The following is a 72,089-nucleotide window of genomic DNA, read 5'->3' as shown; positions in this document are numbered from 1 at the left end:
CGTAATCTGTGTTGGTATTGATTGTAAGATCCACTGAGGCAGGGACTGCTGTGAATGGTAAAATATTATTTGTAAAGTGCTGTGTAACATGTAAGCAGTATAAAATAAACTGGTAAAGTTTAAATAAATAAAGTCACCAAATAATGGAAGTACCATTACAGGTTTTTTTTTAAAGTAGCCTAGTTACAACTATATAAAATCCTGGTCAAAGATAAACAATCCTAAAACAGACAAACTGACACAGTTGTAGTTTTGCCACAGCGATAAAGTAATAAACCGAGTCAATACAGTCTAATAAAACCTTCAGGAAAACACTGGGCTCCTCCAAACACTGGACAGTTAGGAGTATGATCTATAATGGGTGCAAGTTGTGCAGTGCACACAGGCCCCTGGGTCCAGGGGGGCCCACAATGCACACCATACACCCATAAACTCTTTATACTTACCTGTCTGCTGTCTCTAGAAGTGCTCCTCTGCAGCGCTGTACCGGTGCTGCAAAGCAGCAAAAGTCAATGGGAAAATGGTGGCGCCCATTACCGCTGCCTTCACGAAAATGGAGCAACCGCCATTTTCAGAGACCTGCACGTGTGCAGTAGATTCTGACACTAAAAAAGAACCTGCTGCTGCACCCGCCGTAACACCCCTAGAGAGGAGGGGGCCCACACACGGGCCATTAACATAGCAACACTTAAAATAACACATAATTAGGCTTATCACACGATCCATTTAAAGTTTAAACTGAGAAACTCATGACTTACACCAGTTCTGAGGCTGGTTGATCTCAAGCCTGCATTTCAGCTGGTTTTAACCAGACATTGTATCGATTTAGAGCTGTATTCAAGTAATTTGGAGCGAAAAGTCCGAGGTCGGACTTTTCGCCATCATCGCTGGTTTCAGGTGCAAAAAAGTATCGCACGCGTCCCGGCGTATTCAATTTGAAATCGCTGAAAACGGGACCCGGCGAAACTGAAACCGGCGAAAAGTCCTGTCACTTTTGGGGAATTCAGCCTGACACCCCCCAAAAGATGCTCTGACATGGGGGATTACTATGGGTACCCACGAATAGCCCTGCTAAAGATAAGTGGGGTCTTTAACTGTCTCAATAGGTGTTTTTTTGCATTTTTTAGAAGGTGGTGAAGAATAGCATTTAGCACCTGTTTTTTGGAAAAATTAGTAGTTCCATCAAATTTAGGGTACATGAAAATGGGCAATAGCATATTTTAAAGTGTTTTAAAAATTGTCAAAAATCCACCTGCAATAAAAAAAACACCTGCCGCATACTTGGGGACCACCCCCCTGAGTCTATTTCGCTAGTTTGAAAGTTTGTCCCCCAACTTTTTTTTTTTGCACCCTAAATGAAAGTATATTTTTTGGGGTGTTCTTTGGTCGTTTTACATTTTTTTTCACACAGATTATATTTGGGGGGACTGTTCAAGGGGTGCAGGGTAGTTTTTGGAAGTCTGCGCCCCAAAACCACCATTCTGCACTTTTTCTCACCACCTATTCAATGGGGAATTTTTTTCGCTGGGCCTGATGCATTGACTTTTCGCACCGGCGAAAAGTCAGTTAAATGTAATACTGGGATAAATGGAATCGGCGAAAATGACGTCATCGGCGAAACTTTTCCGCCAAAACTGACTTTTCACTCCAAATTGAATACGGCCCTTAAACTAAAGGGATAGTATGGTAATCTTACACTGACAAATGCATTGTCTGCTGCATACAAATTCCATGGGTCATTAAAAAAGATTAAAAAAATTAACTAGCCAACAATTACATTTTACAAAACATAAGGACCCAGGCAGCCGGGATATCATATCGATTCCACTCAGGCACCTTAACAGGTCATGTTTTCCGTTTATCCAATAATGTTACACAAGTGTATTCGCCGTAAAATTGCCAAATTAATGTACAAGTGTGAATCCAGGTGAAGCAAAACTACTGTACATTATGATTTAATTAAGGACCTATCGGTTATTTGGAAAACATGGCCCATTTTGGATAGGATATTAGCTTGATCCTCAAATACACATGATCATTAGACATTATCAGTTAAGTGAGTGGTTGAAGAATACAGCATACTATAAAGCAATGGCATCGTTTATATAATAAATGAATGCATTAAACATTTAGGTGTTGTCTGCCTTGACAAAGTGTAAAACCATTATACATTAAACTGCACATTAAATTGAATGGAACTGGCTCGTACCACTGCACTGTGCTTAATAAGTACAGTGCAGTGGTAAGAGCCAGTTCCATTCAATTTAATATGCAGTTTAATGTATAATGGTTTTACAGGTCGTATTCAAAACAGTCTGTAGATCAGGGGTCTTCAACCTTGGCCCTCCAGCTGCTGTAGAACTACACATCCCAGCATGCACTGCCATAGTTTTAGCATGCTGTTATATCAAAAGGTGACAGTGCATGCTGGGATGTGTAGTTCCACAGCAGCTGGAGGGCCAAGGTTGAAGACCCCTGCTGTAGATGAATCATCAGGATAATTGGAAAACAAAACAAATTGCCTTGAGACAACTTTAACTTCAAACAAACAGCACTATTATATAAAAAAAAATTTTTTTAAAACCTTCCATCATAAATCTGGCAGCACATGTATACTGTATAAACACCTTAAGACACAGAGCATAAGGTGTTTATACAGTATACATGTGCTGCCAGATTTAAGATGGAAGGTTTTAAAAAAAAAAAAATGTATATAAACACCTTAAGACACAGAGCATAGGAAGGCTAAGATGGCGGACGCTTCTCCCTGAGCTCCGTTACAGCGCACAACTGATCACTCCCGGATCCCGCACTAACCCTCCCCCCGACTGCCGGAGTGCACTACAACCCTCCTTCTACCTTCTGCGCTACCTGGTGGAGCCGCCGGTCGGAGGTGGGGAGCCCCGGAGCGGACCTGGCACAGGCGCCCAGCATCCAACGCAGCACCCGCCGGCGCCATCTTGCTTCCTCCCCCTCCGCTCTCCGAGCTGCCTCCTGCTCCGTGCCGTGGCCTCCTCCACTTTGGCCGGCCGAGCGTTCGGGGGTTGGTGCCGCTGACAGCACCCTGGAGCTGCCTGTGGGGGGATCCTTGACGGGGCCTACACATCGCGGCCTAGCGGTGACCTGAATCCGGGGACTAGTGTACACAGTGTGCCCCACTGTGTATGTAGGTTCTCATACAAGGCACACTGCATTGTTAAAACCCAGGGTAAAAAGGCACCCAGCTATTTCTGAGCACAGTCTTGCCTGCCCTTACTCTGAGGGGAGAGCTTACACTATACCACAAGATCCTATACCATAAATCTACAGACAGACTTTGTGGGACCGGCTCCTGTCATTCTCCTGTGATTCTTCTGTGAAAGCCTTCAGGTTGGTGGATTTTCTACATTTGCTCTACGGTATCCTGAATATGTAATTCCACAAGATAACGCCCGATGAGCGGGTCCGGGACCTGATGTCTCTTATAATGGACTGATTATTAACTCACCCATACAGTAATGCTCTGACGACCGGATCTAACAATATCATCTCAGGTCCTCTATCTGCCTAAATCCACTCCTAGTGTCCTGATTTTGCACTCATCTAACACAATGCCGACGAAGAAAGGGGGGAAAACCCCCCGCCAGCCAGCCCCTATCCAATTCCCAAAGCCAACTGCCCCTAGAAAGGAATCATTAATAACAACGCCAGTGAAACCCTTAGGGTCTGCGATAATGTCCTCGACAATGGGATCCCCTTCACAGACAGGAGTGGGTCTGGATCTGGATCCTTCGGCTCCTCTCACTACCCAGACAATGTTACAGCTGTTTACCGCCTTTCGTACAGATATTCTCACAGGTTTGGAAACTTCGATCCAATCTCTCCGGGTGGATATTGTGGGAATAGCGGGACATACTGACCACCTAGAGTGCAAGATGCAGGAGCTGATGGAATCCCACAACGACCTTCTTACAGCCCACTCTGAGCTACAAACCGAGATGACTTCCACCAGAGATAAATTGGCAGACCTCGAGGACAGGTCAAGAAGAAACAATCTAAAAATTAGAGGTATCCAAGACTCTGTCACGCCTGGGGAGCTTCAGGAATATGTGATTAAGCTCTTCCAGAAACTACTCCCATCAGCATCTGACCATGACCTGCTTATCGATCGAGTACACCGCTTGTCGAGACCAAGGGGGGGATCTGCTAATTTCTCCAGAGACACCCTCATGAGGATTCATTTTTTCCACGTTAAGGAAAATATATTAAAGGCGGCAAGATTGGCGGAAGGCTCTGATGCTTTGGGTGGTTTGCAGATTTTTCCAGATTTATCCCTCTATACTCTAGCCAAAAGACGCTCATATCACGCTATAACTGCTGCTCTCCGAGAAAACAACATCTCTTATCGTTGGGGATTCCCTGTCAAGATTCTGATACAATACGAGTCCTCCACATACGTGGTTTCCTCTATTGAAGCTGGAGTCAAGCTTCTTGCAGACTGGGGCATTCCTATTTCAACTACTAAATCTACCTCTTCCGATTGATCCTTCGGGACTGTAACGTCATCTAAAAGCCACTGGTATGACGATTCCAACTCTTAGCTAAGTTACCTTTAGGTGCGAGTATATCATGTTGTTGGTTTGTTCCATTTCCAGAGACAAACGTGGATACTGTAAGTTGTTCATCTATCACTAGTTAGCTTAATGCCTCTCTTTCATTTACTAGCTGTACCTTTCTAGTGCTACTATGTATGTTGTATTTTTAAGCTACAGGACCCGATTGTAAAAATCGAAACTCTGTTGATCCTGGAAACTGCACACTATGTTACTGTGGTGACACATATTTACTCAATTTCGCTAGACATTTATTATGTTTATTGTTACTAGATTATTCTTCATTATTCAGCCAGTTTCCATTTATTATTAGCTAATATCAGTGGTGATGTTATTGCCATTTCTCAATGGCCCATATTCTATAGGATTGTTTTGTTAAACCATAGTAACGGTCAGATGTTTTTTTGTTTTTTTTTGATCCATATAATTTCCAATAATTACAGTTACTTATGTTGCATAGATTACTGTATGGGTGAGCCCTATGTCGGCCACCACCCCATTGTTCTTCCTTTTTCGGTTTTGTCTCCAAAGTTTCCCAGGTGACAAACACCATGACCCAAATTTTTTCTCTGGGTCATTTCAGTTTTTCTACTCCCCTTCCCCCCATACCTTGCATCCTGTGCTACCCGCATATCCCCCCCCCTCCCTCCAGTTGGGAATCAGGACTTCTACTATTTTTATGTTCATATCAGCTCCCTACCATACCATATGGTTAAGTTTTTCAGTCTAAACACACATGGCCTCAATTCCCCTAACAAACGACGTCTTGCTCTTGATACATTTCATAAAAGAAAAGCTAAAATAGTCGCCCTCCAGGAAACCCATTTCTCCTCTTTAGCCCCCCCAGTCATTGGTAATACCAGATATCCCACTGCCTACTATGCTAATGGCCCCTTTAAAAGAAATGGGGTGGCTATTTTGCTCAATCGTTCAGTGCAGTTTGAACTAATATCGAAGATAGCAGATGAAGATGGCCGATACCTCATTATAATTGGGAAATTAGAGGATAAACTGATCACACTAGTTCGATCTATGCCCCGAACTCACGGCAAGTGACCTTCTTACACAAATTTCTAGAAATACTTCAAAAGGTTAGACAGGATCATTTAGTACTAATGGGGGACCTTAATCAAGTGTTGGATGATAGGCTTGACAGAACACTAGCTCAGGGTCTAGTATGGGAGGGGAAGTCCTGCTGGAGCTTTGCGATGCCTACTAGCTGAGTTTGATCTATACGACGTATGGAGGACATATTCGCCTCAAGTTAAAGATTACACATATTTTTCTCATGTACACAATTCTTACTCTCGTATCGACTACATATTAATGGATAAGTGGACGCTGCAGCACACCCTTATATCTACCAATGTCCCAATAGTATGGTCAGATCATACCGCGGTGACATGGACGTGGAGTCTCTTCCAGTCTACTCTGCCCCCAAGACAATGGAGATTCCCTAGCTACTTATTGTCCTCCCCAGAGGCAGTTGCTGCACTATCTGAAGCCATATCAACTTACTTAAAGACTAACTCCCCTCTTGATACCTCATGCCCTACCTTTTGGTGTGCCTTGAAAGCTGTTTTAAGAGTGGTAGCCATTCAGTCGGAAGCTAGGCTTTGAAGGCAACATCTTCATAAACAGATGGCTCTAGAGGAAAGACTTCACCAGGTGGAGTCACTGAATAGGACCCCAGGGTATGCAACAAAGGTTCTATACCCTGGGGAACAGATTTTTGGCTAGCAAACTTCGAACTAGACACGCTAGAAACAGAATTAAATCTCTGCGATCCCCTGACGGACGAACCCTTCTAAATCCCTCTGATATAGCTAGAGAATTTTCTAGGTACTATGTGGAGTTGTATAACTTAAAAGATGACTCTTCAATTCCTCAACCTAGCGACACCCTTATTTCTTCTTTTCTGAAGGACTTGAAACTCCCTGTATTGAGCGAGGAGGATTTACAATCCCTTAACTCGGCATGGTCCACCGAGGAGATTTTGGGGGTGATTAGATCCTTGCCTTCAGAAAAGGCTCCTGATCCGGATGGATTCACAAACTCCTTTTACAAAAAATTTGTAACGGAGCTATCCCCTATACTTAGAGATCTTTTTCTGTACACTACTAAAATGGGCTCTCTCCCTAAGGAAATGCTCCAAGCCCAAATAATCACTATCCATAAGCAGGGGAAGGATCCCTCTCTCTGCCAGAGTTATAGACCCATTGCATTACTTAATACTGACGTGAAAATCTATTCTAAATTAATCGCTAATAGACTATCCCCCTATATTCCAAAATTAATCCATCCGGACCAGGCAGGATTCGTTCATGGTAGACAAACATCCGACAATACCCGTAGAGTATATGACCTTGCCGAAATCTTACTCAGGGAAAAACGCGAGGCTTTACTTCTTTCCCTCGACGCCGAAAAAGCGTTTGACCATTTAAACTGGGATTTTCTCAATGCCGTTTTAGCAAAATTTGGGTTCCAGGGGGAAATAGCGACTTCAATTTCGGCACTCTATAGTTGCCCTTCAGCGTCTGTCTTGAGCAATGGGTTTTCATCTCCAATCTTTGAGATAACAAATGGTACTCGTCAGGGCTGCCCCCTCTCCCCGTTTATGTACATCCTGGCCGTCGAGCCATTTGCTGCTACAATTCGAGACTCTAAAGCAGTGATTCCCAACCTCGGTCCTCAAGGCACACTAACAGTCCTGGTTTTGGTGATATCCAGGCACAGATGGTTAAATCAAAATAACTGAGGTACTAATTAAGTCACCTGTGCTCCAGTATAGATATCCTCAAAACCTGGACTGTTAGTGTGCCTTGAGGACCGCGGTTGGGAACCCCTGCTCTAAAGCATTCCTGGGTATCAAGGTGGGTTCTTCAATACATAAACTGAGCTTGTTTGTGGACAACGTAATCCTATTCGTTACAAACCCATGCTCTTCATTACCAATTTTACACAATATCATAGATCAATATAGCGCTTCGTCATTCTATAAACTTAATACCACTAAAACAGAGGCCTTGCCTTTCCATATCTCACCTGAAATATTGACAGGACTTAAAACTAATTTCAAATATATATGGAAGGAGAATGCCATATCCTATCTAGGGATACACATATCTAACACTATGTCTAACCTAGCAGAATTAAATTTTAAACCCCTTTTGATCCATATTGATGACCTACTGAAAAGTTAGGTAGGTTTTGAAATATCTTGGCTGGGTAGATTGGCAGCGTTCAAAATGTTGATTTTACCAAAGCTTATGTATCTGTTTCGGGCAATCCCATATCTGGTTCCAAAAAGCTATTTTCGACAGTTCCACTCTATTATTTTGAAATATATATGGAGAGGAAAGACCCCTAGGATCTCCTACTCTCGGTTGACTAGACACCGTAAGCTGGGTGGGCTCGAAGTTCCTGATCTGTTAACTTATCATTATGCTTGCCTAGTGGCTCAGTTAGGTGACTGGTCCCTTCCCCCTGGGACCAAACCTTGGGTGGATTTGGAGAGGGAACTATGCCCATACCCTCTTTGGGAGCTTCTGTGGACACCCAAACAACTACGCCCTGTGGCGAAGGACACTCCCCGAGCCGTGGTAGACTCATTAATAGCCTGGGATCTCACTGCGGTCTCTACTAGGGGTCTTTCTCTACCGACAGGAAACCTCTCCTTAGGAACCCTTTCACATTTAATTCCTAATTTAAACATCTCTCGGTGGCAAACCTGCAGCATCTCCTTTATCTCTGATTTGATCAATAATAGATCAATCAGAACTTTTCCCTCCCTTCAGCTACAATACAACCTACCACATAGGGAATTATTCACATATACCCGTATATACCACTGGTTATCAAGTATGTTCAAAATCCCAGGCTCCCTACACCTTCTGCCTTCCCACATCCTATCTAGATTGTCAGCGGGGAACTCTAGAGGTTCAATACGGTTCTGGTACTCCCAATACCAAGATAGAGAGGAAGTGTGTAAATCTCCTACGCAACTCCAGTGGGAAGATGACTTACAAACCACATTTACACCCCATCAGTGGGAATCTCAACTAATGCACGCCGCCTTTCATGCCAGCTGATTACTTCCTCCCACTCCCGCCTCCAAGATTTTGCCCGCACTGCTCCCCACCTCTGGAACTCTCTCCCACTCCGCATCAGACTCTCCACCTGTTTGCAATCCTTCAAACGGGCTCTCAAGACCCACTACTTCATCAAAGCCTTCCAGCTATCATTCTAACTCCTTGCTACATGCTCATTCGTCCCCATCTACCCCATCTGTGTCAACCCAGTTTGTCTTCCCCCACCTTTTTAGAATGTAAGCTCTCACGAGCAGGGCCATCTACCCTCTTGTGCTTCTCCTTACTATAGTGTCATTTACTTCTTACTCACCACTAGGGCACCTAACACTTGGTTGCTTATGCTCTGTTGCTTATCTGGGTGATATGGTCACTAATGTAGCAATATATATTATCCATGTCCTGTATTGTATTGTTCTGTAAGTCACTTGTATACAATTTGTTTTTGTACTTTGTAAGGCGCTGCGGAACACTTGTGGCGCCATATAAATAAATGCTAATAATAATAATAATAATCTATATACGTAACAGCCCACCACTTCTCCAGATGCCACAACCACCTTGAAATGCAATATAAATTGCTGCAGAGACTCTACTTCACACCAGCTTAACTACATAAAATTTGGCCTTCTCAATCGAAGTTTTGCTGGAGAAACTGTATGGAAATAGGCGATTTATTCCATATATTCTGAGCTGCTCCCGTATTCGTCACCTATGGAACGAGGTGTTCACATTAGCCTATAAAGTTCTACAAGTACGCCTCCAGGAGTCTCCTGCTTTGGCATTGCTACATATCTACCCCCCGGGGATATCTAAGGCAGACTGCTACGTTCTAGGACATATGTTCATTGCCACGAGAGCAGCTATTGCGCAACACTGGAAATGTTCATCCCCTCCCCCCTCTCTAAAATAATAAGTAAGATCCATTTTGCTTTTCTAATGGAAACAGTAGGGTTACCACACTCCTCTTCGATTTCTTCCCCTTTAGTGAAGTGGTCCAGTTGGTCTAAGTTTACTACAGCTGGGGAAGGTGCTTTACTTCTTCTGGAGACCCCCTAGTTCCCTATTTTGTTTAGAGGTTTAATAGTGGACTCATGTACTAATATTGGTTTATTATAAATTTGCAATCATCAGACTCGTGATTAGCTTGCCACTAATACCACTTGTCTATTTTACAGTGTATGTATGTTTGGAAATGTTGTAATTTTTCCTGATCTCCCCCCTCCCCCCCACCTCCTTTTCTCCTTTCTTTACCCTTCCCCCTCCGTGATTCACGGACAAACTTCTGATAAAAAACTATTGATGATAAAAAAAAAAAAAAAGACACAGAGCATAAATCTGGCAGCACATGTATACTGTATAAACACCTTAAGACACCGAGCATAAATCTGGCAGCACATGTATACTGTATAAACACCTTAAGACACCGAGCATAAATCTGGCAGCACTTGTATACTGTATAAACACTAGGGGTATGCACCGGCCACTTTTCGTGTTTTGTGTTTGGATCTGGATCTTTCTTCGTGTTTTGGATCTGGATTGGTTTTGCCAAAACCACCCTTCCGTGTTTTGGGTTCTGGGTTTTGTGTTTTGGATCTGTATTTTTTTGAAAAAAAGCATAAAAACAGCTAAAATCACAGAATTTATAGGTTTTTCTGCTCCTATGCTATTATTAACCTCAATAACCTTAATTTCCACTCATTTCCAGTCTATTCTGAACACCTCACACCTCACAATAGTGTTTTTATGTCCAAAAGGTTGCACCGAGGTAGCTGGATGACTATGCTAAGCGACACGAGTGGGCGGCACAAACACGTGACCCATCTAGGCGTGAAACTGCAGTGGCACAGGATGGCAGTTTGAAAAACTAGGCCCCAAACTGTACATAATGCAAAGAAAAAAAAGAGGTGCAAGATGGAATTGTCCTTGGGCCCTCCCACCCACCCTTATGTTGTATAAACAGGACATGCACACTTTAACAAACCAATCATTTCAGCGGCAGGGTCTGCCACACAACTGTGGCTGAAATGATTGGTTCATTTGGGCCCCCACAAAACAAGCTGGCAATTAATCTGTCCCTGCACAAACTGGCTCTGCGGAGGCAAGATGTCATCCTCATCCTCCTCATCCACCGATTCCTCACCCTCTTCAGTGTGTACATCCTCATCCTCACAGAGTATTAATTCGTCCCTGCTGGAACCACAGGTCCCTCTGTACGTTCTGGAGGCTGGTCTCCCTGGAAGAGTTGATAATTCATTTTATGAACATCATCTTCTCCACATTTTGTGGAAGCAACCTCCTAAGCCTTTCGCTGACAAGGTTCCCGGCTGCACTAAACACTCTTTCGGAGTACACACTGGAGGGGGGGCAACTCAGGTAAAATAGAGCCAGTTTGTACAGGGACCTCCAAATTGCTTCTTTTTGCTGCCAGTACAGGTACGGACTGTCTGACATGCCTACTTGGATGCTGTCACTGATGTAATCCTTTAACAGACAGACGCACGCTTGTCGCTGCTGCTTTGAGGATGCAAGTGCGGCTACAGCCCACACAATTCACAAAGACAGAAAAAAAAAAAGAATATTTTTATTGTTTGTGGAGCGCATTTTGAGGGTTACACCACCCTTTAACAGACAGACGCACGCTTGTCGCTGCTGCTTTGAGGATGCAAGTGCGGCTACAGCCCACACAATTCACAAAGACAGAAAAAAGAAGAAGAATATTTTTATTGTTTGTGTAGCACACTTTGAGGGTGTCACCACCCTTTAACAGACAGACGCACGCTTGTCGCTGCTGCTTTGAGGATGCAAGTGCGGCTACATCGCACACAAGTCACAAACACATTAAAAAAATAGTTTTTTATTTTTTGGAGCACTTTGAGAGTTACACCACCCTTTAACAGACAGACGCACGCTTGTCGCTGCTGCTTTAAGGATGCAGGTGCGGCTACAGCCCACACATTTCACAAAGACCGAAAAAAAAAGAACAATATTTTAATTGTTTGTGTACCACACTTTGAGGGTGTCACCACCCTTTAACAGACAGACGCACGCTTGTCGCTGCTGCTTTAAGGATGCAGGTGCGGCTACAGCCCACACAATTCACAAAGACAGAAAAAAGAAGAAGAATATTTTTATTGTTTGTGTAGCACACTTTGAGGGTGTCACCACCCTTTAACAGACAGACGCACGCTTGTCGCTGCTGCTTTGAGGATGCAAGTGCGGCTACATCGCACACAAGTAACAAACACATTAAAAAAAAAGTTTTTTATTTTTTGGAGCACTTTGAGAGTTACACCACCCTTTAACAGACAGACGCACGCTTGTCGCTGCTGCTTTAAGGATGCAGGTGCGGCTACAGCCCACACATTTCACAAAGACCAAAAAAAAAGAACAATATTTTAATTGTTTGTGTAGCACACTTTGAGGGTGTCACCACCCTTTAACAGACAGACGCACGCTTGTCGCTGCTGCTTTAAGGATGCAGGTGCGGCTACAGCCCACACAATTCACAAAGACAGGAAAAAGAAGAAGAATATTTTTATTGTTTGTGTAGCACAATTTGAGGGTGTCACCACCCTTTAACAGACAGACGCACGCTTGTCGCTGCTGCTTTGAGGATGCAAGTGCGGCTACATCGCACACAAGTCACAAACACATTAAAAAAATTTTTTTATTTTTTGGAGCACTTTGAGAGTTACAACACCCTTTAACAGACAGACGCACGCTTGTCGCTGCTGCTTTGAGGATGCAAGTGCGGCTACAGCCCACACAATTCACAAAGATAGAAAAAAAAAGAACAATATTTTAATTGTTTGTGTAGCACACTTTGAGGGTGTCACCACCCTTTAACAGACAGACGCACGCTTGTCGCTGCTGCTTTAAGGATGCAGGTGCGGCTACAGCCCACACATTTCACAAAGACAGAAAAAAAAAGAACAATATTTTAATTGTTTGTGTAGCACACTTTGAGGGTGTCACCACCCTTTAACAGACAGACGCACGCTTGTCGCTGCTGCTTTGAGGATGCAGGTGGAATCTAGACGGTATTTGGAACCGAGGACACACTACCTCCATCAATTGTCTAAATCCCACTGCACTAATGGCGGATACCGGACGCACGTCTAACACCAACATAGCAGTCAAGGCCTCAGTTATACGTTTTGCTTCAGGATGACTGCTGTCGTACTTCATCCTCATCGCTGTTGGAGGGTCAATTGTTTAGTAAAAGTAGTGATGTTCCTACTTCCTCTCTGGGATGATGAACAACTCCCAGCAGCAGCAACAGCACTAGGAGGAAGTGGTTCTTGATCTTTCCCTATTTTATTTTTATCGGAGAAAGTTTGGTCCTCCATTTATGTTATATTGATATATACGTGCGGCTAAAGCGCATACAAACACAGAAAATATTTTTTTATTTTTGCTGGAGAGCAGTGCTCTTTGTGGGTTACACCACCCTTTAAGAAATGATCCAGCCGGCTCTTTACTTATGGGACACAGGCGCACGCTTGGCGCTGCTCCTTTGTTGATGCACGTGCAGCCACAGTGCACACAAGTCACAAACACAGAAAATATATATTTTTTTGTTTTGGAGTGTACTTTGGGGGTTACAGAACCCTTTAATGGTCAAGCCAGCCGGCCCTTTACTTATGACACAGGCGCACGCTTGGCACTACTTTGTTGATGCACGTGCGGCTACTGCGCACACAATTCACAAACACAGAAAATAATTTTTTTTTTGGTTTGGACTGGAGTGTACTTTTGGGGGTTACAGCACCCTTAACGGTCAAGCCAGCCGGCCCTTTACTTATGACACAGGCGCACGCTTGGCACTACTTTGTTGATGCACGTGCGGCTACTGCGCACACAATTCACAAACACAGAAAATAATTTTTTTTTTGGTTTGGACTGGAGTGTACTTTCGGGGGTTACAGCACCCTTTAACGGTCAAGCCAGCCGGCCCTTTACTTATGACACAGGCGCACGCTTGGCACTACTTTGTTGATGCACGTGCGGCTACTGCGCACACAATTCACAAACACAGAAATATTTTATTTTTTTGGTTTGGACTGGAGTGTACTTTCGGGTGTTACAGCACCCTTTAATGGTCAAGCCAGCCGGCCCTTTACTTATGACACAGGCGCACGCTTGGCACTACTTTGTTGATGCACGTGCGGCTACTGCGCACACAATTCACAAACACAGAAAATATATTATTTTTTTAGCACTTGGGGGGAGCACCCCTGATGGACAGAGCACCCCCTTGACAACACTACAGCACCCCTTTAGGACTGGGACACTGCACAGGACTTTGGAGTGGACACAGCCCCTATGGAGAACTGACTGCACAACACAGTCCAGCCAGCCCCTATGGACTTTGAAGTAGTGGACAACAGCAGCACTACACTACACTACACAGCCCTAACTCCCACCCTCCCTCTTCACTGTCCACAGCCGAGTGAGAAAATGGCGCCGACGCGGGTACCTTATATAGGATCCAAAACCTGCGAGACTCGGAAGGCGGGATGATGACGTTTTGCCTCGATTTCAGATCCGAGTCAGGCGGGAAAAGTCGAGCCTGACTCGGATCGGACTCGGATCGGGGGGGTTCGGATTTCAGAAATCCGAACCCGCTCACCCCTAATAAACACCTTAAGACACCGAGCATAAATCTGGCAGCACATGTATACTGTATAAACACCTTAAGACACCGAGCATAAATCTGGCAGCACATGTATACTGTATAAACACCTTAAGACACCGAGCATAAATCTGGCAGCACATGTATACTGTATAAACATGTTATAACACCTGAGCTTCAATATGGCAGCATATGTATACTGTTTAAAAAGCTTTTGTGCACCTGAGCTTAAATCTAACATCATTTATTCCATAGAAAACATCTTGCGATCCCTTTTCTTTGAAGGAAAGGTGTCATAAGAAGCATGTGTATTGTAGATAGTGCAAGCAGATTAAAGCTAAGGGGACACAAGGCACATATTAAAAATAAGGAGGCACAGGTCACATATTAAAGCTAAGGAGGCACAAGGCACATATTAAAAATAAGGAGGCACAGGGCACATATTAAAAATAAGGGGGCACAAGGCACATATTAAAAATAAGGAGGCACAGGTCACATATTAAAAATAAGGAGGCACAGGACACATATTAAAAATAAGGGGGCACAAGGCACATATTAAAAATAAGGAGGCACAAGGCACATATTAAAAATAAGGGGGAACAAGGATCTTAAAAATAATTGGGGACAAGGAACATTAAAGATAAGGGGGGACAAGGTACATTAAAGATAAGGGGGGACAAGGCGCATACTAAAGATAAGGGGTACAAGGCACATATTAAAAATAAGGGGGGACAAGGCACATATTAAAAATAAGGGGGCACAAGGCACATATTAAAAATAAAGGTGGACAAGGCACATATTAAAAATAAGGGGGGACAAGGCACATTAAACATAAGGGGGCACAAGGCACATATTAAAGATAAGGGGGGACAAGGCACATTTTAAAAATAAGGGGGAACAAGGCACATTAACATAAGGGGGCACAAGGCACTTTATATAGTAGAAATAGTGCTCATTCTGGCAGCACTAAATATTATTGTAAACCTACATAAGTTATCATTTACCCCAGGAAAAATTAGGCTGGTCCGTTGAGTGAAGCAGCAGCAGCTTTAGCTAAACTGCTCATGCCGCTGCGGAGCTGTTCCTAAAATGGCCACCAAAAGGGTGAGGTCCTTGCTGGCGTCTCCTTTTATAATTTCAGTCAGACAGGTGGGCTGGGTTTGCTTCGGCGGTAGAGGCAAACCCAGCCCTCCTGTCTCTCACCAGACACTACAGCGTCCAATCGGCGATGCCCATACACGTGGAGGGGGAGCGAGCGGCAGCCGGAGACAGCTGACAGCTGTGTGAGCTGCGATAGCTCAGCAGCCTGTCAGCGCGGCAGGGTGCGGGAATACAGTAAGAGGTCACTGAGAGGACAGCAGGGCGCCGGGGTGCTAAAAAAAGGGGCAGGGCGCTTTTGGCTTTAAAAAAGGGGGCGGGGCGCGTTGACCCGTGATAGAAGCCTAGCATGAACGCTATAAAAGTGGTCTGATTTCCACTACACTACAGACGCCTGAGCACTACACTACAGATGCCTGAGTATGTCGTACAGTACTTCATCGTAGATGTCAAGATGGCTAATCTTGTATTATTAGTTGCAGTCAATATCAGCACGGTTGGCGCTGTGGTGGCTGTCAGCCAGCTCCTAGGGGTTACAAATGGGATCTCTGGAGCATGCCCAGTGGAAGGGTTGCAATGGGTTTTCTGGTGCATGCTCAGTGGAGCCAAGCCATACACCATGTACAGTAGTGCTATTCCATGGCGTATGGAAGATCACAGCATTGCACATGCCCAGTGGGTCGGGAGTCAAATGCAGCTAAAGTGGGATGTCTTGCTATGACAGACTTGTGGACAAGCGGTTAGGTGTTCCGTCAGTCTACCTGCCTGACAAGCCTGTTCTAGACCTTAATATTTTTTTTTTACATACAACACAACTATGGTACCACCCCACACACACATCAATTAGCAAGTTATACATCACCTTCACATAGGACACGGACATGCACATGATGATAACAAATGCATCATGAGACAATTCCCACATCAACCAATACAAGACATTTGTCAACACTCAGTTAGACGTTATGACACGTCCCTCACAACCACCGTCTCCACATCACCGACACTGGACATCAGTGTTGACACACCCAGATTATCAGACCAACAATGCATACCTGATCAGGTCACAGAATACACAACTCTTAAGATTTAGCGCCCCCATGCACCCACCACAGTATGATGGCACCAAGCCACCCATCCCACATTCACCAGAATACGTAACTAGATATCAACCCTCAATCAAACCCCCCCTTTCCTTACCCCTCCTTTTTCCAACCCCCCCCCCTCCGTAACCACCATGTCCCTACCGCTTGACTGTAACTCTGTCCATAACTCTGTCCATAACCATGTCCCTACCACTTAACTGTAACTCTGACGCACCCAGAATAACAGACTCCACGACACAAGCACCTGCCCATATTACACTAACATAAGGGGTAACCTGTACACAGGGGACATAACCAGAATCTCAACATGCACACACCGCAGTTTGGCAGCATCGGGCCACCCATCCAACGATTCCCATCACGCGCACCCATACACCTATATATGAAATTGCAGACACATAATACCACTTAAATATGTATTGTATACTTTATACTTTATTCAATCCCCTCTCCATACAATATAAACCCCCATCATAGGCGCTATACACAAGACGCCTGCCGCATACAGCACCTCTGTAGTCGGGTCCCGGCAAGCTAGCGTCACCATGGAGACCAGGACGCTGCCACCGCGAACCCCCTCCCTGATAGGCCCATGTACACCATGTGACGCTCGACGCAGGAGGATGCCTGCGTCTATGCGTCACATGACTTGCCACACCCCCGGCCAACACGGACCACATGTTAGCGACACGCATGTGGGAGGTGACGTCAGAGGGATACCCGACGCTCCCACGGCAACGCTCACCGCCGGGCAGCCCGGCCATTACCGCGTGGTGTATTACGCGCGCGCTGACACACACACCCCCCGCTTGCACAATATACCATTACCACCAATGATTAGTCTGTATCAATGTCAATCACTCATACTGCACCACCCCACCCAATACAGCCCACACCTGCTAACACTGCTGTCACGATAGGCTACACAACCCACAGGCCACGCCCACACACCCACCTTCCACCTATATAGCATGCTCACATTCATACTATCAGTAACTCCTTGAAGAAGGCTTATGGCCGAAACGCGTTGGAGGCAACACACCCCTGCACAGGACTACTGCACTACCCCACCTTGTACCCCATCATCAACTCCACGGCAAGGTGGCACAGAATTATGAACGCGGACCGCCGCATCATCCCCTATCACAAAGCAGTGACGAGCGCCCGTCCGGCACACCCTGTGGGCTCGCAGGGTGCCAGTGACCACCGGACCGATACCGGAGTACACGACATCTGTACAAGGACTAGAGACTGCAACCTACCGGTAGGTAACTACAACATCAGTGCGGGACGCCGCCACTGCCACTTCACGGGACTTTATCATAGACATCATCACTATCCTGGTCCTCTAAGACTGTGACCATAGGTCCAGCAGAGGGGACGTGCAGAAGTAAGGGCCGCACGGAAAGGAGCCCCCTAAAAGGGCTCACCAACTCCCTGACCAGGAAATCACTTAACCCGCCACTCAACCCCAATCTCATTCACGATACCGCCTGGGGAGCACTGTGACTCACCAATAAACAGGTTGGATTCGATCTCAAGTGTCTGGCTTTTCATTACACACTAACAACACCCACACAGTAGACAAACACCAATACACGCCATCTATTGTTACTACATAACCACCCATATTCCGCTTTCCCACCTACCCTCCCCTGTCACCTTCCACCCCCCCTTTTTTCCCCCCCAGCCCGTTCCTCTCACCCCTCACCCCACCATCATATATACATACATTTCTCCCACAAACCCCCCCCCCCTTTTTCCTCCCCTCGCAGCATGTATCCACATACAGGAGCGCACGTGTAAACCCCCCTCGTCCGATCTCTGGAGCATGCCCAGTGGAAGGGTTGCAATGGGTTTTCTGGTGCATGCTCAGTGGAGCCAAGCCATACACCATGTACAGTAGTGCTATTCCATGGCGTATGGAAGATCACAGCATTGCACATGCCCAGTGGGTCGGGAGTCAAATGCAGCTAAAGTGGGATGTCTTGCTATGACAGACTTGTGGACAAGCGGTTAGGTGTTCCGTCAGTCTACCTGCCTGACAAGCCTGTTCTAGACCTTAATATTTTTTTTTTAATTCTTCACTAGTTCAGTATTGTTATCCAACACTTACTAAACTCAGTACATTATATATACTAGATGTTTAACTTTGTCCCCCCAATTTTTTTTTTCCCGCCCCCAAATTGAAAGTGATTTTTTGGGGTGTTCTTAACTTCTTTAGTGTTTTTGTTAAAATGTATTGCCGCAGTTTACCTTTGGGGGACTGTTTGAAGGCTGCACTGGGATTCCCGCAACGTTGCACCCAAATTCAGCACATTTTTCCGCCTGCTATTCATAGAGTAGGCAAAACTTTTTTGCATATTACTGTACATTGCATTGACCTTCCGCCTAGGCGGAAAGTCTTTAAAATTGAATACGGCAATAATTTTCTGCCTGGCGAAATTACGTAATCGGCAAAACTTTTTTAGCCGATCTCGTCTTTTCCCTCCAAATTGAATACGGCCCTCAGTGTGTACAGTATGTGTACTGTATACTACTGTAAGTGCCGGCCAGCTGGGAAACCACTGGGACAGGCAACAGGGATACTGTATATGACTGCGGGCGGCAACCCCCATCGGTGAGGGCAATCCAGGCCAATAGGAAGATACGCTCCTGCATCTGTGTGTTATTGACTTTTTTTATCATACTGTAGCCGCTTGCAACACGTAACACACTGATCCGTGCATGCATCTGTAATCTGTTTTTTTCACCAATACAGTACTTGGAGCATGGATCTCCTTGATCCGTGCTGCAAGCATCTTCTGCTATTGCGTACAATCTAATATAACAATGTTAAACCGTGCACGATAGTTCTTACTGTACGTCACTTACTGATTTACAGTAAGATTAATACCTGTTTAGAACTGTTGGGGTACTGTGTCGAACTCACTTCATTATTCACAACAGCCCCAACTGTACTGTGCCTTGCAATGACAGATGCACGTGTTGGGTCTCAGACGCACTTAAAGACTGAATTACACACAAACACCAATTTTATAAATTAATGACAATTTTTACTTAACCTAACAAACTGCAATATACTGTACTGTATGTAGTTAATCACACCTTTTTAATACTGTACATGCTTTTAGATAAGATGATAACAAAATTGATTTGCCAATGGTTACTGCATGATGCCAACTAGAAAAAGTAAACAAAAATGATTGTACTGTACCTGTATGTACTGTACTGTATGGTCAAACAGTAGTGTAAAGTAAATTAAAAATATATTCTGTTACACAGTACTGTAGTTTAACAGTATACTGTACAGTATGAATCTACAGTTCTACAGTACTGCATTTTATATACATTACTGCAGTTTTCTTACAGTTACTGTATGCCAGGCTTGCCTACCCTCCCGATTTGGTCGGGAGCCTCCCGAATATCGGGTGCCGCTCCCGACCCCCCGGAAATGCAGTCAAGCCTCCCGGCTGCTGCCTACCCCCCCAGACTACTAGCAAAACCCCCACTGCCGGGGGGCCTGATGACGCGATTCGTGCTGAATCGCGTCATCGTGGCTCCGCCCCCTGCTTCACAATGCCTTTTTTCCGGCATTGTGAAGAGGGGGCGGGGCCACGATGACGCGATCGTGCCGTCACGCCCCCAAAACGGCATCATAGCCCGGCCAAGCCCCCCACACAATGCAGGCATTCAGCTCCCTCCCGGAATGAGGGAGCTGAATGTCGGCAAGTATGCTGTATGCTGCCCATCCACTAGACGTGCTGAAAAGTGCCCGATTACGACATTGCAATCATGCAGTCGTTTGTCAGTCTGTGCTGAGCCTGCACTGAACAAGCAGTCATTCAGTGCAGACTCATCAATCATCTGCAAACATTGCTCAACCTGACATTATCGTCAGGTTGACCAGCTTGTTTGCATGATGATACAGGTACAGTACTGTACCTGTAGATGTCTAAACGACCAGCGGCCACGTGCGTCGCTGGTTGTTTTAGACATTTTAGCAAACGATTTATGAACGATTGAATGATAGAAATTGTGCACTTTACCGGAAACTGCCAGCTATGCGCGCTCCCGCTGGTCATTTCCGACATCTACAGTATCACCGGGCAAACATGCTGAACAACCCGATGATATTGTCAGGTTCAGCATGTTGCCTAATAATTGATGAGCCTGCACTGAATGTCTTCTCATTCAGTGTAGGCTCATCACAGACGGAGAAACGACAGCACGATTACAATGTCGTAATCATGCTCTCTCTTATTTCTCCATCGGCTAGTGGATGTGTGCCTTATGTCTTTACTCAACAACTGTATTACACTATGACATTAGCATGCATTTCTAAGAGGGGTGCGGTGCGGTGCCTGCTGCCGTGCAGATGTACTTCCGTAGCTTGCATTGCACTGTCTCACCTTCAGCCCGTATGTTGCTTAGATGGTCCTGGAATTCCAAGCTGGACACGGACATGACTACTGTACAGTACCTAGGAGGAAGGAGATGACGTGAGAACAGTCCTTCCTCAATGCCGACCGATACGCCCTACCGGACCGAGGACTACACAAAAGATTAGGCTTTTAAGTTAAAATCATCACTGGCACTTTTGGCCTTAGATCCAGAGTTGCACCTATACCAGGTGCAGACTCTACCTAGCACCGGAGTGCAATGTCCACTGTACGCCCTGAAGAAAGGAGGATAGGCAGAGATGAACAGACAGTAAAAGACAGACACACAGGCAGAGCAGTTTCTAGGGACTGAGGCTCCCAGTGCGAGCAGTCAAAATGCGCCCCTCCCCCCCCAAGAAACAGTAGTATTGCGGAGTGGGCATGGCCTCATCGTGAGGGGATGTGGTATCACAGTAAGGGAGCGTGGTCTCGAAAGACCACAGAATGTCAGCCACTGTGACCACTGAGCCCAGGGGTGGCTAACCTGTAAGAGGCAAAGCGCTGAAAAATATATGTAGTTAAAATAAAGCCTGACAACATACGCGCGCCGTAGGCTCAAAAAATGGGGTGTGGCCTAGCTGTCACAAGCCCACGCCGCATTTGTGTGTGCATGCCTGTGGTGTGACATTTGCAGGAGTATGATCTTATATCAAACCCGTTTTAGTCATGTTGGGGCCGAGACCAGCACATTGAAAATACAAGCCATATCCATATAAAATACACTAAAATAAGCCAGGTCCACATAACCTTCAAGCCACTTCAGGATTACACTGCAACAAACCACTGCCACATAAAATACACTGCAACAAACCACTTCCACATAAAAAATAATGGAAAAGCCAGAGCCACATAAACTACGTTTTAAAAGCACATCCACCTCAAATACATTATTAAATCCAGAACCACATAAAACACATTGAAAAAACATGATTCACGTAATACACACTTCATTCCAGCCCGACAACTGACATTACACACTCATATACATTACTCATCATGCTGCACTCCCCCATTGATATTACACATGCTGCACCCCCCCAGCATATACATTACTCATCATGCTGCACCCCCCATTGATATTACACATGCTGCACCCCCCCAGCATATACATTACTCATCATGCTGCACCCCCCATTGATATTACACATGCTGCACCCCTGCCCCCCCATTGATATTACACATGCTGCACCCCCCGAGCATATACATTACTCATCATGCTGCACCCCCCCCATTGATATTACACATGCTGCACCCCCCCAGCATATACATTACTCATCATGCTGCACCCCCCATTGATATTACACATGCTGCTCCCCTGCCCCCCCAATTGATATTACACATGCTGCACTGAACCCCCCCAAATGACATAGCACATGCTGTGTACCCCCCCAGGCCCCAACATGCTGCAGGCAGCCTGCACAACTGACAGTGACACTTACACCACGCTGCACGCACTTCCCCTTCCCCCCGCAGAGGTGCAGTTTAGTTACCTGGAACTGGAAGAAGTAAATTGGAACCTGCTGCAGCTGCTGTGCGCTTGCGGCGCTTCCATCCCATGCCCAGTCAGTGCCGCCCAGTCCGGAGTGCAGGCGCCGCCGCCGCCGCCAACCGCCCAGTCAGTGAGACCACCAGAGAGAGAGTGAGTGAGGAGTCGAGCCGAGGGCAGCCAGTAGCAGGACGGAGCGGAGGTCACTCTCAGCCGGCGGGACCGGACAGACTCTTCAGTGCTGATGTGTGGTGTGCGCGCCGCCCCCTTCCTGTCATGTGACACCCAGGAGGAGAGGAGGGAAAGCGGCTATTGGGTGCGCGCCGTGTGCGCACGAAGTTACTGTAGGTAAGACAGGCTGATGCAGCCTGCAGGAGTCAGACCCGGCGTATTTTGCATTGAGGGCGGAGCGCCCCGTGCAATTGCACGGGTTGCCCGCCCCTAGAAACGGCCCTGCACACAGGTACTCACCGGAGATACTCTTGTTCTTCATCCTGCTCGATTCCACACACAGGTCCCTGTAGGAGTGAGAATATGCCATGCAAGGCCCTTTCATGCTCTAACAGTGTGTCACACTAATCTACATTAATATCAGCCCTACTGTAACTCACCAGCCTAACAAACTACAGTATTAATGTACAGTTGGCCTCACAGAGGGCCTACCTGTTATGGTGGAAGAGGCTTTGAGGGGGAACTTCTTTTGCTCTTTTGCTTTCCAACCCCGTAGTCCTCTCCTGTCCTCCGCTTCTTTCTTCTGCCGCTGGCATGTCCCGGGTCTTCCTCTCTTCAGACCTGTTGGTCTAGGTTGGGGTTAATGTTCAGTTGGCCTCACAGAGGGCCTATCTGTTATGGTGGAAGAGGCTTTGGGGAGGAACTTCTTTAGCTCTTTTGCTTCCCACCCCTGTAGTCCTCTCATGTCCTCTGCTTCTTTCTTCTGCCGCTGGCACGTCCTGGCCAGCGGCAGCACCGGATCCCTTCAAGTCGTGTTTGTTGATTGAAGATCTGTACTTGGTGGATGTGTGGCGGTCCTCCATGCTTGTTTTCTTGTCATGCGCAGCACCCCATTCAACGTGTTCTTTATCCAGTTCAGTTCTTCTTTTCCAATCCTGAATCTTCTATTAAATTGTTGGGTATTGGCACTTTCTTCCGACTGCCACCAAAGTTCACACGCTTGGTCCAATTGCAATAGAGGTCGTAGGGCACATGTTCTTGAAATATTGCTTGTGCATATCGATGCATCTCACAATTGGATATTTCATCCCAATGCGTTTCATCCCATGTGGGGACTTTTTCAAGGGTAGGGCCCAACGCGTTTCATCCCATGTGGGGACTTTTTTTTTAAAAAGTCCCCACATGGGATGAAACGCGTTGGGTACAGGTTTCCTTAGATATTTGACTTATACATTTTATCCACTGATTGCATGTCATTGATTTGCTTCTGTAGTTTATTGTATTCCGCTCTGAGACCCTTATGGCCATAACTAGGCATGGGCACAGAGTAATAAATGTATTTTAACCCATCAGAGACATAGTGTTCTCTCCAGGTACCATTGGGCCTTGTGTCCCCTGCCCTTTACACCCACATTTACACCCACCCACATTTAACAGCCATACAAGCAAGCACCGTTGGTGGACCTGCGATATCATGCCGAGAGCTGGGTAAGTTTCCTTTGCTACCTATCTTCCGCACCAAAGTACTTATCAGCACCTGATACTGCGGTTTGTCTGGTTTGTTTCATGAATCCTTGAGGTGGAGTGGCAGTTTCCTGTTACAGAGACTATTGGAGAGGAGAGAATACATCCACAGCACTTCTTTATTACGAACATTTATACCACTAACTCTCGATACCATCATTCTGACCTTTGATGCTAATACAGATGAACACACTGCCTAAAGTTATAGCTAACCAGTTTATGCCACTAGGACTAATTTTCTAAGAACAGCCATCCTACAGTAATATACAGGTGGTTCACACCAGGACTGCATAAGCAAGACTCGGACAGTTGGTCCACTGAACACAATATATACACTAGAACCCATAATTTTTACTCACTTAGGTCCTTACATCTCAACAAATACACTAGGATTGTATATTATAGAACAACGCCCACACCTCAGATCGCGGACACCAACTATATATAAAATATGTGCATACAATTATATACGTACAGTAAATAAGGTGCGGAATATTACAGTACTGTGTATATCAGTGTAAAAATGACATAATATATGAATATAAAAAAAAAATAATTTAATTTAGAATATAGACCTGACCCTGACACATACTGTAGGGCAGTACATAAAAGACAAATAAAATTTTTTATATTATTTAATATTCCACCCCGTAACCTGTGGCAAAGCACTTTGCCCTGGCACGCCACCCTTTATCTGCTCTCAAATATAGGATGATAGATCATATCCCAATATCCATGTGGGGAGGAGATAGAGCCCGTTAATTAATACAATGTGAAACTCGATGGATACATCGGCTGGGCACAATGTCACCCAGGGATCTCTCTTGTAAGCTGTGATGTTTAGTAGTATATATATGTTGATATTTTGTTAACTTGAATACTATTTAATTATGCATATGGAATATATTATCCTCAAATGTGTGTATAGCACCTCATTTATATCTGCAGACATGCCGTTAGTATTTTCTTGTTATATAATACGTAATATGCTATCTGACTATGTGTATGTTAATCTCACAGCACTGTTATGCAGACTGCGCTAGTTTGTTTATATGTCACTATGGTGATGGCACTTGTCTAGTAGAGTCATGTGACGCTGTGACGTCATTGGTCAGCGCCGCCGGGCGGGTGTGGATCCCTGCTCCGGTGAGGCTGTTTAGTCACTTAGGTGAGCACATATAAGGTAGGATGGTTTTTGTATGTGTATGTATGTCCTGATGAAAATACCGCTGTTCTAGGTATTGAAACGTTGACTTTTTCCAGCCGTGTCTATTGTGTATATATATATATATATATATATATATATAGTCACCAGGCAAAGGCGGCGGCACTCTCTATATCAGAAATAATATACTCCGGTTAAAAAACCTTGTAGTTTACTTCAGCATTTCAATCGATAAGGATTTTCGTCATCCCGGCACTCGGGATGCCAGCTGTCAATATACCGACAGCGGCATCCCAATGCTCAGGATCCCGACAGGCGAATGGTAAGTATGTTAACGTCCCCTCTTCTCCCCCTAACCCTAAACCTTCTTTTCTGTATCCTAACACTAACCCTCTCCTCCCCCCACCCTAACCCTCCCCGTTAGTGCCTAAACCTAACTGTCCCCCCATTGGTGCCTAAACCTAACCTTACCCCCTTAGTGCCTAACCATAACCCCCCAGTGGTGCCTAACCCTAACTCACCCCTGGGAGTACCTAACCCTAACCTCCCCTACCCCTAGCCTAACCCACCCCCGGGGGTACCTAACCTCCCCCTCCCCTAGCCTAACCCTAAACCTCTGTGACGCCTAAACCTATCCCTCCCCCCCATGGCTATCACCTAACTAGTCCTGCTATACTTACCATTGGCAACCCGGCTGTCAGAATTCCAGCATTAAGATGTCCACTACTGTCGGTATTCCGGCGCCGGTCTTATGGCCGGGTAGTGGCATTCCGGTGCCGGGATTTCATCAGCCAGGATGCCGGGTGTAGGTATGTTAACTACATACTGTACTATAAAAAAAGAATATACCCAGCACTAGGTAGGCAGAAGGATCAAGTATTAATGCAGCAGTAAGGGAAAGAGGTGATTGCCAACCTCACTTAGAAGAACAATGCAATAGTATACTGCTCTCTAATACTTGTGTTGGGACATTAGTATAATACAAACCGAATTAAATATATAAAAATTTATTTATTCAATGTTGAACAATTAATAAGACAAATACATAAATCATAAAATAATAAACTAAACAATTGCATATATATTTCTTATATTTTCTCATAGAACAATTAGATATTCAAATTTACATTATGAGCATATAATATTTCCCAATGCATACAAAAGGTATTCAAAAATAAAAGAGTTGATTAGACTCTCTAAAAGTGTTGTTAAATAGGAATGATGATTCCAATGTGCAGCACTATAACTTACCAGTATAAAAGTCAAATGTTACTGTTAATAGTAGCTAATTCCAGATTGTGGTTAATAGTATCCACATAGCTGATACTGTTGCAATTAGTATCTAGATGGTCGTTACCTGGAAATTCTCTCTAAAGGTGCCTACACACTAGGCGATCTGGGGACGATGCCATACCGTGTCCGATTTCTCCCCCAGCAGCTCCCTGGAAGTCGTGGGCTCAATTTGGTGGAAAAACTATCCAAATTGACCTACAATCTATCGTGCATCCTAACTATTCCAATGCATCGTGACTGAGATTTTCAGATCTTGCCTGCAACGGGCAAGATCTGAAGATGCGATGTCCGACCAGCGGGTATGCGCATCGGCATCGTGATCGTGAGTGGACGCTCATGATTAGGACTTTTTTCACACAATCTGTTGTTCCGATGCGTAGGAATCGGGCAGATCGTGTAAAAAATCGCCTAGTGTGTAAGCACATTTACAAACATATGGCATTTGCAGCTTAAAAACTAGCTCTCCCTTAGATGTTTAGGTGGAGAAAAATTGGTCCATCACAATAAGAAAATGTAGTCACAGTCAATTTGGCCAGACCCAACCGTAAAAATAGCAATCCTGCCGTCTCCTACCGCCCATAGTGCAGTCTGTGTTACTCCAGCTTGTCAGCTGCTAGTGATCCCGTGTGTGTACACCAGTAGACAGGGTCTTGTCAGTAACTGTCACTGATAGCCCGGACTTAGCGTTGTACCTGTAAGACCACGTCTTGTTTTCATACACATGCACCAGCCCCATAGCAGATGCAATTTCTCCATGTGGACATGACCCTTGTGGCTGCGGCTCTTTCACTGACATGCCTATGAGAATTGTTTTGCATTTATCTCAGGCCACCTCCTAGTCACTACCTAGGGATAATCATCACATTACCTCCCCATTTCTGATACCATCTGTTCTAAAAGCAAAAGCATCTTTGTGCGAACACTCTCTGCAATGGGACTTTTCTGAACTTTTTATGCATGTGCAGTAGCAAATAATCGCTCAACTACATGAACATCTGCAATGTGTTTCTTGCACCTCTGAATAAGCTCCGCTGTGTATGTTTAGCTATTAAATGGTTATAGCTTAATATAGCTTAATATGAAGTCTATGGACAAATTAGGTTGAGGTATTATGATGAGTTTGAAATGATCACAAATCATGGTGAGTTTCTGTTGACTTTGGCCTCAGAGCAGCCAGATGTGATAGACCACTTAGCCAGAGAATGGCCTTCTATGTACTAAGCCTTGGAGAGAGATAAAGTGGACGGAGATAAGTACCAACCAATCAGCTCCTAACTGTCATTTTCAAACACAGCCTGTAAAGTGACACTTAGGAGCTGAATCTCTCTTCAAAGCTTAGTGCATAGAATACTTAGTATAAAAATGGATGTCGAGTTCCCGCAGTTTTTGGTAGGTAAAAAAGGACAAACATGTCAGAAACTAACTGAAAACTTACTGCGAAACTTGCCAGAAAATTATTCTGGCCAAAGACATTGATCAAACATGTATTTTGTGCTCTGCAGACAGAACATAATAAAGAGCCATGTTAAGCATTTATAAGCATAATAACATTTAAAATTATACATACAAAAATATTTTTATGTTAATAAAAATGAATGAATTAATAATAGAATCACCAATTAGATTACAAGCAGCATGTACGTATATCTTTAATTAATTAAGATGGCCTCAATTAACATCAAAATATTTACTGTATTCATAATTTTAAATATTCTTATTTTTAACATTATAACAAATTAATTAAATAATTATACCCCATAAAGATTTGTTTATTTTTTGGGACACATTAATTGAGTATTAAGTAGTGGCAGAGTAATACATATGTTTACTGGGAATCGGTATGAAATACCGCCGGCCGGCATACCTGTTGTCGGCCGGCACCGCCTGGCCGACAACAGCAGAGTTCCCGGCAGAGGAAGCCCGACAGTGCTGGAAATCCCAATCGTGGATAGGTAAGTACTAACTAACCTAACCCCCTAACCCTCCTTAGGAGTGCCTAACCCTAACCTCCCCCCCAAGTGCCTAACCCTAATCCCCCCTCTAAATGCCTAACCCTAACCCCCCCCTTCCCCGCTGCCTAAACCTAAGTCCCCTGGGGGGTGCCTAACCCTAACCATCCCTCCCCCTAGCCTAACCCTAACCCTCCCGGGGGGGGCGGGTGCCTAACACTGTCCCCCCCGGGTGCCCTAAACCTAACCCTCCCCTCCCCCGTGGCTGTCCGGGGAAATGTCAGGCGTCTACATCTAGACGCCCGGCATTTCATCCCTCGCCGGGACACGACAGTCGGGAAGCCGGCTGCAGGTATTAAGGCAGCTGGCTTCCCAATTGTATACCGTTTAATGTGGCTCTTTGTTACGTTCTACCCGAACTAGCATAAGATGCATGCAGTTTGAGCAATCTCCCAGTCAGAGGCATCTCTTTTATTCTGCAAGTTTTTCTGGTGATTGTCTGGCATGTTTATAAGTCACAGGCTATTACATCTGATGACTTCTACAGATGTGTCCTGCTACATCTTTGCTCCATACTCCATGTAGTGCGCTATGCTAGTTACGCTGTGCCATAGCGTATTGAGTCATATCATAACATACTGAAGTGCTGGAAAAGCTGGAGAGTGTAATACAACTTTCTGTCCACGAAATGTTGCTTTTACTAAACTGTACTGTGCATGTGTAAAAAAGACAATGCAATGTCTGTAATATAGCCCGCTGATAGGCTGACCGAACCTGTTATTAGGTACGCTATAGTTGTCATGGATCGAGAGCTGTAATTGAGTGTGTAATAAATTATTAAATCATTTTTTGTGCGAGTCCTGAGTACACTTTTCTGCCATCATTATTACAGTATATTATGCTAGATACAGGTATCAGCAAGATAACACCTCATTTTAGAAAAAGTCAGTGCCAGTAAGTGCGACATTGTTCTGCAGTGATGTGCAGCACTCACACAGTGATAACATGCCTTAAGCAGGTTACACACTGACAGATACATTGGGCGATCAATTGATTGGCCAATATATCTGATGCCCATCGGCCAGTATGTACCCTCGATATGTCGGTGAACGTCGGCGTTCACTGACATATCGCATTGGCTGTGCTGCACCGCCGATGGACAGATATTTCTGCAGACATATCTGTCCATAGGCAAGTGTGGTGTGCGGGCGGTCTGCAGACCACCCGTACACACACAGCGGTAGCCACAAGGAGGGCGGCGGGACACACTCCCTGACCGCCCACCGGCTGCCGGGTCCCGCCCCCTGCCGCTGGATCCGAGGGCACAAGCAGATGATGGCCGTTCAGTGTGTATGAATGACCATCATCTACAGATATATCTGTCAGGTGCGTACCCACCATTAGACATAAACAGTTGGGTTTGAAGGGCACTGTATAAAACCATCACTGAACTACAAGTCTCAGCCCAGAAAGAGGTATCTTAAATTACAAACTGTGCATTTTATGCAGCACGCTTGCGGCAATGTCGGCACTGCTGCTAATCGGTACACAGCAGTAAGTGCCTTCACTGCAGCACTGTAGAACAACATAACAACCTCCCTGAGCACAAAGTAAACGTCTTTAGTAGCACCTCCACAAGCAAGGCCACCACATTTATCTTAGATATATAGAAAACTTCCTGCAGAATCAAAACATTAAAATAAATAAATTTGCAAACTAATCAATCCTTCCGTGGTTTCCCTGTCTTCAGTCCATAAACATATTCTAACTCCCTCGGCCTCTAGCCTAGTTCTTGATTAATGAAAACATTCTTGGTTTTTAAAATTCCTTATAAAGTTGTATAGTTAATTAAACTGCCACCCTGTATACCACTGCAGTGCCATATCTGTGCCATGTTGGAAGCTGACCTGCCACATGTTTGTACTGCCCACTGAGGTCGCTTAGCTTAGTCAGCCAGCTGGATGCAATCTTTTGTCCTAAACTGGAAGAAATCAATATTGTAAGCTGTGAGGTGGTTAAAACTAGAGATGTGCGCCGACCCCCGTGTTTTGGTTTTGGTTTTGGATCTGGATCTCCCCTGGTTTTGGATCTGGATTGGTTTTGCCGAAACCTCACCTCCGTGTTTTGTTTTCGTGTTTTATTTTTGGATCTGGATTTTTTCTTTAAAAATTAAAAAACAGCTAAAATCACATAAAATGGAGCTTGTTTTTGTTCCTACAGTATTAATAACCTCAATAACATTTATTTCCACTCTTTTCCAGTCAATTTTGATCACCTTACAGCTCACAATATTGATTTTTTTAATCTAGTTAAAGGGCCAAAAGGTTGCATCAAGCTTGCTGGCTCAAAACTGATTGATATAATTATTAATAGAGTTGAGGACTGTGCAAAGATGATGGTTTGGATACCCTTTAGGATTGAACAATTGCTATTTGATAGTTGGTGCAGCCCCTGGCTGTAAAATTGATAATAAATTAATTAAAAAACAATTAATTGGGTGCAGCCCCTGGCTGAATAATTAATAAAAAGAAATTCATTGGTCCAGCTCCTAGCTCAGTGTTGGCTAACCTTGACACTCCAGCTGTTATGGAACTACATAACCCAGCATGCACTGCTACAGTTTTGCTATTAGGGCATGCTAAAACTGTGGCAGGGCATGCTGGGATATATAGTTCCACAACAGCTGGAGTGTCAAGGTTAGCCAACACTGCCCTAGCTGTAAAATTGATAATAAATTAATTAAAAAACTATTTATTGGGTGCAGCCCCTGGCTGAATAATTAATAAAAAGAAATTCAACCCTTGGCTGTTAAATTGATAATAAATTAATTAAAAAACAATTAATTGGGCACAGCCCCTTGCTGTAAAATTGATAATAAATTAATTAAAAAACAATTCACTGGGTGCAGCCCCATGCTATTAAATTGATATTAAATTAATTAAAAAACAATTCATTGGGTGCAACCCCTGGCTGTAAAATTTATAATACATTAATTAAAAAACAATGAATTGGGTGCAGAATAATTAATAAAAAGAAATTCATTGGTACAGCCCCTGGCTGTAAAATTTATAATAAATGAATTTAATAATAAATTATTGCTTCCTAAACCAACCATAACATTAATTTAAATGTCAGGCAGCAATGCCCCAACCAGCACATAATGGTTAGGAAAAAGGTGCAAGATGGAATAGTCCTTGGAATGTTGTATACAAAACAGGACAGTTTAACAAACCTATCATTTCAGCAACAAGGACTGCCAATTGTGGCTGAAATGATTGGTTTGTTTGGACCCCATAAAACAAGCTGCCAATGTGCATTGGACATGGAAATGAAAATTATCCCATACACAAACTGGCTTTACATTACAAGTTGTTGTCATCCTCGTCCTCGTCCTCATCATCCCCATCAGTGTGTACATCCTCTCCTTCACACAATATTAATTCGTCCCCTCTGGAATCCACCATAGGCACCTCTGTAATTTTTTGATGTAATTGTTGGTAGAGGTGGAATTTGTAATTCATTTTAATGAGCATCATCTTTTCCACATTTTGAGGAAGTAACCTCCTATGTCGATCACTGACAAGGTTGCCAGCTGCACTGAAAACTCTTTCGTAGTACACACTGGAGGGTTGGCAACTTAAGTAATGCAAAGCCAGTTTGTGTATGGGACTCCAAGTTGCCTCTTTTTCCTGCCAGTACTGAAAGAGACTGTCTGACATGCCTATTAGGATGTTATCTCTGAAATAGTCCTCCACCATTCTGTGAATGGAGACCGTATCACACTTAGTCACGGTAGAAGACATATCACTAGTAGGCAGTTCTCTCAGACCCGACCAGATGTAATTTTTGGTGTATGATCTGCATGACCAGCAGGCATTCTGTAAGGAAAATTGAGTTTTTTCTTGCAGCTGCAGAAACTGAAGGAGGAGATGATGGCATGTCACATGCGGCTGCAGCTGACAATTTTTTTTACCAACAGTTCTTTACACATTTAGATTTGGGTCTGTTGGGAAAAAACTCACAAGGTAGGACTTAAACCTAGGATCCAGATTAGTCGCCAAAATATATTTTTCAGATTTCAATAGATTGACGACTCTTGGATCCTGGTGAAGTGAATCAAGGGCTTGATCCACCAGTCCGACATACTTTGCGCAATCGCTCTGTTTCACCTCCTTCAGTTTCTCCAGCTGTTTTTGCAGAAATCTGATGAGGGGAATGACTTGACTCAAGCTGGCAGTGTCTGAACTAACTTCACATGTGGCAAGTTAAAAGGGTTTGAGAACCTTGCACAACACCACAGAAATTATTCTCCAATGCGCTTGATTAAGGTGCATTCCACCTCCGTGGCCTATGTCATAGGCCGTTGTATAGCCCTGGATGGCCTTTTGCTGTTCCTCCATCCGCTGAAGCATATAGAGGGTAGAATTTCATTGAGTTATTACCTCTTGCTTCAGCTGATGGCAGGGCAAATTTAACAGTACTTGCTGGTCATGCAATCTTCGACAAGCAGTCACCGAATGTCTAAAATGTCCTGATATTTTGCGGGCCACCGAGAGCATCTCCTGCACGACCGTGCCAGTTTTTAAAAAATGTTGCACCACCAAATTAATTTTGTGAGCAAAACATGGGACGTGTTGGAATTTGCCCACATATAACGCTCTCACAATATTGGAGGCATTGTCCAAAATCACAAATTTAGAGGAGAGTCCAAGTGAGGTAAGCCATTTAGCAATGATTTCCCTGAGTTTTTCTAAGAGGTTCTCAGGGGTATGCCTCTTAGTAAAACCAGTTATACAAAGAGTAGCCTGTCTCTGTATCAGCTGTCTATTGGTACATGTTGCTGCTGCTGTTGCTGTTGTAGGCAATACACCTACCCAGTGTGCTGTCACAGTCATTCAATCCTTAGTTTGCCCTGGCCCACTTGTCCACATATCAGTGGTCAAGTGGACAGTGAGCACAACGGTAATTCAAAGGACATTAATAAGATTTTTTCTAATGCCCTTGTACAGATTGGGAATTGCTGTTCTAGAGAAGTGGAATCAAGAAGGGATCTGGTAGCGAGTACACAGGACCTTAATTAACTGTTGAAAATTCCACTGCAGTAATGGCGGATACTGGATGAACTTCTAATACATCTGTTATGGCGTCAGTAATCTGCTGTGCAAATGGGTGATTGCTGTCATACTTGTTTGCCCTTGTAAACAAATGTTTAACAGTTAATTGGTTTTTGGAAGATATGCTACAAGTAGTCTTTCTCTTGGTCCCCTTCTGGGATGAAGATCCACTCACAGCAACAGCAGCAACAGGCAGAGTCATCAAGTATCCTTCTGAGGAATCACGGATAGGAGAGGAGTCAATCATGCTTCGAATACCAACATTGGAAGCAGCAGGACTACTCGCGATGGCGAACGAGGATGTTGATGATGCAGGTGTTGGTGTTGGAGATCGAAGGCACTTGGATCTCACAGAGAGGGAGCAGGTAGGTGACACTGGACTTGTTATGTTTTGAGTTTTGGAACTTGGCAATGTACACTTTGATATTTGATGAATGTGCTCCAAGTGACGTAACAAGGAGGAAGTTCCTAGGTGGTTTAGGTACCTCCCTCTACTCACTCTTGCTTGGCAATGGTCACATATGGCTTGACAACTGTTGTCCGGATCGGGGTGGAAATAATTCCACACGTGAGCAGTGGATTTTTTTGTCTTTTGTCCCGGCATAACCACAATGGGCTTTGGCTTTTTCAATCCATGGGCAACAGCTGTTGCCTTACTTACACAAAGGACATCCTTGGCATCAATATCCTCATCAACAACATCTTCATCATCAATATCCTTATCATCCTTAGCACCTTCAACTACCAAAATATCCTCCTCCTCCATGTGCAATTCCACAGAAGCATCCTCGATGACTACATCTACAAAATGTTGACTGCTCTGCCCCACATTTACAGAGGGCACACAAATGTTGGAACTTGGAGGATCCTCCAGTACACTAGCATTTAGGTCTGGCTCACACATGGCAACCGAGGACAAACTTGCACTCTCTCTCGGGGATTTGTGATTTTGATTTCTCAGGGCACACAGTATTTTTTCCTGGAGGACTGTCAGAATTAGAAACAGCAGTCTTCATAAAGAAAGCCCAAGGCCTTATCCTTTCCTTGCCACTTCGTGTAGTGAATGGCATATTGCCAATTTTTTGTTTATCTAAAGGCAAATTTCCTTTCAATTTTTTTTCTTAACTTCAGTAAAAGTTGGTTTACCATATCAATGGTGTGACTTAAGCCCTGGGGCATGGGCCTTCATAGAGGATGAGGAAGTTGACGGCCTTGCATTGCTGGTGGCAGCTACAACATCTGGTTTTTGGCCTTGCTCTCCTGTCATTTGACAGACCTCCATATTTTCTGTGGTCTTGAAGCAATGTCACAAGCACCAATAGTGTAGCCAAGGTGCGGTTACAAAATTCACACACGTGCAGTCGTGCGCACACAGAAAAAAATTTGACAAACAATTTTTTTTTTCAGCTCAAGAACTTGGGGTCAGAGCACAGATTGATGACGACTGGAGTCGGGCAGCACTAGGTTGCTTTGCCGACTTGCTAGATCTTGTGCGGCTAAGTCTAACACGCACAGACAATTATTACACAAAAAAAAGACTATTTTTTTATTTTCTTTCAGCTCCAGAACTTGGGCCCAGAGCATAGATTGATGACAACTGGAGTTGTGCAGCACTAGGTATCGTTGCCGACTTGCTAAATCTTGTGCGGCTAAGCCTAACACGCACAGACACACAGACAATTATTAAACAAAAAAAGACAATTTAAAAAAAAAAAATTTTTCAGCTCCACAACTTGGGCACAGAGCACAGATTGATGACGACTGGACTCGGGCAGCACTAGGTTGCGTTGCTGACTTGCTAGATCTTGTGCGGCTAAGCCTAACACGCTCAGACACACAGACAAAAAAAGACAATTGTTTTTTTCAGCTCCAGAACTTGGGCCCACAGCACAGATTGATGATGACTAGAGTGGGGCAGCACTAGGTTGCGTTGCCGACTTGCTAGATCTTGTGCGGCTAAGCCTAACGCGCACAGACAATTACTAGACAAAAAAAAGACAATTTTTTTAAAAAAAATTTCAGCTCTAGAACTTGGGCCCAGAGCACAGATTGATGACGACTGGAGTCGGGCAGCTCTAGGTTGCATTGCCAACTTGCTAAATCTTGTGCGCCTAAGCCTAACACGTACAGACACACAGACAATTATTAGACAAAAAAGAAGATTTATTTTTATTTTTTTTCAGCTCCAGACCTTGGGCCCACAGCATAGATTGATGACGACTGGAGTCGGGCAGCACTAGGTTTTGTTGCAGACTTGCTAGATCTTGTGCGCCTAAGCCTAACACGTACAGACACACAGACAATTATTAGACAAAAAAAGAAAATTTTTTTTTCAGCTCCAGAACTTGGGCCCAGAGCACAGACTGATGATGACTGTAATCACGCATCACTAGGATGCGTTGCCGACTTGCTAGATCTTGTGCGGCTAAGCCTAACACGCTCAGACACACAGACAAAAAAAGACAATTTTTTTTTCAGCTCCAGAACTTGGGCCCAGAGCACAGATTGATGATGACTGGAGTGGGGCAGCACTAGGTTGCGTTGCCGACTTGCTAGATCTTGTGCGGCTAAGCCTAATGCGCACAGACAATTATTAGACAAAAAAAAGAAACATTTTTTTTTTTAAATTTCAGCTCCAGAACTTGGGCCCAGGGCACAGATTGATGATGACTGGAGTCGGGCAGCGCTAGGTTGCGTTGCCGACTTGCTAGATCTTGTGCGGCTAGGCCTAACATGCACAGACAAGAATTAGACAAAAAAAGACAATTTTTTTTTCAGCTCCAGAACTTGGGCCCAGAGCACAGATTGATGAAGACTGGAGTTGGGCAGCACTAGGTTGCGTTGCTGGCTTGCTAGATCTTGTGCGACTAAGCCTAACATGCACAGACAATTATTAGAGAAATAAATAAATAAATAAAAAAATTCGCTCCAGAACTTGGGCCCGGAGCACCGACTGAACTAGGTTGTAACTTACTGTATATTGTGCGGCTAACCCTAACACACATAGACACACAGAAAATAAATTGACAATATATATATATTTTTTGGGGGGTCCAGAACTTGGGCCCAGATGGACGCAGCAGACAGCACAGCACCAGCCCAGATGGATCAGCACCAGCCCAGATGGACACAGCAGACAGCACAGCACCAGCCCAGAATGGATCAGCAACAGCCCAGATGGACACAGCAGACATCATAGCACCAGCCCAGAATGGATCAGCACCAGCCCAGGACACAGCAGACAGCACAGCACCAGCACCTCTCCCCAGCCCTACTCTACCCACCCTCCCTGTTCAGTCTCCACAGCCGGAGTGAAATGGCACCCGTCACGTTTCTTATATATAGAGACGAAAGCTCGCGAGCCGTGAGATTTCGTCTATCTGGTTTTGCCTCGATCTGAGAGATCCGAGTCATGCGGGAAACTCAGAGCCGGCTTGGATCCAACTCGGATCTATTAAATTCGGGTGGGTTCAGATCTCTCAGATCCGAACCCGCTCCTCTCTCGTTAAAACATGCAAGGGCAGTTTTGGCAAAACCAAATCCAGATACAATCCAAAACCAAAACACGGGGGTTGGCGCACAGCTCTATATATAAGTGTATGTGTAACTGTATATGTATGTATTTAAATGTCTGTTTAACTGTATATGTTTGTGTATATATAAGTGTCTGTGTAACTGTATATGTATATACGTGTCTGTGTAACTGTATATATGTGTCTGTGTAACTGTATATGTGTATTTGTATATAAGTGTCTGTGTAATTGTATATGTGTGTTTATATATGTGTCTGTGTAAATTTATTTTTGCATGTGTATTTAAGAGTCTGTGTAATCAGTGTTGGACTTGGACATTAAGGACCCACCAGGGGAATACAGTGATAGGGGTCCCTACATAGGGGTGTGGCCAGCCTCCATAGAGGGTACATAGTCTGGGCCCCTTTAAAAAAGAAATAAAATTAATATATATATATATATATATATAGTAAATACTAGCACACTCATGATAATATATCAGATTACTAACAGCAATGTATTGTAGAAAATATAACATAGTCCTATGCAGTATAATGATACATATGTATAATTCAAGTACACAGTCTGGAACCTGATCCCTAGAGAAGGGGGTGGACCCTCAGGCAGTGGGGCCTAGTGGGGGTTTCCCCTGTACCCCTGTATGCCAGTCCGACCCTGTGTGTAACTGTATATGTGTGTCTATGTAACTGTATATGTGTGTGTATATAAGTGCCTGTGCAACTGTATTTGTGTATATATTAGGGGTGAGCGGGTTCGGATTTCTGAAATCCGAACCCCCCCGAGCCGAGGCCGATCCGAGTCAGGCTGGACTTTTCCCGCCTGACTCGGATCTGAAATCGAGGCAAAACATCATCATCCCGCCTTCCGGGTCTCGCGCTTTTGGATCCCATATAAGGTACCCGCGTCTGCGCCATTTTCTCACTCGGCTGTGGACAGTGAAGAGGGAGGGTGGGAGTTAGGGCTGGCTGAGCTGTGTAGTGTAGTGTAGTGTAGTGCAGAGTAGTCTTGTGCTGTGCTGTGCTGCTGTTGTCCATAGGGGCTGTGTCCACTACTTCAAAGTCCATAGGGGCTGGCTGTGTTGTGCTGTGCTGCTGTTGTCCATAGGGGCTGTGTCCACTACTTAAAAGTCCATAGGGGCTAGCTGGACTGTGTTGTGCAGTCAGTTGTCCATAGGGGCTGTGTCCACTCCAAAGTCCTGTGCAGAGTCCAAGTCCTAAAGGGGTGCTGTAGTGTTGTCCAGGGGGTGCTCTGTCTGTCAGGGGTGCTCCCCCCAAGTGCTAAAAAAAAATATATTTTTTCTGTGTTTGTGAATTGGGTGCGCACTAGCCGCACGTGCATCAACAAAGTAGTGCCAAGCGTGCGCCTGTGTCATAAGTAAAGGGCCGGCTGGCTTGACCGTTAAAGGGTGCTGTAACCCCCAAAGTACACTCCAAACCAAATAAAAAAATATTTTCTGTGTTTGTGAATTGTGTGCGCAGTAGCCGCACGTGCATCAACAAAGTAGTGCCAAGCGTGCGCCTGTGTCATAAGTAAAGGGCCGGCTTGCTTGTCCGTTAAAGGGTGCTGTAACCCCCAAAGTACACTCCAAACCAAATAAAAAAATATTTTCTGTGTTTGTGAATTGTGTGCGCAGTAGCCGCACGTGCATCAACAAAGTAGTGCCAAGCGTGCGCCTGTGTCATAAGTAAAGGGCCGGCTGGCTTGACCGTTAAAGGGTGCTGTAACCCCCAAAGTACACTCCAAACCAAAAAAATATATATTTTCTGTGTTTGTGAATTGTGTGCGCAGTAGCCGCACGTGCATCAACAAAGTAGTGCCAAGCGTGCGCCTGTGTCATAAGTAAAGGGCCAGCTGGCTTGACCGTTAAAGGGTGCTGTAACCCCCAAAGTACACTCCAAACCAAATAAAAAAATATTTTCTGTGTTTGTGAATTGTGTGCGCAGTAGCCGCACGTGCATCAACAAAGTAGTGCCAAGCGTGTGCCTGTGTCATAAGTAAAGGGCCGGCTGGCTTGATCGTTAAAGGGTGCTGTAACCCCCAAAGTACACTCCAAACCAAATAAAAAAATATTTTCTGTGTTTGTGAATTGTGTGCACTGTGGCTGCACGTGCATCAACAAAGGAGCAGCACCAAGCGTGCGCCTGTGTCCCATAAGTGAAGAGCCGGCTGGCTCATTTCTTAAAGGGTGGTGTAACCCACAAAGTGCACTACTCTCCAGCAAAAATAAAAATATATTTTCTGTGTTTGTGTGCGCCTTAGCCGCACGTATATATCAATATAACATAAATGGAGGACCAAACTTTCTCCGATAAAAATAAAATAGGAAAAGATCAAGAACCACTTCCTCCTAGTGCTGTTGCTGTTCCTTGGAATTGTTCATCATCCCAGAGAGGAAGTAGGAACACTACTACTTTTACTAAACAATTGACCCTCCAACAGTCCCTAGCGATGAGGATGAAGTACGACAGCAGTCATCCTGAAGCAAAACGTATAACTGAGACCTTGACTGCTATGTTGGTGTTAGACGTGCGTCCGGCATCCGCCATTAGTGCAGTGGGATTTAGACAATTGATGGAGGTAGTGTGTCCCCAGTTCCAAATCCCGTCTAGATTCCACCTGCATCCTCAAAGCAGCAGCGACAAGCATGCATCTGTCTGTTAAAGGGTGGTGTAACCCTCAAAGTGCGCTCCACAAACAATAAAAAAATTCTGCTTTTTTTTTCTCTTTGTGAAATGTGTGGGCTGTAGCCGCACCTGCATCCTTAAAGCAGCAGCGACAAGCATGCGTCTGTCTGCTAAAGGGTGGTGTAACCCTTAAAGTGCGCTCCACAAACAATAAAAAAATTCTTATTTTTTTCTGTCTTTGTGAATTGTGTTGGCTGTAGCCGCACTTGCATCCTCAAAGCAGCAGCGACAAGCATGCATCTGTCTGTAAAAGGGTGAAGTAACCCTCAAAGTGCGCTCCACAAACAATAAAAAAATTATTCTTTTTTTTTCTGTCTTTGTGAAATGTGTGGGCTGTAGCCGCACCTGTATTCTTAAAGCAGCAGCGACAAGCGTGCGTCTGTCTGTTAAAGGGTGGTGACACCCTCAAAGTGTGCTCCACAAACAATAAAAAAATTCTTCTTTTTTCTGTCTTTGTGAAATGTGTGGGCTGTAGACGCACCTGCATCCTCAAAGCAGCAGTGACAAGCGTGTGTCTGTCTGTTAAAGGGTGGTGTAACCCTCAAAGTGTGGTACACAAACAATAAAAAAATTCTTTTTTTTCTGTCTTTGTGAAATGTGTGGGCTGTAGCCGCACCTGCATCCTTAAAGCAGCAGTGACAAGCGTGCGTCTGTCTGTTAAAGGGTGGTGTAACCCTCAAAGTGCGCTCCACAAACAATAAAAAAATTCTTCTTTTTTTTCCTGTCTTTGTGAATTGTGTGGGCTGTAGCCGCACCTGCATCCTCAAAGCAGCAGCGACAAGCGTGCGTCTGTCTGTTAAAGGATTACATCGGTGACAGCATCCAAGTAGGCATGTCATACAGTCCGTACATGTACTGGCAGGAAAAAGAGGCAATTTGGAGGCCCCTGTACAAACTGGCTCTATTTTACCTGAGTTGCCCCCCCTCCAGTGTGCACTCCGAAAGAGTGTTTAGTGTAGCCCGGAACCTTGTCAGCAAAAGGCGTAGGAGGTTGCTTCCACAAAATGTGGAGAAGATGATGTTCATAAAAATTAATTATCAACTTTTCCAGGGAGACCAGCCTCCAGACTGTACAGAGAGACCTGTGGTGGTGGATTCCAGTGGGGACGAATTAATACTCTGTGAGGATGAGGATCAGGGGCGTATCTACCCATTGGCCAGGATGGCACTCGCCAGGGGAGCCGGCCAAGGTAGGGGCACCTTGGCACACATGGCCAAGGGGTAGAATCACATAGTACCGGACCACCCATTAGCTTCCAATTCTGAGCTGCCATGTTTTTTAATGTAATCAATGCCCGGCCAGTCAGGAACGCGTTACATCTGCCTGACCAGGTGGACCTACATCTTGTTCCCCAGCTCCGCCGCATTCTTGCAACTGAGAGCGCAGGGGGGGGGGAGAGAAGTCCCGGGACATGGGGGAGCGGCCTGAATCTGGAGGTACAGCAGCAGGTGAGTCACTGGAGGGGGTGAGAGGGAGGAGAAGGGAGTCACTGGAGGGGGTGAGAGGGAGGAAAAGGGAGTCACTGGAGGGGAGAGAGGTGAGTCACTGGAGGGGGTGAGAGGGAGGAGAAGGAAAGTCACTGGAGGGGGTGAGAGGGAGGAAAAGGGAGTCATTGGAGGGGAGAGAGGTGAGTCACTGGAGGGGAGGAGCATTGCAAATTGTGGCTAAGTGTGTAAAGGGCATTACAGTATGTGGCTATGTGTGTAAAGGGCATTACAGTATGTGGCTATGTGTAAAGGGCATTACAGTATGTGGCTATGTGTAAAGGACATTGCAAATGGTGGCTATGTGTAAAGGGCATTACAGTATGTGGCTAAGTGTGTAAAGGGCATTACAGTATGTGGCTATGTGTAAAGGGAATTACAGTATGTGGCTAAGTGTGTAAAGGGCATTACAGTATGTGGCTATGTGTAAAGGGAATTACAGTATGTGGCTATGTGTAAAGGGCATTACAAATGGTGGCTATGTGTAAAGGGCATTACAAATGGTGGCATTATGTGTAAAGGGCATTACAATTACAGTGTGTGGCATTATGGTGTCTGGCATGTGTAAAGGGCTTTACAGTGTGGTATTATGTGTAACAGGCATTACAGTGTGGCGCATAATCTGCAAAGAGCATTACTGCATGGCATAATGTGTCATAAGGGGCACTACTACAGTGTGACATAATGTGCACTGGGCTGCTGTGATTTAAGAGGGAGGGGCAGCAGCGCCAGACCTGGGCCCCTTCAGCAGCCCGGGCCAGGGTAATTAGTACCTCTCGGCGCCTCTGCACATGTGCTAACATTTGCTTGTCTGCCTATTTAAAAATATATATGAATATGTATTTAGCATATTTCAAGCATTACATACATTGTCAGTAGGTGTCAGTATTCCCTAATGTATTAATAAGCAAATATTAGCATCATTCAAGTTTCTTTGACACATCATTAAAAGATTCTACTCGTTATCTCCAGCCTTGTAGCTTGTAAGTGCCAAGCACTTGTTGGTACTTCCTTCACTGTTCTCAATAGACACATAGAACTTCTTATCTAATAATATATACATAAATCTTATAGTTTTAATTAACTAAAATGAGTCATGTTATATGAACACATTCCTGAGAGCTGAGAACTAAAGCAATGAAGCCCTCTTTCAGAAAAAATGTCTCATTTATCCTGGCTCTTCTTCTAAAGATGCATACGCACGTAACGATTTTTTGAACGATTTAACTATAACGATGTCGTTATCGTTTAATCATTGAAAAAATTGTTCAGTTTCTGAGTTATAATGATGAACGATTATCGTTCATGCACGTTCCTGTTTGTAGTTTGTAGTTTGTAGTTCATTCTGACTGACCAACTGAACGATTTTCATTAAGGGAAGTTACAAAAATCGTTTGTAGTTCAAAAAATCGTTCATAACACTTTAAAAAATCTGACAGAAAATCGTTCATAAAATCGTTGGCAACAAAATTGTTGTGTGTGTATGCAGCTTTAGCATTTGAACAACAAAATTCAGTCATGCTTCAACATGGCTCACAGCTCTATCACAGTATATGTACATGTATTGTATATATAAATGTCTGTGTAACTGTATGTATATAAGTGGTGTATAACTATATATATGTGTGTATATATAAATGTCTGTGGAACTGTATGTGTGCATGTATATAAGTGGTGTATAACTGTATATATGTGTGTATATATAAATGTTTGTGTAACTGTATGTGTGTATGTATATATAAGTGTCTGTATAACTGTATATATGTGTGTATATATACGTGTCTGTGTAACTGTATATGTGTGTATATATTAATGTCTGTGTAACTGTATATGTGTTTGCATATACACTGGTGGCCAAAATTGCGGACACATTTTGAAATTTGAATGTTTATCAACTTTGAATTCTTATAAAAACTGTTTCATTTCACGCAGTGCAATGATTCATATATCAAATGAAAGGAAATTTAATGCTGAATTCAACACAATAAACAGAGGTCAAATATTTGCATTACAAGGGAAGTTATGCCGTGAAAACAACACTTAGGGGTAAGATCCCTGTGTACTTATGATGTTACTATCCTATCAGTATTTCGTTGGGTATCCTTTATTTTTCAAGACCGCAGCACAGCGACGTTATCCAGGATTGTGGGGTTAAGTGAAAATGGTCTTTCGTGTGCAGCAATTGCGAGAGAAATTGGTGGGAATGTGACAACATCAGGAGTACGAAAGTTTTGTTTACGCTATCAGGGAACACAATCTATACAAAACAAAGAAGGAAAAGGCCGGAAAAACAGCTGTTAATGATAGGAGAATAAAGCGAATTTGCTTCAGGGACAGATGGATGTCATCTGCGGCCATTAGCAGTGACCTGAGTGCAACTGGTGCTTTTGTCAGTGCAAGAACGGAATGGAGAAGACTAATGGAGGTTGGCCTAAAAGGTAGGATTCCCCGAAAAAAGCCATTGCTGAATAAAAAGCAGCAGCAGAAACTAATACAGTTGGCAAAAGAACACATTGCATGGACAGAAGGTCAGTGGAAACAAGTGATATGGAGTGACGAAACTAAGATATCAATATTTGGTAGTGATGGGAGAAAATGTGTGAGACGTCGCATCGGGGAAGAGGTACATCCAGATTTTATTCAAGCGACAACAAAGAATCCTACAAGTGTTATGATCTGGGCATGTATGACAGCAGATGCTGTAGGCCGCCTTTATGTCATAGATGGCACACTGAACAGCAGAAAGTACATTGACACCATCCTACAACCAAAACTTCTACCTTCTATCAGGGTTCTTTTTCCAGATAATGCCCCATTTTTTTCCAGCATGATTCAGCTCCCTGCCACACTGCATGGACATGCAAAAAGGGGTTCACGGAGAATGACATACAGGTGCTGGGATGGCCAGGAAAGAGCCCAGACCTGAACCCCATAGAACATTTGTGGTTCTGTTTGAAAAAACTGGTACATCTGAGGTGTCCATCCAATAAAAGACAATTAATTTGAGGCTATAATTGTCTCATGGCACCACATAAAAAAGAAGGTAGAGCTCCAAACATTGGTTGCTCAATGACACATCGCTGTGCTACTGTCTTGAAAAATAAAGGATACCCAACGAAATACTGATAGGACAGTAAAATCATAAGTACACAGGAGTTTTCACCTAAGTGTTGATTTCACTGCATAACTTCCCTTGTAATGCAAATATTTGCCCTGTGTTTATTGTGTTGAATTCAGAATTAAATTTCCTTTCATTTGATATATGAATCATTGCACTGCGTGAAGTGTAACAGTTTTTATAAGCATTCGAAGTTGAAAAACATAAAAATTTCAAAATGTGTCCGCAATTTTGGCCACCACTGTATATACTGTACCATAGTATCTGTGTAGCTACATATGTGTGTGTCTATGCAACAGTATGTGTGTGTGTATATGTGTCTGTGTAACTCATACTTGCCGACTTCTTCTGCTTCCTTCCAGGGAGAAGCCTGGGGAGGAGAAACAGGTGGGCGGAGTTGGGGACGGGGACGGATGGGTAGCATCATTAAGCCATGTCCCTCGTGGAAATTTGCCGTGAACGCCACATTTTATTAATAGGGGGCGGGGCCATCCCCTACCTCCGGATCCTCTGCTCACTGGGAATATTCTCCCCATTCTGCCCACTTCACTAGGAAGTGGGCAGAATGCGGGAGAGGTGCCTAACCTTCCGGGGGTGTGGGGGGTTATCCGAAAAATCAGGAGCCTCCTGAGACTTTTGGGAGGGTAGGCAGCCCTGGTGTAACTATATATGTGTGTATATATAAGTCTGTGTAACTGTATACAGTACAGTATTTGTGTATATATTAGTGTCTGTGTGACTATATGTGTTTGCATAAATATACTGTACCATAGTATCTGTGTAACTGCATATGTGTGTGTCTGTGTAACTGTATGTGTGTGTGTATATCAGAGCCGTAACTAGAATTTTTGGTGCCCTGTGCCAGAGAGAGCATTGGTGCCCCCCCATTTTTTAAATAGTATACTATATTAGATAGTATACCTGAAAAAGTGACATGGCCTCATGGGGAAGGGTCAGGGAAGAAATAGGGGAGGCCAGGAGATGCTGGGGATAAAAGAAGAGGAAATTAACAAGTGAGAAATGATAATGAACAGGACAATTGACAGGCCCAAACAGTGCCCCCTGCCCTGTGGTGCCCTGTGCCATGGCACAGGTCGCACCACCCTAGTTACGGCCCTGGTGTGTATATACTATATATATATATATATATATATATATGTGTATGTTTAACTGTATATGTGTGTATATAAGTGTCTGTGTAACTGTATATATTGTGTGTCTGTGTAACTGTATATTTGTGTATTATAAGGGCACAGTTCTGCCCTTATATTAAGGCTGAATCAAAAAAAACTGAATTCTCCCATAGAGAACTCCCGAGGGGGGGACATGGTGTTTAAGGGGCTACACCTCAAAAGCCATTGGAGGTACCAAGCTGAAATTTGGCAAGGGTAGGTAGAATTGTCGTTCGGTGCTGCATGCCAAATTTCAGGGCAAAAACTTAAAAAAATAGGATTTGGGAGTAATCTAAATTTCTAACTTGTCAGTTTTTTCTGACACTCTCAATTAGGACCACTTTTCTGCTCTTCTCTATGGGGGATTTTTGGGAAGAGATAACTTAGGGTAGGGGGCGAATTTAGACTTGGGGTTTGTTTTATTAGGTAACTATTGTTCCAGGGTAGGTGCTTTTGGGGATTAGATAATTGAGAAAGTTACAGTTTTTAAACTATTATCTCACAAATCCGCCATTGTACAGATAGGATGTTTCAACTTGTTGCGCAGCCTCAGTAGGAGCCTCCAGCAGGTGTACTCACAGTGGCTTCACCTGGGTGCACCAAGATGGCTGGCCAGTGCGGGCAATAGCGGAGGTGGGCTCAGGGTAGGAAAGGAAGAAAGCGGCCGTTAGCTGCAGCTGGGACCCATAGGAAGTGGGGGTGGCGAGCGTTAGCTGCAGCCGGGACCTGGGGATGGTAGCGGGCATTATCGGCAGTGGTGCGGTGGCAGCAGCGTGGGCGGAGGTGGTGCAGGAGGCAGGACCTGGGGGAGGTAGCAGGAGACAGATGCAGACTCAGATCTGAAAGATCCATGAAACCCATATCTGTGTATAAATAAACAAACACAGAAGCACGAATGGGATCAGTGAGACCCATCTGTGCTTCTGTGTTTAAAAAAACCCTATGTAAAAAAAAAAAAATTGTGTGCCCCCCCAAAAAAAACAACAACCAGCACCGGGCTTTGGAAACCAATACTGGTTGTGTTAAATACAGGGGACAAACAACTTAGGGGTCCCCTGTATTAAGCACAACCAGCACCAGACTTTTCAGAACCAGCCCTGGTTGCCGAAATACAGGGGACAAATGACGTAGGGGTCCCCGAATTCAGTGCAACCAGCACTGGGCTCTGAGCCAGTCCTGGTTCTGAAAATAAAGGGGGAAAAATGCATAGGGTCCTCCTGTATTTACCAGAACCAGCACTGGACTGTTTCTAGTGGGGAGGTAATGCCTCAGCCTCAGCCAGGGGAGCCTTTTCACCGGGCCCCCCAGCCAAAGCATCACCGCTGACCACTAGTCAGCCCAGGCCAAGGATCCCTGGGGAGCTGGGGACCCCCCCAATAAAGAAGTCCTCCTCTCCAAGGCATCTCAGGTCTAGGCTGATAGCCCAGGGCTATCCCCGGCACCTCTGGTCGGTGGGTAACGGGTTGATAGTGTAGTGTAGTGCATATTAAAGTAGAAATATTGTCTTTTGCAGTAGGACTACAGGCCACAAGTACCAGCAAGCGGGTGATTAAGGTAGATATAGTACACCCCTGTAAAAGAAATATTAAAATAAAACAAGGACACCGAATGCTAATTGCTGGTTCTGGTAAATACAGGGGGACCCTATGCATTTTTTCCCTTATATTTGCAAAACCAGGACTGGATCAGAGCACAGTGCTGGTTGCGCTGAATACGGGGGGCCCCTATGTCATTTGTCCCCCGTATTTTGGTAACCAAGACTGGTTCTGAAAAGCCTGGTGCTGGGTGTGCCTCATATGGGGTACCCCTACATCTTTTGTCCCCTGAATATAGCACAACCAGTACTGGGTCTCCAGAGCCCAGGGCTGGTTGTTCCTGGGATGGGGCACGCAGTTTTTTTTTTAAATATACTTTTATTCATTTTTTTAACACAGATGCATGGATGGATCTCACTGATCCATCCATGCATCTGTGTCTTATTGATTTTATTTCAGATGCAAGCCACATGGCACTGATCCGTGCGTGCATCTCTGAATCATTTAATTTACACAGATGCCTGCAACACAGATCTCACTGATCCGTGTATGCGGTCAGCTATCTTTAGATCTTGCTTGATAGTTCCAATTCAAAATGTGCTGTTTAAGCACCACATCGTGTCCTGCAGTGCCGGGGAGTGTTCTAGGGAAATCATTCATGATATCGTATCGTGAGCACATTGTTCTGTGTTTAGGAGTTTTAAGAAATGGTTCATGGCTGGGACTATAAGTGACAGTGAGCCTTTTTGTCCCCCGCTGCAGCCCCTGTGCACTCCCCCACTGCTGTCACTGCCTCACACACCTGCAGCCTGCCCCCTCAGATGTCTCTCCCTCTGCACCCACATAACACCTCCTGTGTGTTGTCCCATCCACCACCAGTGCTAGAGTACCATTTTGTTGCCCTTCTCCACTGCAGGTGGCCCAGTTTGCTGCTCCCATCCCTGATGGTTAATAAATTATATTCCACAGACAAAAAACCTTACGGTTTCACATGTCCCATTAAGGCTTCTTAGACATGATCTGAAATTTCACAAATCCTATAGAATTTCTGCCAATCAAACTTAAAAAAAGCAATGACAATATGATCATTAAGGTTGACGCCTTAATGGACGTGTTCCTTGCGCAATACAAATATGGGTTGCCATCATACCCTGTGGTTAACTGCAGATTCAGCACTCTCACAGATTGAGATTGCTGTCACTCACAAAATGGTGGAGCTGCTAATTTACAGAATTGTGTGCTCATTGGAATACACACATGCAGTCTATGCAACTGAGTTCTGAGCAGTTATGTGGCTCCCACATCCCACTCAGTGCCCATAATTTTCCATTGGATCATCACAACAATCTCACTGGGTTCCAACATCCCACTCAGTGCCCATTATTTTCCCACTGGATCATCACAACAATCTCACTGGGTTCCAACATCCTTCTCAATCCATACATCCATCTTATTCAAAATACATATTCAGCTCCCTAATTGCTAAAACTATCATAGTCTGTCTATGCATGTAGACTTTCTTCCCCTATACGCCTCCATGCTGCTATATTTTCCCCAATCTCTACTGCTGTGTGGTCTCCCAACTGTGCTAGTCTGTATTCCCTCATCCGCACCAATCTGTCTTTCCCCATCTGCACCGCCCTGCATCCATGCCACTCTATTTCATCCTGCACCACTGCCTTCCCCCCAGCCATGCCACTCTGTCTTTCTCTCTTCTGTGGCACTCTTTTTTCCTTCATTTGCACCACTTTGTCCCCCCCAACCGTGCAACTGTCTTCCTCCCCAATTTGTTGTCTTCCCCAATCCCTACTGTTGTGTGTTCTCCCATTTGTGCTAGTCTGTATTCTCTCATATGCACCCAATCTTTCTTTGCCCATCTGCAGTGCTCTGTCTTCCCATGTTGATGCCACTCTCTACCCCCATCCACATCGCTCTGTCCCCCCAAACCATGCCACTGTTTCCACAGCATCCGCACCAATGTTTTCCATTCATCTGCATCACTTTGTTCCTCCCCCCTATCTGCACCACTTTTTTTCACTCATCTGCACCACTTTGGCTCCCCCCCTTCTGTACTGCTTAATCTTCCCACCTCTACACGCTTTTTGTCTCACCCATCCACGCCGCTTTGTGTCCTCCCCCCATCCACACCACTCTTATCTCATCTGCACAGCTCTATCTTCTGCTCAGACCTCAGTTGCATAGACTGCATGTGTGTATTCCAATGAGCACACACTTCTGTGAATTAGCAGCTCCACAATTTTGTGAGTGACAGCAATCTCAATCTGTGAGAGTGCTGAATCTGCCGTTAACCACAGGGTGTGATGGCATACCATATTTGGATCTGCCGTTAACCACAGGGTGTGATGGCATACCATATTTGTATTGCGCAAGGAACACATCCATTAAGGCATCAGCCGTAATGATTGTAATTTCATTGATTTTTTTTATTTTTGTTCGGCAGAAATTCTAAAGGTTTTGTGAAATTTCAGATCATGTCTAAGAAGCCTTAATGGGACATGTGAAACCATAAGATTTTTTGTCTATGGAATATATATAAGTGTATATGTATCTGTATACAGTATGTGTGTGTATTTGAGTATCTGTGTCTGTGTATATATGTGTCTGTGTAATTATATATATATATATACTTATATATAAAAACATAAAACTCAGCACTCACCCTAGTTAAATCACTCACAATAATACATAAATAATTATTGCACCTCAGGCCTGGGAATGGCGAATGCAGGATGCATCCCAAAACTGGGATTGGCGAGTGCAATGGATTACTGACATGTATATATATATATATATATATATATATATATTCTCTTGGGAATGGTCAGCACAATCTGCAGGAGGAACTGAAGCAGGAGACGTTGTCATGTCATCATGTGCCATGTAAACTGTCAAATTGCTGGCAAGGATCTCTTAGCATATCTGAAGATTTGTATCAGTTGGAAATATAGATTTTACATAAGACTTAAGCCTAGTATCAGCCATGCTTGCCAAGCTCTTGAGAATTCATGGGTCCAGGCGAGGCAAACAAAGAAGTTGGTCTACAAGTCCAACATACTTAGCAGAATCACTTTGTTTCATATCCTCCTTCAGGTTCTCTAGCTGATTTTCAAGTAGTTTTATAAAGGTAATCACCTGACTCAAGCTGACAGTGTCTGAAGTCACTTTATTAGTTGATACTTCAAATTGTCTTAGTAACTTGCATAAACAGAGAGTACTGTATTCTCCTGTGTGCTGGAGTAAGATTCTCTCCCTATGTTATAGCTTCTGAATAGTTGTGATGGCTTGTTGCTGTTCCTCCATTCACTAAAGCATCTAATGGGTGGAATTCCCCCTGGTCACTACATTTTGCTTCAGTTCGTGGTATGGCAAATGGAACTTTTTCAATCTTCTACAGTTGCTGAATGCTGCAAATGGGCAGATTTCTTTCTGGCCAAGACAGCATCTTCTGCACGCTCCTTTTCTTTTTTACAAAAAGAACCACCAAGTTTATTGTGTGTGCAAAACATGGGACATGTTCAATTTCACCCAGTTGTAATGCTCTAACAATACTACATGCATTATCGGAAATGACAAATATGTGAGGAGAGTCTTAGCAGGGTAAGCCATCTTGCAATAACATCCCTAAGTTTTTCTAACAGGTTGACACCGGTATGCCTTTTAGAGCCTGATTCAGCAAGGATCGCTATTGTGATTACGCACGCAATCGGATGATTGTTGCATTCTGTCCTTATGTTAGACTGCTTAAGGCATTGCGTTTGCAATCATTAGCATATCTTTGCAGTGAGACTGCGTGCGTAATCGCTATTGTGATCGCAATAGCAATCATTACTAAATCGGGCCCTTGGTGAAGCCAGTGATACAGAGAGAAGTCTGTCTATAAATAAGCTGGCTTTGGGTGTTAGATACTGCTGATGCTGCTGAAGGCGATACACCCACCCAGTGGGCTGTCACAGTCATGTAATCTTTAGTTTGACCAGTACGCTTGTCCACATTTCACTGGTTAAATGGATGGTGGATACAATGGCATTTTCTGGGCCAAGAACTAGCTTTTTTTTTTTCAAATTAGTCTTTTATTGACCCAAAAGCAATTTTAAAACAAAATCAATACAAAACATAATATCAATTACATAAGGACAAATAAAAAGCATGAATTTATCCAGTGGATTTATCACAATTAACAAAACAAAATATTAATAAACCATCACATTCAATACAAAAAATTGATATGTAACAAAAATAAAAAGCAGAAAATAAAGCATAAAGACAACAGTAGTGCAGTGCGGACTAGGAAACCCCTTACATTTATATAGGAGGGTCATTATCTTTGAGGCGTAATGAGTACCATGAAGTAGATGAAAAGCATTGGCTGAGTAACCAATGAGTCTGGAATGGGAGTATATTTATATAACATTCCCAGATGTCAAAAAATTTAGATACTCTAGATTCTTTAGCCAGAGAGGCCTCCACGCAATCCATTCTAAACAAATAAAATCGTTTTTCCTTAAACAGAGAGAAAGGAGGCATTCCTGGCTGAATCCATACCTGCAGTATAGTCTTTTTAGTAGCTGCACTCAGAGCTAACAAGAGTTTTTGACTCCCAGGAGAATCCCTAGTATAGCTCATTCAGGAGTGAAGGGAACAAAATTGACCAGATGCTCCAGAGCAAACCTGTGAATCTGAAGCCAAAAAGCTCAAACCAGAGGGCAAGACCATAGACAATGGTAGAGTTCAGTGTTATCTTCTCCACAACTAGGACAACTATGGGAGTGGGAAGAACCCATTTAAAAATCCCTGATGTGGGCTAATATATGTCCTATGGAAGACATTTAAAAATAACTCTCTATAAGAGCTCAAGGGGAGGAGACAACAAGAGACATCAAGAGCCTTGAGCAACTGGTCAATTGTTAGATTTGGGAAATGATGAAGCCACGGCGGTAGGCCAGACTGAAGTTCAGTATAGTCTAAATGATCACATACAAAAGAATAGTGAAGGGAAATAGCTTTATAACTACAGTAGGTGTGGAATAAAACAAAGGAGTGTCCAGTAGCCAAGGGATTATCCCAGTCTGACTCTGGTAGCAGCAATGGCAGAACGGATGCCTCTGACCGATGTCGGCCTTTGACAAAGCCTAACTGCTGTGGTGTGAGGATGTCTGGGAGAATAATTGTAATCTGTCCAAATTAGGCAGGGTGATTGGGGCCACCAATTGGGGATTTTTTGTTGGTCTTTCTCAAAAAAATAGTATGTGCATTATTAAATGATGGATAAGGTGTGGAACTTCTAACTCATTTTTTTTTTAACGTCCCGGTACAGTTGAGGAATTACTATTCTTGTAAAATGGAATCGAGCGGAGACACAGGATCTCAATTAACCATCTAAAACAAGATGCATTGATGGTGGATAATGAATGCAGATTTAATGCTATCATAACCATCACGACTAAGTGATCCACTTGGCAACTGGATGCAGAGCCGGATTTACCGCTAGGCAACCTAGGCGTTCGCCTATGGCCCAGCGGGTCCCGTAGAATTTTCAAAAATCACTTTAGGGACTTAAAAGTATGCTTGTATCCATTTTCATGTACCCCAAATTTGATAGCTTTTTTTTGACAAAAAAAACTACTTCCAAGTGCTATTCTTCATCACTTCTTCACAGGCGCATTTATGCACCTGCTGCGGCTATTAAAAAACCCAGACTACCTTCAGCAGGCCAAATCGGGGATACCCATAGTGATCCCCCATGTCAGACCATCTTTAGGGGAGTGCCAGGATGATTTCCCAAAAATTCCCAGGACTTTTTGATAGTTACCTTTTCGCCGGATCCTAATTGAATACGGGGATAAAGCGGGCACGCGCCTGATACTTTATCCCAGAAAAAATGTCGATGATGGCGAAAAGTCCGACCTTTTCCCCTCAAATTGAATATGGCCCTTAGTGTGTGTGCTATGGGGGACATGAGTGAGTTGGGATGGAGGACAGTGTGCTGAGAGATTGCTTTCAGAGGGCAATGTTATATTTAATGGACAGGCAATAAAAGCTATAGAGGGGGCAATCAGTGGGGCCTATCTCGGAAAAGATTGCCAAAGCTAGGAAAAAGCAAGTGTATTATATATACATAGCCGACTTTTCAAGGCCGCAGTGGACCTTCACCGTGCTGTAAAAGAGGCATGTATCAGGAATAAAATTGTAGTGCTATGGATCGAGGGAGGGGACCCCAAAACTGGTATCTTGCCTAGGGCCCCATGAGCTCTAAATCCGGCTCTGACTGGATGGCTGCTTTCATAACTGCTTCCTCTGTCAAAGAAAGAACATGGAGGGAATACATGTGACAGAAATGTCATAAACCACCAGGCCTGTGCATTGGCTCTCCTCATGGACAAATCAGGGGTTAGCTGTTGCTGGGAAGGAATTTGTTTTGGGGGAAGAAACCAGTAGCAAGGGGGTTAATAGAAAGGGGGGAAGAGTTGTAGGTTTTTTGCATGGGTGGGGAAGAGGTTTCTCTCTCTTACTTTCCTGACGTTGGACAGAGAAGTACCTCATATCATTGCTCAGCGTATTTGTGCTGGTTTATTCTCTTTTCTTTCCTCTCATCTACACTACCTTTGAATCCCTGATTCTGCTGCTATCCTTCCTTTTCTTTTAACCTTTCCTTCTTATATTCATCCCCCCCTTTCTTTTCTTTCCCTATTCCTTACCTGTTCCTTCCCCTAATTCTTTCCCTGTCCCCCTTTTTCATTATGCAGCGCCCCAGATGTGTAGTCTCCCTCCCCGTGCGGTATCTGATTGATACCGTCGCGGCGAGTGGGGGGCTTACTAGTGCGACGGAGGGTGAGCACGGCCACAGCCCTTTGCCGTTCGGGCTGCATGACCCGGAGGGTGGAGGAGCGGCGGGCCGCAACGGGGCTCATGCGGGCAGGGGCGGTCCGCGTGACCACGCATCCATCAGGGCACTGTCAGGTATGTGAATGCACGTGCCGGAGCGGGCCGTCCGGCAGATGGAGCCATGGACGGGGACTTACTTACTCCCGTGGGAAGGAGAGCCCGCGGGTCGGGTGCCATTTTGGGTCGCCCTGGCCCACAATATGGTGGCTCCAGTGTGATGGGCGGTTGCTCGGTGGTCTCATCTAGGCCAGGGAAGTGCAGAATTGGGGGGAGCAGTGGCCGTTGAAGGTGTGGGCCCTGACACACCACGCAGACGTACAACGTGCAGCAGGGGTAGGTCAGCGCGCGGTTTGGGCCGGCAGGTGGTTTCAGGACCTAACGCTTCCAGGAGACACAGGGGGTCCAGACCTGACCCCGTGGTAGCAGGTGGGAGTGTACATAGGCCTAATGCACGGGCTCACAGGGGGGCGCGCAGACGTGGGCAAATGGCGTCCATGCAACAGCTGTCTGTGGCTGGTGGGTCCTCTGCCACCACCCTGTCAGAATCTGAGTCTTCTGGCGAGGGGTTGTCAGAAATGGATTTGCATTATGCTATGAGCGGAGGTAGTTATGGCATTGACAGGAGGACTTATGCGGAGGTAGCAAGCATGCCTCCTTCGTCCCGCAGGGGACTTCCTCCTGGGGTCGCGAATGCTGGCGTGACCCGCGAGGTCAGGGGTGGTTTAGACGTGTCGGAAGTCTCTGCTTTATGTACTTTGGTGGTCTCAGCGATCATCCCCCTTTTTACCACCGGGCCCGGTGGGGGGGGCAGGGCGTCAGTGGTGCAGGATGAACCTACACTTATTGCCTCGTGGGTGACACAGTCTATTGTCCCAGTCGTAACCGCGGCACTAAATAGGTCAACAGGCTCACGTAGGAGGGTTAACAGCGCCGTGGCGCAGGGTTCTGCCGGAGTTGCTATTGAGTTTGCTAACGATAGGTATTCCATTGCAGAGCATTCCAGCAGTATTACGATGGAGTCGGTGCTTGTCGATCAGGACACATCAGGAAGCGGGAGGTCCGAGAGACGGTCCTCCAGGTCTGGTGAGTCTTCCCCGGATCCTGAATGGGAGCCTAGTAATGCTTCTCCAGGTGTTGGTGGTAGTTCAGCTTCAGACGGGTCCGGGTCGTCAGGGAGTGCTGAGCCAGCTAAGTCGTCTCATAGTAGGCGCAGGCAGCGTAACAGATCTAGGAGGGGGTGGAGTTTCTCCTCTACCTCTTCTAGGTGCACTGCAGGTAGCAGGAGCAGTAAGCAGGGTTCCGGGAAACGGCGCTCTAAAAAGAGACGCAGGTCATCGAGTAGTAGTAGTATGGCTTCGGGGCCTTCGTCCTCGTATGAACGATAGAATTAGATGAGGTAGGTACGTTAATGTGTTCACGTTAACCAGTAAAGCCAAGAAGGCACTAGCGGCTGCCAAGAAGAAGGGTTTTTGGGGTGATGAGGCTGGCAGGTCCTATCATACATGGCTTAAAGGCATGTATGTCTTTTCCGCTGTTACCTGGAGACACGTCCGGATGAGCATATGAATATTATTCGGTATTTATACCTCATCCACGATCTCTTTAGCTCTGCTCGGGGGGCTGCATGGCGTGTTTATGACGAAGAATTTCGTCGCAAGAAACACGGGCGCGAGATTATTGATTTTTCGGACATGGAAGTTTTCGTTGATGTTACTCAGCCGGACTGGGCAATGGCAGATGGCGTTAGTCAACATCGTCCAGCTCGGTCAGGGTCGGGTTTGTTTGGGGGTCATTCGGGTGGGGCAAAGGGGTCTGGTACCAAACCTGGACAATGCACTTTGGGTTCTCAGTGCCGGTTTCATCACCTTTGTATTCGCTGCAGGGGTTCGCACCCCATTAAAGATTGCACACGACCAATTACTGGGGGGGGAGTGGTGGTGCTGCCACCGTCCCAAGCCGTGGACCCGTGGCCCTTCCCGCTAGACAGAGACCCCATGCCGATTTGCGTGCGGGCTTTGCTGCCGTGGTTAGAGCTATACCCTTTGCGCGCTGCAGCGAACTTCCTGAAGGATGGTTTTACGGATGGCTTTGGCTTGCCTATTTTACGTCCGGTTTGTTGCAAATCCGTTCAGAATTTGTGCTCGGCACGGGATTTCCCTGAAGTTTTGCGAGAAAAGGTGCTGCAGGAGGTTCGACTGGGGCATATGGCGGGGCCTATTGCGGTGCCTCCAATAGCGGATTTAGTACTATCTCTGGTAGTGGTTGTACCCAAGAAAGCTGCGGGGAAGTTCAGGCTCATTCAGCATCTGTCTTGCCCGGCGGGTTCCTCGGTCAACGATGTCATACCGGAAGACTTGTGCAGGGTAGTTTATCAATCTTTTGATGCTGCTCTGGACATGGTGCGATCTTTTGGCCTGGGGGCTCTGCTGTGCAAGCTGGATGTTGAATCCGCTTTCCATTTATTGCCGCTTCATCCGTCAGCGTTTAGGTTCATGGGATTTCGTTTGGATGATGGGTACTACGTTGACCTGTGCTTACCCATGGGTTGCTCTTTGTCTTGCGCTTATTTGAATGTTTCAGCAGCTTTTTGCATTGGAGCTTGGAGATTTATTCGGGCCAGTCCGGTATTGCCAATTATCTGGACGATTTCTTATTCGTGGGTCAGGCAGGTTCCCGATGTTGTGTTAGGCTTTTGGAAGTGGCCATGCAGTTGTTTCATGATTTTGGGGTGCCCATTGCTGCAGACAAGATAGAAGGACCCACGTCTGTTTTGACGTATTTGGGGATCGATATAGATACTGTTCAATGTTTATGTCGATTACCAAATGACAAAGTGCTGCGCCTTCAAGACGGGGTTTTGCTGGCCCCTTGCAAATGGGAAGATGACACTTAAGCAGGCTCAATCGCTTTTGGGCCTGCTTAATTTCGATTGTCGGGTAATTCCTATGGGTAGGATATTCTGTCGTAAATTGGAGCGGGCCACGGCAGGGGTTCGGCACGGGTATCATTTTATTCGCCTCACTAGGGAAATGCGGGGGGGATTTGCTTATTTGGGAGGCGTTTTTGAGGAATTTTAATGGAATTAGGATTTGGGTTTTTCCCCCGATGTCCAGGTCGGCCCTTCAGTTGTTCACTGATGCGGCTGGTTCTGTCGACTCCGGAGCATTTTTTGATGGGAAGTGGTGTGCGGCTCTTTGGCCGGTTGAGTGGGTTGCCGAGGGTTTGACAAAGAACTTGATTTTACTCTAATTATTTCCCATAATGGTGGCTTTAGAGCTGTGGAGTGGATTGTTGGAGGGCCGGGCTGTGATTTTCTGGTGCGATAACCTAAGGGTGGTGCAAGCCATTAATAGACAAAAGTCTTCATGTCTACAGGCCATCAGGTTGCTAGCGCAGATAGTGTTGCGGTGCATGCAGGGTAACATTGCTTTGCATGCGGAACATGTTCCTGGAGTAGAGAATGATATTGCTGATGCGCTGTCACGCCAGGAGTGGGGGAGGTTTAGGCGTTTGGCACCTGGGGCTGAATTGGTTGGTGAGTTGTGTCCGTCTTATGTATGGCAGGTGATCCGGCTGACATAGAGGGATTAGCTTGCCGATCCTTGGCCCCGACTACGCACGTTGCCTACCTTTCCGCTTGGGAGCAATGGAATGCATTTCACTCACGTCGGCAGAACAGAGGTAAGAGTCACAGTTCATTGATAGTCGCCTTTGTTTGGTTCCTATATTCGTCGGGAAAATCTAGGCCATGCGTGGTTAAAATGCTGGCCGGGATTTCCTATTTTTCGCGTTGACGAGGTGAAGTCGATGTTACAAAGTCATTTTACCTGTCGCGGGTTTTGAAGGGTTGGGCTAGGGTAGCTCCTACAATGCCGGATCCCCAGCGCCCGATCGACGGGAAATTGTTGGGACGCATGTTAAAAGTTCTGTCTAGGGTCTGCGCGTCATCCTATGAGTTGTGTTTGTTTAGACTGGCTTTTGGGATGGCTTATCACGGGGTATTTAGGGTGGGTGAATTGGTTGCCCCTTCCAGGGCGGCAGTTTGCCCATGCTTCGCTCCCATGTGCGGGTTTGCTCTGATTCGATACAATGTCTCATTCAGCGTTCCAAGACAGTTAAAAATGCCAAGGGGCGATGGGTGACTTTAGGTTGTTGCCAGCAGAGGGCTATTTGTCCGTTCAGGCTGGCATCGGCTTACCTGCGGATTCGGCAAGCTGGAGCGGGTGCCTGGTTGACGCACCTTGATGCGTCGCCAGTCACACGTTATCAGTTTGCGTGGATGTTAAAACAATGCATTTTACATCTGGGTTTATCGCCGTCTGATTATGGCACTCACTCCTTCCGCATCGGCGCTGCTACAGCTGCCACTGTGGCAGGGTGGTCGGCGAGCGACATTCGGGCGCTAGGCAGATGGAAGTCTGGTGTGTATCGGAGATACACCAGGTTTCGGTCTGGCTGTTAATCTCACTTGGGGACTAGCTACTCGTCACCCTAGTGGGTGGGGGTCTTGAGGAATTTTGTTTTACCATCAGTTTTTAACCGAGGCTGCTGCCACTGGTGGAAGTTTTGTGTTTTGCCTCAAGTCAAGCTGGGATTCCCCCCCCTTCCCCGAAATAGATTAGGCCCAGGTAATAAATTTAATCATTATCCCCTCCTTATTAGTTCAATGTAGAGCCACGTTAGCCCCTCAATACCTCTTCCTCATTAGTTTTTACTTAATCAGGCTATTTGCTGAGGTTGTTTATCCTCGTCTAATTGACCAGTCCCTTTTTATAACATTATTAATAATTTTTCTTTATTATTTTGACAGGTTTGCAATTGGATAGTTCATTTGTATGGGTGCTAGGGTATTCATTCATATTTTGGGCAGCAAGGTCTGGAAGGGCTGCTGATGATATGTTGTACCCAGAGACTCATTTGGTGAGGTGGATAGGTCATGGAGGCATGCGCTGGGATACCTTTCAGATGTCTGTGCATAGAGCTGTGTGGGAATTTGGGCACCCATTGTTCCTTATAATACATCTAGGGGGGGAATAACTTGACTTCAGTGTCTTCGCTGGAGCTTAGATGCAGGATTTGCAGGTAGCTACTAGCATTGATGGCGCTTTGGCCTTGTTGTACGATTTTTTGGTCAGAAATTATACCTCGTCTGCATTGGAGTGATGCTGTCAGACCCGGAGCGGTGGATCTGGCTAGACGGAGGGTGAATGCGGTGGTGTCTAGGGCAATGGTGAGGCAGGGTGGTCGAGTCATTAGCCATCCTCGAATTTCCTTTCCTGTCAGAGGCCGGTTTGTGTTTGTTTTTAGACAATTTGTTTGAAACTTTGATGGCAGTTTGAAGTGGGTGTAGGGTATGGTGGCGGGGTCAGTTCATAGAGAACCTTTTGTGGCCTGTTGCAGAACGGCTTTTGCTGGATTAATTTGTGATGTTTTCAGCCCTGGGGTGCGGCTCGTGCCATGGAGAGGGATAGGCGTGAATAACAGTGATGAAGAGGGGACCATCAGTCCTGGTGGGTCCGTTCCCTTCTCTTTGGACGGGTTGGCACTTCAAGTTGTTTTTGGTTATGGCAGCAGTTGGCTGCTTGTTGTTGTAGTAAATTTTTCCCCGCTTAGGGTGGGGGCAGGTGGCCCGGTCACCCTGGCGAGTCGAAGGACAGAGATGTCGGCAGTTGGCCTCATCTTTGTCTGATGGCCCTCATCATTACCAACTTTGTTTGTTATTTTTATTTAGTATTGCTTAGCTAGGCCGTTCTTTACTTGCCACCATACCTTTAGTTTAAACAATTTAAATAAATAAATAAATAGTTTTTAGGTCAAATTCCTTTACAATAAAAAGCTGACCTCTTTTCACTCCAACTTCTGTGTTGCATTTTTATTTTAGATAAGTTGTGTGTGTGGAGAGTGGATGCATCGGCTGATAGAGAGTTTAAGAACATGGAGGGAATACATGTGACAGAAATGTCATAAACCTCCAGGCCTGTGCATTGGCTCTCCTCATGGACAAATCAGGGGTTAGCTGTTGCTGGGAAGGAATTTGTTGTGGGGGAAGTAGCCAGTAGCAAGGGGGTTAATAGAAAGGGGGGGAGGAGTTATAGGTTTCTTGGATGGGTGGGGAAGAGGTTTCTCTCTCTTTCTTTCCTGACATTGCCCACCCTCCCACCCGGTTTAAGGTTTGGTTGTCAGCTTTTCTTTGGGTGGCCTGTTGCAGAATGGCTTTTGCTGGATTCATTTGTGATGTATTCAGCCCTGGGGTGCGGCTCGTGCCATGGAGAGGGATAGGCGTGAATAACAGCAATGAAGAGGGGACCATCAGTCCTGGTGGGTCCGTTCCCTTCTCTGTGGATGGGTTGGCACTTCAAGTTGTTTTTGGTTATGGCAGCAGTTGGCCGCTTGTTGTTTTAATACATTTTTCCCCGCTTAGGGTGGGGGCAGGTGGCCCGGTCACCCTGGCGAGTCGAAGGACAGAGATGTCGGCAGTTGGCCTCATCTTTGTCTGATGGGCAGATGGCCCTCAACATTACAAACTTTGGGCCTGATTCAGACCCACTCGCGAGCGGCTGTCCGCTCGCAAGTGGGTCGATGTTATGCACTGAGCATGCGCACGACGGAGGGAGCTCCGTCGTGCGCATGCGCCAGACGCGACGAGCGAAGGAAAGTCCTTCGCTCGTTGTGTCCGATCAAAGGGGGCGTGCTGTCAATGTTGATTGACAGCACGCCCCCTTTGGTGGGCGTGCCGGGGGCGTGCCTCCCTGACGGGGGCGTTCCCACGGGAACGCCTCCCGTCAGAAGCCGGCCTACTGACATCACTAGTGATGTCAGTGGGAGTGATTTTGGCTCTGATAGAGCCAAAATCACTCCGGAGCTTGTGGTTGAAAACCTCAACCGCAGGCTCCGGCTCGCAATTTCGATGGTCGCGATGGTCTCGACCATCGCGGCCATCACAAAGCACGCTCGTATAGCCTGTGGGTGGTGACCCACAGCTATACGAGCGTCCAGGGGGACGCTCCATGAAAATGGAGCCCGGCCCTCATTCAGAGCGTGCGCTCTGCTCAGAGCGTACGGCTCTGAATGAGGGCCTTTGTTTGTTATTTTTATTTAGTATTGCTTAGCTAGGCCATTCTTTACTTGCCACCATACCTTTAGTTTAAGCAATTTAAATAAATAAATAAATAATTTTTAGGTCAAATTCCTTTACAATAAAAAGCTGCCCCCTTTTCACTCCAACTTCTGTGTTGCGTTTTTATTTTAGATAAGTTGTGTGTGTGGAGAGTGGATGCATCGGCCGATATAGAGTTTATTGTTTCAAAGTATATTGTTGTTTAAAACTACTAGTCTTCTAGGTCCCCTTCTAGGTCCCCTTCTGACATGTTGATTCACCCCCTGCAGCAGCAGCAGCAGCCCTGGCATGCAAAGATTATATTGGGGAATCCTGAAAAGGTGAGGACTCATTTAACAGAATGGGATTGAAATGCCGGCGGCTGTTGAGCTGCTGGTTCAATGGCCAACGGCTGAGATCCCGACAGAGGTAAGTATGTTCCCTATACCTAACCCTCTTCCCCCCTAACCCTAACCCTCCCTTAGGGGTGCCTATCCTTAACCACCCCCCTAGTGCCTAACCCTAACCTCCCCCCAGGGGTGCCTAAACCTAACTCCCCCCTCCCCACACCCTAAACCTAACCCTTCCAGGGCGGTGGCTAACCCTAACCTCGCCCCCTAGTGCATAACCCTAACCGCCCTTCCCCTAGCCTAACCCTAACCTTCCCCGGGTGGGTGCCTAACCCTAAGTCGCCATGGGCAGGGCCGAAACTAGGATATCTGTCACCCGGTGCAAGGCAGCAATTTTGCGCCCCCTCCCTTCCCATACCTGGATTTTGTCCTTGCTCCTCCATAAGGTAGTACACTAATCAAACATTAATGGTGACCAACATTATTCCACACACCATAATGCCCATTACACATTATGCCACACACTGTAATGCCTATTACCAAAGTGCCACTTACATATTTGCCAAACACCATTTTATGCCCCACAGTAAGGCTTCTAATTACTTTAAAATTACCTGCTCATTGTCAGGGGTTTTATGTTCATTACCAGGGCTTCCAGTCTCGTTGCCAGGGGGTTTCATGCTCGTTGCCAGGGAATTTTATGCTCATTGCTATGGAGTTTATGCTCGTTGCTACGGGGTTTCATGCTCGTTGAGAGGGGGTTTCATGCTCATTACCAGGGGGTTTCATGCTCATTGCTATGGGGTTTATGCTCGTTGCCAGGGGTTACATGCTCATTGCCATGGGGTTTATGCTCGTTGACATGGGGTTCATGCTCATTGCCAGGGGGTTTCATGCTCGTTGCCAGGGGGTTTCATGCTCGTTGCCAGGGGGTTTCACGGGAGAAGATGCAGCTTTCAGCATCTTCTCCCAGCACTTGCGCTGGCCTAACAGCCACTAGAGGTCCAGTAGGACCACTAGTGTCTGTCTCCTCCTCGGCGGCGGCCATTTTTGGATGTTCGTTTTCAGCAGAATCCATGCAGACGGCTAGTCCGCATGGAATCTGCTTAAAATGGCCATCCAAAAATGGCCGCCACCAAGGAGTAGACAGACACTAGAGGTCCAGTAAGGACCTCTAGCATCTGTCTCCTCCTTGGCGGTGGCCATTTTTGGATGGCTGTTTTCTGAATCTGCAGTCCCCAAGCCACCGTGAGTCAGCCCTTTTTCACCCCCTGCATTCCGGCACCCGGTGCACATGCACCTCTAGCCCCCCCCTAGTTGCGGCCCTGCCATGGGGGTCCCTAATCCTAAACCCCCCATCCCCGGGCTAAGTGTAATACCCCATCAGTGACGATCGGGATGGCGGGGGTTGGGGGTTCCGGCCTGGGGATTAACGTAGGCTTCGGTATTTCGATGCCTATGTTAAATCCCTTGCCGGGATTTCACTGTCAGTATTGAGCCCGCGGCCATGAGGCTGCCGGTCTCATAACTACATACCATTTTAACAGGTTAGCAGAAGTGTACTGCCTGCCCTATTGGGACGTCCACACCTCCTCCCAGGGAGAGCTAAAGTACTGCTTCCTGTTTTACAGAGTGAATGTATCTTAACTTGTAAATGGTACACACCACAGGCAACCCATTAATAGTCTGTCGAAGAATATACAGTAACTCAAACAATAGGTCAGAGCAATATTCATAGAATGGACATAGAATATGATATATGACCTGCCCAGAGCTGGATTTAGATCTCATGGGGCCCTAGACAAGATACCAGTTTGGGGGCCACCTCCCTCAAACAATCCACAGCACTAAATTTTACTTTCTGACGCATGCCCTTGTACAGCACCCTGAAGAAAAGGTCCGCTGCAGCCTTGAAATGTTGACTATGTAGGTATGGGTTGGGTACGGGATGCTGGCATTCAGAATCCCGATGCCAAGAAGGTTAGGATACCGATACGTGTCGGTAAGTATCCTAAACTTACCCCTAACCCTCCCTCCCCGCAGCCTAAACCTAACCCTCCCCCCCACAGTCTAACCCTATACTTCCCCCCAGCAGCCTAACCCTAACCCCTCTCAGCACAGACCCCTCTTTCCTCACATCACTGACCCCTCTCAGCACAGACCCCCCTCCCCTCATAGCACAGACCCCTTTTTCCTCACATCACTGACCCCTTTCAGCACAGATACCCTCCCCTCATAGCAAAGACCCCCTCTTTCCTCACATCACTGACCCCTCTCAGCACAGACCCCCCTCCCCTCATAGCACAGACCCCTTTTTCCTCACATCACTGACCCCTTTCAGCACAGATACCCTCCCCTCATACCACAGACTCCCTCTTTCCTCACATCACTGACCCCTTTCAGCACAGTTCCCCTCCCCTCATAGCACATACCCCCTCTTTCCTCACATCACTGACCCCTCTCCCCTATCAGCACAGATCCCCCTCCCCTCATAGCACAGATCCCCTCTTTCCTGACATCACTGACCCCTCTCCCCTATCAGCACAGACCTCCACTCCCTTCACAGCACAGACCCCCTCTTTCCTCACATCACTGACCCCTCTCAGCACAGACCCCCCTCCTCTCACATTACTTACTCCTCTCAGCACAGACCACCCTCTCCCATCACAGCAGAGCCCCTCTTTCCTCACAACACTGACCCCTCTTCCCTCTCAGCAGACCCCCTACCCTTCACAGCACGACCCCCCCTTTCCTCACATCACTGACCCCTCTCCACTCTCGGCACAGCCCCTCACAGCTCAGACCTCTCTCCCCTTCCCTCACCTCTCCCAGAACAACATAGCATTTCTCCCCTCCCCGCTAGCTCCAGCAAATTTATCTGTCCTGCCGGCATAGATCCTCGAGTATAGTGGCTCGGCCTCCTAGTATTATAGTGATGTAACTTGATGATGTCACGTTGCCTTCATGGAGCAGTGCTCCTGAATGGGGTGTACTCAGCCGGCTGCATACCCTGCCTAATAGTAGGGCCGGCCCTGGCCTCCAACTCTGCCCCCTCTTCCGCCCACCTGTTAGGGACAGGGCTCTGGACAACGTGCTGGTGCGGAGCTGACTGCTGTGTGTGTATCCTCTCGTTGCCGGATGGTGCCAGCAGCAGCAACAGCTGTTCAAAATGCATATACTGTCCAGGCCCGGATCCCGGTAGGGCCTGGCCAGGGGCCCCTTGAGATCCGCCAGGCCATAGGCATCTGCCTAGGTTGCCTAGTGGTAAATTCGTCCCTGGACCTATCTGTCCCCCATTACTAACCTGTGTTGTCCCAACCTCACCAGACACAGAAATGTAAGTGTGGTAGACCTCAGACACTAGTTTATAACTGGATAATTAAAAGCAATTCTCACACAATGACCGATATACATTTACATGAAATGCTAACCCACTTCCAATACCTGTGATATTTCAAGCAATAGGTACATGCACCAAATCATATTAAACTGTGTTAGATTAAAATGCTGTGCTCTAGAGTGTAATTCTACCTAGGATGTAATCGGAATTGCACATAAAGCAGATGGACGTACTAAAATGCAGCGTATGGCGCAATAGACCTATACTGCATGTGCACATAATCTGAAACATTACTTTTTTTTGTAGGTAGGAGTGACCAAGGACATCTTACTATAAGTCTGCAAAAGACAGTTGACTCAAAAGAACAGATATACCCCCAAAACACCTGAGTAGAATTAATTTACTATTATAGTTACAAAAACAACATAAAAAACATAGGGGTCTATGTACTAAGCCTTGGAGAGAGATAAAGTGAATGGAGATAAACTACCAATCAGCTCCTAAACTGTCACGTTACAGTGTTTGAAAAATTACAGTTAGTAGCTGATTAGTTGATCCTTTATCTCTATCCACTTTATCTCTCTTCAATTCTTGGTACAAGTACATAGACCCCATAATATTGTTTATGCACAATGTGGCTGATAAGTTAACTACATATATAGGTCATGAGCATGTTGACCTCATTTCTTATATATGGTTCTGGAGGATGATTCTGATTTATGTCAAATGCAATGGTCATGTCCCAACCATTAACAAAACCAACATTGAGATCTTTGAAGACCATTTCCATGATGAAGTAGTGAACAGATGCATGGAAATCACTCATTCCTTCATAGTCTTTATTCATCTCACTTGTGTTCTCAGTCTTAATGATAACCTTTGTTTCTGGGCTTCTGATGAAGAGGAGCTCTATAGCACGACGAATATTGAGGAGCCTTCTGATGAAATGATGTACAGGGTGTGATCTAAAATGAACTCCGATGTTCACAGCAATCACAGTATATTGGTTACCTCCAATTAAGTCAATTTCACGTGGGATAGAGCGTTCTTCTCTTTCTGATACAATTTGAACATTAATAAATGGCTTTCTGTGTCTTTTCCAAACAACCTGTATATTGCTCACAGCATCAACAATTAAAATCTTATGTGACCATCCAGTTTCATAGAGGTTAAGAGGAATCAGTGCTGAAAAAAAGTAAAATGGAATTTAAAAATGTGCTGTAGAGTATGCCATAGCTGTAACATACACAGGTTAGGAATGTAAGTTTCTGCAGCAAGTTGGTGCACTTACCTCATCACTTGGGGATTTGACTACAGATCTGCAAAACATTTAGAAACTGGCCTGATGTATTACAGCAGGTGCAGCTTTCTGGATGTTGGAGTAACCAGCAAACAAGGCAAGTAGCTATTGCTTTTTAGGCAGTGTAAACCATCCTCCAAACACTTTCCATTAAATCACACAGGCAATGTTGCACACAGACTATTACTGAGAACAAAGGGCCTGATTCAGAGCCGCTCGTAAGCGGCTGCTCGTTCGCTATGAGCGATGTTCGCACAACTGCGCATGAGTATGGGTCGTAATGCGCATGCGCAAACCAGTCATTGCGGTCGGAAATCGAGTGCTTGCAAAATAGTGAGGGGCTGCTAATTTGATTGACAGAATGTACCGTTTGTGGGTGGTAACAGGGGAAGGTGCTTGAAAACGGGGGAGTGGAGATAAGAACGCAGGCGTGCCTAACGGTAAAAAGGGCGTTTAATGGGAGTGCATGATTAGTAAAGGAGCGTCATCGACCACGTCACTTGGTTGTATTTTAGCCTGAACTGCTCGCAGTGATTGCGGTAGGATAAACCTACCACAAGCACTGCGAGCAGTTCAGATGCCTTTCGATGTACCCGATTAATCAAAGAAATACCGGAGATGATGTGTGATGCGAACGGCAAAGGGGAGTGTTTACAAAATAGCGAGCGCATTTTTCGTTCGCTCGCTCAGACATAGAAGCGTCAACAACCGCAATGAGCGAGCGCTCAATTTAAATAGCCGGCCTCTTTTTAGGAACGACCGTCCGCAAATAGAGTCCGGCTCTGAATCAGGCCCAAAGTTCTGAGAGCAGGTGACGGTCCCACCACAAATAGTTGGTAGACGGTCACTCTCCCCCCTATTCTTGCCTGACACCATTACAGTATGAAAGAAAAAAACATATTTAACCCATAAACATTTAAGTTTTTATGAGTGTATTAGACATAATGCAGCTATAGGCCAACTAGGCAGTAGCTTAGCCAGAATGAGAACATTTGGTGCGACAGCACAAACTGCGGAAAGTGGGTGTATAGAAGAACCCCCTTTCACATGAAAGGGAGAGACTCTAAGATCCCAAGTATATGTGGCACTTATTTTTTACCATTTATTCCCCATCACTGATAGACTGATAGGTCTGAAAGGCTTATTAGACATCAAAATTTAGACAAACAAAATATAGACACCATAATGTCAACAGGTACATTATTTAGACAACCAAAATGTATATATGGACTATGGGCCTGATTCAGCAAGGAACGCAAGTGAGCGCATGCATGAACGCACCTGAAAATATGCTAATCAATGTATACGCACGGCAACCGCAGCACAAGAGGCAGACGCCCAGCAATACATATTGCCGCCCCCTTACCTTTAATGTGCGCTGTATTTGTGAGCAAGACAGCGTAAACATTGGTAACATCAAAAACCATCGACTCATTTGTATAACAGTGGATGACCTGACCAACTTCCTGCACGCAGTGAGAGCTCAGGCTGCGTAGGACCTCGCAATGGCTAATTTATGCACACCCCTGAACGGCGTTCAAACGCACTGGCACGTCTGCGTTTGGCTGACCACCCCCAGTTACCACCCACTAACGGCACTTCCTGTCAATCAATATCAGAAGGGTCTGCATACACACTGCGTGTAGCCTGCGTACCCTTAACCGATCGCACTGGCTAGTTCACGCACGCGCACTGCGATGCATGTGTATGCATGCTCAGTGCGAAAACATCGGCCGGATGCATGCGAATTCTCATCTGCATTCCTTGCTGAATAAGGCCCTATATGTCTACAATCAATATGTGCAGTAGATAGTCAAAATGTCAACAGGGACATAATGTAGACATGGACAAAATGTAGACAATTAACATAAAGAAAGGTTGAAATGGTGACAGGGTCAAAATGTCGACAAGTTAAAATGTAGACAGTCAAAATGTCGACAATCAAAATGTAGACAGTTAAAATCACGACAGTCGTAATGTCGACACACAAAAAATGGCACAGCAGTACCTGATCTTAGATGCATCTGAGAACCTGCGGTTTAGTTAAACTTAAGAAGAAAAATTATTGGGGTCCCCCTCAAATCAATAACCAACCCTGGACCTCTCAGCCCGGGCTGGTATTAGAAAATAGGGAGTGGGGTGGGAAATGGTGTGAGGTTCTCTCTTTTCTAATAACCAGCACCAGTCTGAACCAGCAAGGGGCGGTTCCAATATCTCGGTGCTGGCTATTGGAAAATAGGGGGTACCCACACCATTCTCCCACCCCTATTTTCCCATACCAGCACATGCTCAGAGGTCCTGGGATGGTTATGGATTTGGCCTTTTTTTACTTTTTAAATTTGTTGAATAAAAATTACTACACTATGGGCCTGATTCGGAGTCGCACGCAGAAGTGCACACACATCTATTGGCGGTCAATGATCTGCGACTTTATATAAATGCCTCTACAAAGTCCTTTTCTGGTGCATATTCATGCGGCCAATTATGCAAGGTCTGAGACTCCCACTCATGCATGCTCTAATTCCCATCCCTATCTGTCACCATTGATTATGGAGCTGACCAGGACATATGGAAGTAAATATGAGGACAAATACATTATTCTTATCATATATTCCATTCAAAGGAGTTGTTTATAACCAATTATACAATTGAATTGAAGACAAGCCCATGGATACATGTCAGAAACTGTCTTCAGGGACACAGAGCCAATTAACATACCAAGATTGACATGAATTTCAAAGCATTCATACTTGAACTTGCTTGAATACAGATTTCTGTACAGCATATGCAAAGGAACATCTTTGAGAGAGATATATATATATATATATATATATACACACACACACAAAGTATATATTCATACACGGGGTGTACAGACTCTCATGTTTTGGTTTAAATCATTGTCATGTTTTGGGTTTTATTTTGGTTAAACCACCCTCAAGTAGTTTGGTTTGGTTTTAGATTTCTTTAAAAAATTATAACATCAATAACAGTTATTTCCAGTCATTTCCAGCCAATAATGACCACCTCACAGCACCTGAAATCACGAAGGAGATACTAAAAATTTCCGAGATACGTTTTTTGGATCCAAGTTCTGAACTTGGTGAGAAGACCTGAGGTGGGGCATGGTTCTAGTTTGGATGTCAAAGTGATTCCAGCCGGGACTCAGTTTTACTTGGAACGCCAAAGTTGGGTTGGGTTTTCAGTAGAGATGTGTGCCGACCCCCGTGTTTTGGTTTTGGATCTGTATCTTCTTCATGTTTTGAATCTGGATTTGGTTTTGCCAAAACTGTCCTTGAGTGTTTTGGTTTTGGAACTGTATTCTTTTTAAAAAAATCATAAAAACAGCTAAAATCATATAATTTGGGCCTGTTTTTATTCCTACAGTATTATTAACCTTAATAACATTTATTTCCAGTAAATGTTGTCATAATATTGATTTCATCCAGTTTAGGCCAAAAGTTTGCATCGAGCTAGCTGGCTGACTAAACTAAGCTACAGCAGTGGGTGGCACAAACATGTGGCAGTTCAGCTTCCAACATGGCACAGAGTGGTAGACAGGATAATAAATAAAAAATTAATAATAAACTATATGACCCCATAGTAAGTTTAAATTTTTTTTTGCAATAATCAAGAACTAGTTTAGAGGCCCGAGGGAGTTGTAGTATGTTTATGGACTGAAGACAGGTAAAGGATGGAAGGATTGATTAGTCTGTAAATGTATTTATTTTAATGTTTTGATTCTGAAGAAAATTTATGAGGGAGGATCATTGTAGGATCAAGTGGCCTTGCTTGTGGGGTGCTGTTAAATAGTACACACTGTAAACAGATGTTTACTTTGTGCTCAGGGAGGTTGTTAGGGATAATGGGATCAGAGGAAAGCAGCCTGTAGCTTTCCGGCTGAACCCACAACACCCAGCATCCGTGCTGTTTGCCAGGCCTGCTGGAAGTTGTTTGTCAACAACGGGTGGCGTGCCTTAGGTTACCTCAGCCTACTTTACGCATGGTATGTACCATGTAAATATGTATGTACTGTATGTGACCAATATACGGAACTAATTTTTGTATTAAACGTATTTGCACTTTATTGCACACATCCTGGCAGGAAGATGATCTGTGCTTCTGCACATATTTCTGGTCTCTCGCATGACACCCACCATCTACATTATCCAGTTATTCTGCTTAGAGTCACCTACATACAAAGGAGGCAGGGATTTATTGAGCTGAACCATTATTTATAACAGCCTATCAATTCACCAGGGTCCTGGAGCAACCGGCTGGGGTTGGGGGGAGCAATGAAAAAACTTGGTAATTTTGAAAATCTACCACCATTTTTGCACACCCAATCAACTTGATAGTTCAGAATTTTCTTTTAAAAATGAAAGGGGCATACAGGGGATACTGTCTGTGGCCATACAAATATCTGGACATTTTTGGCATTCAGCAACAGCATGTTTTAGACTTCAGCGACTGTGGCAGTCCAACTTCCAACATGGCACATCAGGAAACAAATGTTTTTTATTAATCAAGACTGAGGCCTGAGGGGGTTGAAGTATATATGTAGTTGAAGGCAGGGAAAGTTAGGGTTGATTCATAGTAAATTTAATTTAAGTTTTGAAATCTGAAGCAAACTTATGAGGGAGAAGGGAAGGCATTTACAAAAAATATTTTAATCATTCACATCAATCCTTGACCCAGTTGAGCTCTTTGGTGGTTCTACAGTTTTTTAAAAAAAATGAAAGGGGCATGCTGGAGATGTTGTCTGTGGCCATAAATATTTCTGGACATTTTCGGCATTTAGGAACCGCATGTCGAAGACTTCATCAGCTGTGGCAGTTCAATTACCAACATGGCACATCTAGGAAAGAGAATTGCACTGCAGTGGCAGTATACTATACTATAACAATAATGTTTGTCATCTACACAAAAAGACAGTCCGCAATGCCCCAAACAGCGCATAATGCACAGAAAAGAGGTGCAAGATAGAATTGTCCTTGCACCTTCTCATCCGACGGGAGTAATGCTTGTGTCACACCTGTTACATAGAAACATAGAATTTGACGGCAGATAAGAACCACTTGGCCCATCTAGTCTGCCCATTTTCATGTATCCTTTAGAATTCAACTTCAACCCTATTTACTCCTTATGTCTCTCAAGGATATTCTAATGCCTATCCCAAGCGTGTTTAAATTGTTCCACCGTTTTAGCTCCAACCACCCCTTAATGCCCCGCATGCTGGTACTTGTGGTTCTCCAAGTACCAGCATGCGGGGAGGCTTGCTGAGACCTGCAGTTCTACTGTAAAGACAATGTTGTTTATTAAATTTTTAACACTACACCTACACTATCAACCCACCACCCACTGCCCAGGGGTGGCAGGGATAGCCCCGGGATATCAGACTAGGCCAGGGGTGCCCTGGAGAGGGGGTTCCCTTTATTGGAGGGGTCCCCAACTCTCTAGCCTGGGCTGACTAGCGGTCAGGGCTGATGCTACGGCTGAGGGGCCCGGTGAAAGGGCACCCCTGGCTGTGGCATCAGCCTCACCGCTAGAAAGGGTCCAGTGCTGGTTTTAATTTTAGGGGTACCCCTATGCTAATTTTTTTACCCCTATAATTAAAATCAGGACTGGCCCTGCAGCCTGGTGCTGGTACCTAATTTACAGGGGAACCCTACTCGTTTTGTTCCCCGTAATTTTAGGTACCAGGATAGGCTGGCAAGTCCGGGGCTGGTTAGTCTTTTGGGGGGGACTTCACATCATTTTTTTTTAAATAATTAACCCTACTTAAACAAGTAAAAAAAAAAATCCCCAATGATTTGTACATGTTTTCATCCAAACTCGCAGTTCAGGAGGTGAGTGTTTAAAACTTCTATTTCACAGTGAGTTTGCCACAATCTCACACAATATTGG

The 72,089-nt window shown here is 45.2% G+C and overlaps 1 protein-coding gene and 1 pseudogene across 1 annotated transcript in view; one reads left to right on the top strand and one right to left on the bottom strand.

The window, feature by feature from the left end:
• Window positions 1–57,653: 57,653 nt before the first annotated feature.
• LOC148508934 (uncharacterized) lies at window positions 57,654–58,558 on the top strand (annotated as a pseudogene).
• A 6,382-nt stretch (window positions 58,559–64,940) lies between these two features.
• LOC148508933 (NXPE family member 4-like) overlaps window positions 64,941–72,089 on the bottom strand; it is a 180,163-nt gene continuing 173,014 nt past the window's right edge. The window contains exon 8 of the mRNA XM_088443792.1: window positions 64,941–66,067. Coding sequence (XP_088299918.1) covers window positions 65,529–66,067 — 539 coding nt within the window. The 3' untranslated portion in view covers window positions 64,941–65,528. The remainder of the gene's footprint in view (window positions 66,068–72,089) is intronic.

Source organism: Taudactylus pleione, unplaced genomic scaffold (assembly GCF_031769625.1).
Source record: "Taudactylus pleione unplaced genomic scaffold, aTauple2 ptg000334l, whole genome shotgun sequence".
NCBI classification, from domain to species: domain Eukaryota; kingdom Metazoa; phylum Chordata; class Amphibia; order Anura; family Myobatrachidae; genus Taudactylus; species Taudactylus pleione.
This window is presented reverse-complemented; position numbering and strand designations above follow the sequence as displayed.